Consider the following 72,089-nt stretch of genomic DNA (forward strand, 5'->3'; position numbering starts at 1 on the left):
CCTCCTCCTCCTCCTCCTTCTTCTTTTTTCTTTTCTTCTTCTTCTTCTTCTTCTTCTTCTTCTTCTTCTTCTTCTCCTTCCTCTTCTTCTTCTTCTTCTTCTTCTTCTTCAATTATTTCTTTTCTCCCTCTCTCACACTTTCTACCTCTTATCTCGCTCTTAGTGATTCTGTTGTGGGTCTACAAGCCAAAAGCATCTCATTAGATATCATAGTCCCCCCCCCCCCCACACACACACACATCAATTCTCGTTACACGCACACACACACACAAAACAGTAGATTATGATAGATAAACGTACATGCTAGCGTGGTGCTGGCTTCGCTCATGATGCTGGCCCGGTGTTCATGCGAGGCACCAGAGCCGGGTAGGCCCGGGGGCAAGAGAAGGTCCATCTGAGGTGGATTCAGTCCCAGTGTGGATGACGTTCCGGAAGCACGTGGTGGTGAATCGGTCTGATCACTTCGGTGAAAAGTAAGTAATATTTGAAAAAAAAAGAAGAGAAGATAATGAGGTTAATAATCTTATTGGTGAGACGGACTCTGCTCGAGAAGGCAAAGGTTTGCATGAATTGCGAGGAAAAGGAACAGAAAAAGGAAGAAAATGACCATGTGGGTGAGAATCATTTCACATGAATCCAAAAGTTTGATTTATTTTGATTTCTGATCGATACATTCAAAATTTATTTGTTATCTTAAAACTACGCTATATTTTCAAACGGCGACGATGTTTATCGTTGTAGCAGTCAGTCCTAACTTCGTGCCGGTGTGCATTTAGGCACGGTGACAACAAGTTACTCCAATCATGCCTATCCACTTTATCAAATTTAGGTCTAATAGCAATTCTTATGATAGAGTTACAAACCCGGTAGCATGGGGGAACATGGGTGATCCGATTGAATCGACCTTCATTCGCTGCTCACTGCGGGACATTCGAAAACCACGAATAGTCCCCGTCAGCCACGTTACAGCGAATATCATACACTCTTCTATACACTATGTTGGAGCGTACGCTAATCGGGAAACGGTCGGCTCCATTCGTGATTCTTCGGCTCTGTGTGTGTACTTATATAAAGATCAGTAATAAAGCTGTACACAATTTGTTTCGGGGATTCGCGAATACATACGATCCGGGCCAGCCTTCACACTCGATAGTATCACCATGCTAGCGGGTTTTTAAGGGATCCTTGGTCGGATATATAGAGGCTTACTTGCACGATGTATCTTCGTCGGCAACCACCTCGTTGGCGGCAGCTGCGACCTGCGAGATGACGGCGCCTCGCCGCAGCCTGATGCGGGAGCTGAGCGGTCGCATGGGAGTGTCCTCCTCCACGTCACTATTCGTTGAACTGACCTGGAGGATGAGAAATGAGAAATATTGATAAATTGGTAAATTGGTAGACAGATAGATAGATAGATAGACAGATGGATAGACTGACAGATAGAGAAGGATGGAAAGAAGGGAGAGAAGCGGGCAGAAGGAGGAAGGAGAGAGAGAGAAAGAGAGGGAGAGAGGGCGGAAGAGAGAGATGGTATAAATAGCAAAATAACAACACACGTGGCGGGTATGTTGTAAACATTCTTCTAAATTAGAATCCTGTGCGGAAGATCGATTGATGTTCATTTCCTCTCGGAATACATAATGACGACATAGTTTCCTTCAGAACTGAGTAATGGTCGATACGTAGAATTCACTTTGACTGCATTAAGTTGCTAATGAGTGGTCAAAGACCAATTGATGTGGGGGTACATGTTTGTGTTTAAACATGAGGGATTAGGTCTGCTGCATGTGTAACTTAATGAAAACAGCGGAAGATAAATTGTTCTCTACAACGCCTAATGACTCAAAGTGTACTTGCTTATTTTCTAAGGGTGTGATGAGTGCTGAGATGGGAAGGGGGAAGACGAACAAAATATTAACAATTGATACGAGAAAATGTAAATAGATACATTAAGGAACCAGAGATTTAATCCTTTCAATCCTCTTCATGACATCATTCATTTCATTTGCGATTGGGTGATATCTTAGGTTGTTGATATATGAATAAAAAAATTGTTGTATTTATATTCTGATGACGAAAATGTCAAGTTGCAACATAAAACACAGTTTTTGCCTACCTGACTGTTGCAATTAAACCAAAACATGTCCCCAAAAGACAACAAAAACAAGAACAACAACCAGTAATACTGACGCATAAACTGTACGTTTTCCTCCCATTTCAGCCGTTAATAATTGATATGATGTTACTATTGTAATTTCGTGCAATACACGGTATGTCATACTTTAAAAAAATACATATATACATTTACGGAAAGTATGTATTTGTTAGAGAGCAGTACCATGTTTGGGCATTTTGTTGAAATACTATTTAGTAAGCGTTTTCTCTGCAAACTTACACATGAAATCATACCAACGCGCACGTGTTCTGCCGCATACGAATCGACTCTCCAAAATAAACCTTTAATTCCCTAGAGAATGTATCGATTATTCTGCTACATGTTTCCGCCGCTCGGTTCCTCGAAACTAACATGAAACACTTCAACACTAAATAATCGTTGGAGCATGTAATGATTGTACGAGCTTATTGGCTTGTCGAACCCGATGACGAATTATACGGGGTGCTTCGGAATTACGTAATTATCTGATGATGAGACAATCTGAGTACCGCCGCGGCGAAACATACTCACTGATGAAGCCCTGTGGGAGAATCCCCAACAACTTCGTAGGAAACTAATTGATTACGACTGCAAGACACCTTGACCGTTTAACCTGCATGTATACGGTTGTCGATGGTTAAAAAGAAATAAAATAGAATAAACAAAAGGAGGGTGAAGCTCCTCTACGTCCTTTCCAGAGGCCCGACCGTGTCGTCTAATGATCCCTAGCTAGCATGTCATGTCCAAGTAATGACTGATGATGAGCGGGGATTCTAATACGTTTGACAATGAAGTTTTCAGGCAGTGAAGTTTCCAAGCAAGCAATATCGCGAGTGTGTATGTATCATGACACGCGAGTGTACCACGACCGCTTTCTTGGCGAGAATTGTCTATAACCCGCCTTATCACGACTTCAACGTGACCCTGCGGTATAGGTTGAGGGCCTACAAGGATCAACGCATCTCGAACAAGAGTGATAATGATTATGATAACGACTCTTGACAATTGGTGAGTTGCCAGAAAACATTCGGACTCATACCATGTGCGCACTGAACGTTCTCACACAATATGTGAACATGGCATAACCAGACGAAACAAAACTGAGCTATAGAATCCACAGTTTTCTCGCAACGCCAACATATCAAGAGACTAATTGGCTGTCAAGACAACTAAACAAAGTTACGAGTTGATAAGTTGATTAATACAGTTTTATCATCTAGGTCTATAAATCTATAGAGTGTACGTGCTTGGAGAAAAATTAGACAAACTAGATTGTCAGTTGCCTCGGAAAGGGTGCAAAACTTTGTTGGACTTGTATCATGTCGTTCCCTACTTTTTATTCAGCTGGTTGATGATGGCAGCATCGCCAGTTTATAACTGAAAACGTTGTTCCTTCGATTGATTTGTCGAGTAAAACAACAATGTGCACAACAGACACGGCATCAGAGCACAACGAGTTTACTAATCAAACACATTCACAAACAAAAGGCCCGGTCCTGCTGGCGTTTAGGAAGATTTGCGTATGAATTGCGCACAAAATTGATTTATATTCGCTAAACATCCCGAATATCCGTGAAACATGCTTGCATGAGTCGGCCGACATCCACATACGTCCGCAATTATCCGCAGGGGCACGGTCTTTTTTTCCGCTGTCAGGATTTTTGAGCTGCACAAAACTTTGGTTGCGGATGTTTAGTCGAATATAAACCAATTTTGTGCGCAATTCATACACAAATCTTGGAATTTCTAAACGCCAGTGGGACCGGGCCTTAAGCATGAGGTGAGAAACACACACGTGCGCGAGCAAACAAAGTCGGGGAAACCTTTTGCTGGCTGCCGAGGTACACGCATCGGTCGCTAGATATACAGCGTCTCAGCCGCTTGACGTTGTATCCGTGCAGCGACAACGGCAACGATCTCGTCTCCGGGGCGGACATTGGGCCCTCCCCCGCATCGATCACTATGGCTCCGTTCGTCCCCTGGACGCAGTCCAGGCTCTGGCTGAAATTCGGCGCCAGCAGCGCCGAGGCAGACGATGACACGGCACAAGCGATCATGATGGCGACGACGATTCTCTGTCTACAGCACTCGCACGAAATGAACCGTTCTTCCGTCAAGAGGAAATTTGTCAATGCAACACGGAGAGATGTCTGTCATGTGTTCTTTACATCTATCGGTGATGAATTAGTCACAGACGAGACAACAAAAATGAGGCTGAAAACTCCAGGGAAGAATGTCAATCACGCGACTGCAAGTGACACTGACATCTAATCAGCAGACGAAGCCGGCAGTGATTCCGAGATAGCGGTCGAAGTGAAAGTGCGCTTTGCAAAACGCAGACGGAGGTTTTTGAAGTTCGCGTCACTTCCCGGCCGAGCGAGCGGGCGAAGTAGAAATGACACTGCGGGGGGAAAAGCCTGTGCAGCTGATTAATTGGGCTCTCGAGCATTCTCTCCTTCAGATCACGTGACTTGCTCTCATTGATTGCAACAGCCTGCGGATGAGGACGCCACTCACGCCATCCCTCGTAGCAATCAGGAAAACGTGGGAAAAAGTTGGGAGAAGAGTAGGATCACCAGACGTGCACACATGCGTGCGCGAAGGATGCCACCACCTCCCTTCTCTCCCCTTAGCTGCTGCTATCTACTTACTATTAATCTATGTATGTATGTATGTATGTATGTATGTATGTATGTATGTATGTATCTATCTATCTATCTATCTATCTATATATATATCTATATATCTATCTATATATCTGTCTGTTTTGATTCAGGGAAATACGACTGTTGCTGTTTTGTGCTCGGCAATCACGATAATCATGCAGGTTGTACTTCATAGAGAACGGGCGCCGCATTTGATACGTTTGTGCCCGGCGTTATCATATCGTCGTCGTCCACTATGTAGACATTGAACGCAAATCGAGAAATCCCTGTTCTGACGACTGACACGCATTCTCATCGCGTCTCACGTGTCATGCCATTTGCTGAACAGCACTCGACATGATCATGATTATGGTGCGACCATCGTTGCCTCGACTTGCTCGATTTTCACCCATCGAAATAAGGTGGGTCAAGAAAACCCTGGCTGCCTAATAAGATATTTGCAGGGGCGTTATCATCTTCATAATAATCCTTCTGCACTCTCATCTGGGCTTCAGAAGTGACCGCCATGCGGAAGGAAATAATGCCAAGGAAATATTCTACGCAAACCTCATGCCGGCTTCGCAGTAACCGGTAACGTGAACCCACGGAATGTAAAAATTAACCCTACTAGAATCCATTTCCTTTTATTTTGTTTTATACACATACTTGAATTGATTAAGAGACATAAGAGCAACCGGAAATGGACAAGGTTCAGTTTCCCATTAGCGTGTTTCACACTCAGTGTAAGTACCTACACGATTTGCATTGAAGGAAAAGAATATGAATAAACTCCAACATCCATATTTAAAAAATCTTTTCCGCCTTAGATTTTCAGGTTTGCACTAGGCACACATTTTACGTACAGCAATCACAGCGTCGATCACGGATTAAAGTGCGATCATGGATAATCACAGTAGCCCATTGACAATACAGAAACCCATTGACAATACAGAATCCACATGTGTAAGATAACATTTCTCTAGGGAATTTACAGCATGTTGGAAGCAAAGGGCTAAGAAAAAAAAGAAACATTAAAAATCTCCATCGTACTTGATATGATGAAACTGACTGATCTAAAATCTTTCCAGCATAGACGTTTATTGCGCGAAGAGTCACTCCGCGGAAACAGACAATACGAAACCGTGAGGCCCTGCGAGGACGGGTGTGACGTGCTATTAGCATTATATAAGTCCACAGTACGCATTATATACCTACAAGCTAAAACATAATTCTGAGAAGCGCTAAGAAATTATCTGATACCATTTGGAATTTGCTTTCAATACATCAATAGGGTCTACCAAGAAACTCACCTGTCCGACGCGATTTGCAGGACAATATGATGAGTTGATTTGGAATAATTTTTGAGATCAAAAATGTATAATGATTTCGATCGTAGTACACGACGTTCATTCCAGAATGGCCCTCCCTATTTAGCATTGTGGGACTGTAGAACATTACGTGATGGTCGATCGTGCCCTTCCAATCGTATTTTCCAACAAGCTGCAAGCGATTCAATCCAGCGCGGAACATCGCTGTGGACCGATTTGTCGATTATCGATAATCGATTATGAACGATTCCGTAGCAACAACGATCGGGTATAGGTTCTAAGATTGTGGACTTACCGCGAACCCTTTTGGCTAATATATCGCATTTTCGTCGTTACCTAACTTAAATCGTGTTATTACGGCGTTATTCAACACATTTCAAATGTGTACGTGCACATTTCGGAGCGAAAATCGACAGTTCTGCAAGCATACGAGAACTAAGTTTTGAATTACACATCTTACGTTGATAGCTGCATGAAGATGTAAATGACACTATCAACCATTCCGTGTCGTCTTCTTATAGTTTAGAATACCCGTATCCCAAAATGGGGGGGGGGGGGGGGATTCACATTATACATTCTTCTTGATATTGCTCTTTATGTTTGCTTTCATATTACTTGAAAAAAAAAAAACACTCATTGGACATCGAAATGAATGCGTGAAGTAGGCCTATATACGAACGGGGGAGGGGCATGTTCCATTTGAGTTTAAAGGGAATAATCACGAAAGAGAGGTATACAGTCATGTTTGATAAATCCCGACAATACAATATCCCAGATGAACACTAGGCCAACATTGGCCAGCAAGAGGGAACAAACATCATTGGTTATCGATCTTTCACGCGTAGTCACAAGTTATAATGATGGGTGCACTGGCGCTGCATTGATGTTGATAAATGTGAGATCTCAATTTCATTTTCTTTTTTCTCTTTCCTTCTCAGACTTCTAATCAATTACTACTTCACTTCGACGAAATGCCAACGCGGACCAATTCGGGTGCATGATTGTGAGCACGATCCCTGCGGCTGCCAGGTCGCTGACAAACGCGAGAATCAAGGAAGCTAGGCAATCAACAAGTCTTATCGGTCAGACGAGATTTCGCTACGCTCGCCTAAGTAGGGTGAGTAATACCTCACCGCCACTCACATTAAATAGTTCATTTTGCGACTTTCTTTCTCTTTATTCTAATCAACATTTTGCCGTTTACCTTTAATTTCGCATTTTTCTGTTTTGTTGCGTAATACCACTGCACACATACCGTGTATAAGCTCCGATATGATTTTAAGATTGCGGGAAACCAACGGCAAATCCCCCTCTTCGATATAACAAAGAGCGTACTTTGGAAGATATCCGCATACTCTAAATTTCGTCTATCAAACCATGCCAGAATTTTAGACTAAACACGAATCATTTTCATAGGGAAGGACTCGTAGGCTAATCGCTGAAATCTAACACTGTGTATCGTACTTTAACGGTAAAGTTCATGTGATGGTCCGATGGAACTAACATCGAAAATGTTTTTTTTTTTTGAAAGAATGAATTTTGCACATTATTTTGTAGATAAGAACTTTTTTGGTGTGTTTTTTTTTTTTGCGTAGTATCCACCTCGCCACAGAAGAACAGCATAAATCTAACTATGTAATGTATAACGTTCTGAACCAAAACCTGAGATCCGGCGCCAGTGTGAACGCGTCCACATCAAGCCTGATCCCTCATCTAACATCCGCGATACCATGACTGTCTTATCATGACGAGAAATCCGCTTCGAAATTGTGTCGACGAATGGCAGCTGGCAGGTGTATGCTATACCGCGAAGTTATGATATTAAGGCGACTTTCTCACAACTTGTGAAAACACATATTTCAACTGCGTGTCCACACTTTATTGTAACAACTGAGGTGTCAGTTTTACATGTACTTTGCTCAATTTCATCATGGACTCTAAAAACTGAAAATAAAAATGATGCTCAGCTCATTTCACGTTCACACTCTTTAATATTAGACGAGTTGTCCTATGCTTGGTTAATACCTGCATGCAAATGCTGTTATCAAATTCATTCATATATTCACTGGCTTACGAGCAAGCCGTGTGACCATGCCATCTCCGCACAAGCCGAAATAATATACAACCAAGACCCAAAATCTCTTGTAGATGAACATTCACAACATTTCGAACATCAGGTTACACTGGATTCGTAGTTTGTGTAGCTACTGCTACTACTCCTACTGTTGATTTGCAAGCTTGAAAGCCAATTGCTTTCTTGGCTGATTGCGGGTGAAGATTGCCCTTTTTAAGTTGAAAGTTCAGGGCATGATAAAAAGGACAATGCCAATAACAATCAGCAAACTGCATGACATGCTGCACAGAACCGCTTTGGACGTGAATTGAAGTAATCATATAGATATATAAATTATATATATATATATATATAGGACTGCACATAGAAAGATGAATACATAGTACGAATCCTTTCAAAATAAAAAATCAACGTTGTTTTGTTTTGTTTTGTTTTTGTTTTGTGCTCTAGGTGACGCAGTAGTTTACCGAATATTAGGATATAATGAATAACAAAGAAAATGTTAGACACATTGTGTTATTTGATACTGACCTATACCCACTGGCAATAATCCTGAATGGCTTCAAAGTTTATTACTCGAATTCCCCTGCAATGCATATACCGATGCTCTTCAGAATGATTATCCTGGCATCATTTAGAAACACATTAAAGTGCAATAGATTTTAAGTTTTTGTGCCGTATGGAGATTGAAATACGAAGAAAATATGATTAACGCTCAACTGTGTGGCGCGCGCGCGCGCATGACATCATTTTTTTACACTCTAAAATCAATTCAAATACACAACATATACATTGGAATAATGACGACGTTTTTGCATGCGTCTATAATGCTTACCATTCGGTCCTTGTTGAAAGTTGCTTTGGTTTGGAGAAATTCCGGTGAAGGTACCCGTAATGAACTGCTCTCACTCGTAAGGGACTCCACGGAATCTATGGTGTCGGCAAATACGGTAACAAACAAGAAGATGGTTAGGAATACTTTATAGGGCCGATACAACGTAGGACCTACTAGTATGACGCTGCGTCAATCCCGTCAATGGAATTCTCCGATGAAATTCGCGCACCATTCCCTTCCAAATGTGCTCTACCCGATTCATTTAGTGTTTGAAGAGTTCAATTCCTTGCGTCATTCCCAAGAGCACATCATTGGAATGAATGTCTCAAAACCAAGAATATTATTGATTTCGAGGTATCCTCACTGCGTTATTTTTCAAATCTTTTCACGTCCATTAGTCAATAGTGGAGAGAGGTCACCGGAAAGTCAAAGATAATGTGCAAAGGATGATATAAAATATGCTTATGACATAACGCATTATTGCACGTGCAGTTTCCTGCGATTGAGATAGACAGATAGAGAGAAGAAAGGAGAGAAAGAGAGAGAGAGAGAGAAGGGTAGAGAGAGAGAGGAGAAGGAGAAGAAGAAGGAGAGAGGGCGGAAGAAAGTGGGGGGGGGGGGGAGAAACGTCGCGTGAAAATCACATACGTGTTCGGGCGGGAAAATGCAAACCGAGATAGCGGCCTCGCATTCTTGGAAAGCAAACGGGATGAACAGGAAAGGACAGACGAGCATTCTAGGTATACGGTGACATTTCCGGCAAACGACAGCCACACTGCCGTGCGGTAATGGGAGACCACTAGTATTGTGCAGTTCACTAAATGCCCCTGAACATTGTCATTTAATTTATATTATCCGGTATAGGTTCTGTAGAACGATCTGGTAATCATAGGATGACCGGAAGAAATTTTCATGCTTAAGTCATTACATTGCTACAACTTTTGTTCTCAAAAAGAAATGTTATGCACTTAACATTCAAGTAAAAAATAAATGTCACATAGAATTATGATACATAAAGACAAGTAATGAAATTTGACAGGCAACAGTCTAAATAATATGAATACGCTTCCAATTAGTGCTGCTACTACTACTTATACTGCTACTACTACAATCGACAGCAGTAATAGTTTTACTTTTTTTATATCAATGATACAACTTATGTTTTCATTCATTTATGTTCTCTTCATATTAACCATCCATTTTCATTCATTAGTATTGTGATACCCCAAGAAAATAGACCCCCCCCATTTTTTTAGAAGTTTTGGACAATTGCACTGATTTGAAAGAAAGAACATACCCTCACAAACTTGATCCATCCACCCCTAAAGCCCGGAGTGGAGTTAACCAAACTGCTTGAAATTCAGAGAAAAATGACATCACTCAGATGGATGTGGTTTTGAGCACACTTTCATCCCTGCATCCATCTTGACTGGACGTGTGTTATCTTTCTCTGCATACAGGTAAGAAACCTTGCTTTTACCCCTTTTCAATTACAATTGTATTCAAAATCATTCCTTCCTATTGGTAAATCTGGTGATTCTATGACATTTAGTGTTTTGTAGTTGAATGTAGTAATTATTCCTTCAGAAAAAAAGGAATTCTGAACACCAATGGTGTTCTCAGTGAGGTTATTAAGTATATGTATTTGTACAAATCTATTGTCACTTACAGCTAGATAGACTGGTATGCCAGTGTTGGTGAATAATAGAAATGGTGTTACTGTTATATTTGTGTAGTGATTTAGTAGTTTTCATGATGTAAGAGTTGAAATTACAACTTAAGCTGATTTAATGCCGGATTAAGTGCTGCTTGTGCGAGTGTGAACAAGCCATAGGCTGTACTGTCCTGTGGAAGAGACAGAGTAGAATGGTCAGTGTAAACACTCTCCTAGGCGGTGCGTTGTGTAAGAGTCCGTTGACCTTTAGGCTATCTTGGGAATGACTGTGAAGTGACTGACATACATTGTATATGTTATTCTGACTGAAAGCCCAAATGCCGTAACGAGTGTGCTAATTGTAAATACATGGATATTTGGCATGATGCTTATGGAATAGTAGTGTAGCATTGTGCAGAATGGAAACAGTGACGGATGGTGATAATAGTGTACATTTGTAGATACAGGTAGAAAATAGAGATAGAGACGGAGGGTCGGTGTGAACACAGTTTGGATGACTCACGCCAACCCCCCGCACCTTATCGGCCAGAGCTCTGACCACCAGCTCTCTGGACGGAGTGTTTATAGTTGTGGTCAGTGTCTCTCTCACTTTCCCAGCTTCTCAGTTCCTCACTTTTTGGCCAGTCCCTCACTTGGTATAAAGAAATTAAAAGGAATTATTCAGGGATCGTCCCCAAAGTTTGGTCTTCAGAGCGACTGTAGTAACATTCCCGAAATACTTTCGCTTTTGCCTGACGGCAGGGATCATCTCAGATGCTGTTAAAGTTTATGCTGTAAAAGATGTTATAGAAGCGTTTTGTTTTATATGAGAGGAATAAAATATAGGAACGAGCAGGAAAGAGAGAGAAAACCTGGCTTTTAGAGAAACAAAGGAAAACTAAAGAAGTTAGATTTGTTTTGCAGTGTACCAAGATGACTAGTTTTCCGGCCTGCTTTCAAAACAATTCTTACCAAAGAAGTGAATGCATTCCAGGTTTAGGTTTATTTAATCATTTGTGTTTCGGTTTATGGATACAAACAGGGATTAATCAAATGATATGTAGTTGCGTTTATTTGATGAAATCAATTGTATTTTAAATGACTGGTTAATGTTAAGCTATAAGGTTGCTTTTGTTAAAGGAGAATTTTACAGTTAATTATGCTTACTACAAAGGAATACTAAGATTGATTGTTACGAGTAAGTGTCATAATTAACCTTGATTTTAGAGACTCTTTGAGGTATAAATCAAGCATCATAAAATTGAGCAAGGTAAATTATCAATTACACTGAAGAAGAATTAGATGTTCATGTCAGCAATTTGCATGTGTCATTCACGTTGTGTTGACGAAAAGAAGTATTGATAATTATTTGGATTGCGATTTATATGATCATTATTGAAACTCGGTATGATTTATACCAGAATAAAGAGAGACACTTTCATCCCTGCATCCATCTTGACTGGACGTGTGTTATCTTTCTCTGCATACAGATCAAGAGTGATATTGGAGTGTGAATTCAACCCAGTTACCCGAGACCCGGGTAACATTTTCTGGCGACCCTGCCAGGACGGCAAATCAACGGGTTTGAAGGATGAAGACTTGCTGTCCTTGGACACTGAACCTGGTATGAGCAGTTAACCTCGTGATGCGACGACGAATTGGCTAACAGCTATACGTACTGAGACTCCACGGCGAAGGCTTGGGTGAAAGTGAAGGACAACTAGTCTACAGGGCCAGATAGGGGGCAGGATTTCAGCAAAGTAGCTGCCCAAGAGCCTGACCTTGTAGATCCGAGGATTCGACACTTTCGACATGGAAGCCTTCGAGGAAGATCAGTTCGAAATAGAGGAGCAGCTGTTCGGTCTTCGCATCGAGGAGCTACGGCAGGTATGTCCTCTCTTGGGCATACCCACACGGGATGAGGATCGGTCAAGACAAGCTCTAGTACGGATGGTGCAGTCTTCCCTACGCAAATTAAGCTCGGAGGAGGAGGGAGACAAGAAAAATTTGGAGACCTTGAAATCGCGGATTGACGCGATTAAGCAAGGCTCCAGTGATGACAAGGATGAGATGCAGGTTCTGATAGAGGCTCACAAGGCCAGGATGAGCCAGCTGGAGAGTGACTTCCAGGAGAGGTTGCGTCGTTTGGAAGCCCGGGCTGATGAGAACACGCATCGGAAAGATGAACCGCATTCCTTGCCTCCTTCCACCCCACCACCTGCTGCCACCATCCCCGACCACGCAATGCCGACTACGACTCCCTCGACTGTCCCTCCACTTTTCCGGAAGGAACTGCGGATCAGTGGGCAGATCGGGGAACCCAACCAGAAAGACCGTTTAACCTACACCAGCCTCAACCACCAGATCGAGGCTGCCCTCTCAAAGGGGTACAGTGAGAGGGAAGTGATCGAGGCAGTAGTGAGGGCCATCACCCCAGGACTACGCTTAAGGTCCTACCTTGAGAATCACACCCGCCTAACCTTGGTCACTCTGAGGACGGTTTTGAAGGCCCATTTTCAGGAGAAGGACGCCACGGAAGTCTACCAAGAGCTGTCGAATATCAGCCAGCTGAAGAACGAAACAGCGCAAGCATTCGTCATGAGGGCACTTGACCTGAAACAAAGGGTTCTCCTCGCATCTGAGGACTCCACCGCTGGGTTGAGGTATGACCCCCACCTCGTCCAGAGCATGTTTGTACATGCAGTGGTCACGGGGTTAACGAACGATAACATCCGACAGGACATTAAGCAGTCCCTCACCCCAGGGGTGTCTGATGAAGAACTTTTGGAGAAACTGACCACGGCTGCAGCACTAGAAGCAAAGCGTCTCCAGAAGGTTGGGGTAAAACCTCAAAGAATCAACACAATCACGACTGAGGAGCCCCCACCCAAAACCCCCAAGGAACGGAAGCCAGACCTGCGCGAAGAGATGGCTGCCCAGATTGCAGAATTGAGAGCGAGTATTGAAGCTATTCAGGGGAAAATGTCAACATCTCAGCGCTCCCCACAACAACAACAACAACCACAAGGAGCCGGGCGTCGACCACCTCAGCGACCAAGGGGCTGTCCATCATGCCGCCAAGAAGGGACAGGGGATGATTGTCAGCACTGTTATAAGTGTGGAAGCAGTGAACACTTCGCTCGGGGATGCAGAAAACGACAGGGAAACGACCAGGGGGCACCCAACGGGGACAGGGTGTAACCCAACCAAGACCAGGGTCCCCAACCACGACCAGACCCGGACAACCAAACGTAAACCAGATTTTCCCACAAAGCCCTGGCCATGTCCCCACATCAAAACAAAGGGGACGTATTGTGAACCTTGTTGGTGATAGGTGTCTAGTTAAATGCTCCTTGAATGGGATTCCGTCTACAGCTCTCTGGGACACAGGAGCCCAGGTCTCGGTGATGCCAGAGAGAATTTATCGAGAGGTGCTTCCACAAGTCAAACTGAGGGAAGTCCAGGAAATACTAGATACTGACCTCCAGCTCAAGGCGGCCAACGGCACTTCCTTACCATACAAAGGCTGGATAGAAGTCTGGTTTAGCCTCGACCCTGACACCAACAGATCATCAACCATACTCGTACCTTTTCTAGTGACACCCGAGGAGCTGCCTGAGACCATCATTGGGTACAATGTGATCAGTGAGCTGGTCCAAGCAACATCAATTGGAAGCCTTCCTGGCATCACACGACAGCTTGGAAGCTCAATGCAAGTGTCACCTAGAACAGCTGACCAAGTAATCTCCCTACTGAGGACAGGACCACCAGAAGAGTTGTGCACCGTAAGAACTGGTCGTTCCCCGATTCTCTTGCGCCCGGAGTCCTGGACGAAGGTGACAGTAATGGTAAGACTTGGGAACATGAGGGAAGAGACACTACTGTTCGAGCCAGGAATCAACAGCAACCTGCCCGAAGATGTAGAAGTTCCCTCCTGTGTTGTACAAGTCTCCCAAGGTCAGTCTCCTCGTCTAGACATCCCTGTGTATAACTACTCCAAGAATACGATTGTAGTCCCTCGGTATACGCAATTGGGAAGACTACAATCAATGCATTCGATACTCCCTGACTATCCACGTGACCCACAACCCACCAACTACCAACCCCAAACCGATGGTTACATCGCCTCAGTGTCAGGTACCGATGAGAAAATGGAAGGACCCTCCTTCAAGCTTGACCACTTGGCAGCAGAGGAGAAGAAGGCTGTGGAAGGACTCCTTCACCACGAAATAGAGAGTTTCTCATCGTGTGACCAGGACATGGGATGTATTCCCGACCTCAAGATGACCATCAGACTCACCGACAACGTCCCGGTACAGAAGACCTACCAGTCTATTCCCCGACCACTCTACCAAGAGGTGAAACTCTACCTACAGGATCTCCTTGACCGCGGCTGGATCAGGAAATCTGAATCACCCTACGCCTCCCCAGTAGTGTGTGTGCGAAAAAAAGATGGAAGCCTCCGTCTTTGTATCGACTACCGCGGACTTAACAAGAAAACAATACCTGACCGACAACCAATACCGAGAATGCAGGACCTGATTGACGGACTGGGAGGAAACCGGTGGTTCACTACCCTAGACCAGGGTAAGGCGTACCACCAAGGTTTCATCGCCGAGGAATGCCGACAGATGACTGCATTTATCACTCCATGGGGTCTCCACGAGTGGAATAGAATTCCATTCGGATTGAAGAATGCACCAGCTGCATACCAAAGGTGCATGGAGACAATCCTCGAGGGCCTCAACCACAACATCTGTGAGGTGTACCTGGACGACATTGTTATCTACAGCCAGACCTTCAATGACCACCTCAGGCATGTCCAGACAGTTTTGCAGCGTCTTCGGGAAAATGGAGTGAAGCTGAAGCCAGCAAAGTGCAGCTTCTTCCAGCAGGAAGTGAAGTTCCTGGGTAAAGTAATCTCTGGGGAAGGGTACAAGGCGGACCCAAGTGAAACAGAGGCCCTCACTTCACTTAAGAGCCACACCCCAAAGACGGTTGGAGACCTGCGCAAGATACTTGGCCTGACTGGTTACTACCGCAGATACCTCAAGGACTACGCAAAGCGTGCCAAACCACTCTACGACCTCTTAAAAGCACCAGTGACCACAAGGGACGCAAAACCACGGACACACAGACCTACCAAAAGGACAAGCAAGACAAAGCACCACGGACAAGCCCCCTCCAACACCCCAATCACCTGGACACCCTCTCATCAGGAAATCGTGAACTCCTTCATCGATGACCTTGTGCAGCCCCCTGTGATGATGTACCCGAACTTCAGTGCACCGTACATCCTACACACTGATGCTTCACAGGAGGGACTGGGAGCGGTACTGTACCAGGAGAGTGATAGGAAGCTCAGGGTGATCGCCTACGGATCGCGAACCCTGACACCCGCGGAGAAAAACTACCATCTCCACTCGGGGAAACTTGAGTTCCTGGCGCTAAAGTGGGCGATTACTGAGCAATTCCGAAACTACCTCCTCTATGCTGAGTCTTTCACCGTGTATACGGATAATAATCCGTTGACCTACATCCTCAGCACGGCAAAGCTCAATGCCACAGGGCATCGATGGGTTGGTGAGCTCGCTGATTTCAACTTCTCAATCAAGTACAGACCAGGAAGGAAGAACGGCGATGCTGATGCTCTATCTAGAATGCCCCTGACCCCCACCAAACGACAGGAATCGTGTACACAAGAGATCACGACAACGACTACCAAGGCCGCACTGAGAGGTTCCCTTCACCAGACCCAGGATGAAATGGCGTTGGTCCAGGCACTATTCATACAGCCCGCTGACACCCAAACAGACATGTCTCCAGAATCCATTACCTCCTTCTCCATGACTGACATCAAAACAGCCCAGCAGGAAGACCCAGTCATCTCACGAGTGCTCCTATACAAGCAAAAGGGAAGGTGGCCACGTGCAGATGAACGAACAGACGAATCTCCAGAAACCAGAGCAATGATGCACGAATGGAGGAGACTAGAGGTTGGACATGATGGAATTCTCAGGCGGAGAACGAAAACAAAAACACAACTTGTTCTCCCCTTGAAGTGGCGGAATTTGGCGTGTACCGAGCTGCACGATAAGATGGGCCATCTGGGGACTGACAGAACAGTTGACCTCGCCCGGCAACGGTTCTACTGGCCCCGCATGGAGCGCTTCATCGAGACATACATCACCAGGCAATGTAAATGCATCATGCAGAAGAAACCTGCTCAGAACACCAAAGTTCCGTTAGTCCCCATCACCACCTCTGAACCATTTGAACTCGTATGCATCGACTTCCTCCACCTAGAACGCAGTCGAGGAGGTGAAGAGTATGTGCTGGTCGTGATGGACCACTTCACGCGGTTTGCGCAGGCCTACCCGACTACGAACAAGTCTGGCAAGACCGCTGCGGACCGAATCTTCAATGACTTCATATTGAAGTTCGGGTTCCCGAAACGGCTTCATCACGACCAGGGAAGGGAGTTTGAGAACCAACTCTTCACCCGACTACAACAACTTTCTGGGATCACAGCCTCCAGGACATCCCCGTATCATCCCCAAGGCAACGGACAAGTGGAAAGGTTCAATCGGACCCTGCTAGCCATGCTACGAACCCTGGCAGAGGAGCAGAAGCACGATTGGAAACGCCACATCAATAAAGTCGTCCATGCCTACAACAACACACGACATGATGCTACCAACTACTCACCCCACTACCTACTCTTCGGCTACTCACCAAGGCTCCCTATCGACCTAGCATTCGGTCTGACAACATCAGAACAGGCAAAGTGTCAGAATCTTCCAGAGTATGTTCAAAAGTGGAAAACCAGACTGGAAGAGGCTTATGACCTTGCACGTAAGAATGCACAGAAGGCTTCAGAGAGAGGAAAAAAGTACCACGACAAGAGACCAGCGAGTACGGTGCTGATGCCGGGCGATCGGGTTCTCGTCAAAGACTGCTCCCCGAAAGCAGGACCTGGAAAGTTGCGGTCATACTTTGAGGACAGAGTATACACTGTTGTGTCCAAGAAGGGTGACCTCCCCGTCTACGACATTCAGCCAGACGATGGTAAGGGTAGGACTCGTACCCTTCATCGCAGTCTCCTGTTCCCCTGCGACACGCTACTCGCTGACCGACAAACTCCCTCTGTAAGACCGGCTGTAGAGAGAAGTGGGAGAGGAGCACCGGAGAGGAGCAGACGACAAAAACGACACCTTCCTGACCGACACCGAAATGAGACCCCAGATCCCTCCGATGCCTGCATGGAGGAAAGCTCTGACGATGATCTCCATCATGAATGGTACTGCCGTGGGTATGGAGAGCAGGAAGGCCGTCAAGAGACCCCCGCTGAAACCCGTTACCAGGCACAACAGGTACAACCCGAGCCAGACGCCCAGCCCCAGTCAGACCTGGAGATCACGGGAGCACCGGACGCTGAGAGTCACCACCAGCCAGACCGGGAAATCACCGTGGTGCCAGCCTCTGAGGGTCACCACCAGCCAGACCGGGAAATCACCACGGTACCAGCCCCTGAGGGTCACCACCAGCCAGACCGGGAAATCAACGCAGATACTGAGGGTCATCATAACGAGGGCATCCCGATCGATGGAGATGGGCAGCAGACGATGGGGCCGCCACAACATGCTGCTCCCAACCGGGAGTCAGAAATGACGACGAACCCTGAGGGACCCCCCGCGGCACCCCAGACAACGCCACCTGACGACGCATCCTTCAGCTCAGGCCGCCCTCGCAGAAACAGGCAACCCCCAAATACCCTAACATACCACAATCTCGGAAATCCTGCCCCCCATTGCATGCCATTGTATATTAACGACATAAACCCTGCCATGCCCGAGGTATCAAGGCCACCAAATAATAATATGTATCCTCCCAACCTACCTATGAACCCAACCTGTAACTACCCCTTGTATAACCCTAACCCTTTTGTACCTTATGGAATGCCGTTTGCATTCCCCACAATGTATGACCACGGACAACAGGTGGGAAATCAACAGTGAACCATGCAGTTGACCAATACGCCGAACATTATGTGTGCCCCATAGTGGAGGGGTACGCTGAGTAAGACGATGATTCGTCGAATGAAGGTAGTTGTGAGTTAGGTAACCAGTGGTTTAAACCTCTGTGGAAAGCAGTTTTCTCTCAGAAATTGTACCCCTGAATCATGTAGCAAAGATAAATTGTAAAAGAAATGAACAGAAAAGAAACACTGCGCAGTGTAAAAGTGGGAGAACTTTATTTTGTTTCGCTAGTTATGAAGTTCTACAGATCAAGAGTCATTTCTTTTCGCCATATCATTTTGATTTCGAATATAGAGTAAAACTATAATATTTCGCATGTGGATCTGTAAGGATCAGAAGAATACACTCTCAGGAACGCGCGCCTGGGAAGCTGTATTACTTCTTAGTGTGCTATACAATGTAGCATATGTAAGGGGTTTAACCCTGCGAAAGTGAAATGCAAAGTGTGATGTGGAGGAGCGCCATGTGTCAGGATATGTTATTATGATGTTACATTTGAAGTTATTTGTTTACTGTGTTGTATGAATAGACGGTTAAGAGATGAGATAATGTCAGTTGACAATGATATGGTATGGATTTTCTTGACTTTAATCTGAACATACATTTTTGTAATCCATGCATTGATAGCATCAACCCTAATTATCGTGTAAATGTCGAGGACGACATTTCTTTCAGGAGGGAAAGATGTGATACCCCAAGAAAATAGACCCCCCCCCCCATTTTTTTAGAAGTTTTGGACAATTGCACTGATTTAAAAGAAAGAACATACCCTCACAAACTTGATCCATCCACCCCTAAAGCCCGGAGTGGAGTTAACCAAACTGCTTGAAATTCAGAGAAAAATGACATCACTCAGATGGATGTGGTTTTGAGCACACTTTCATCCCTGCATCCATCTTGACTGGACGTGTGTTATCTTTCTCTGCATACAGGTAAGAAACCTTGCTTTTACCCCTTTTCAATTACAATTGTATTCAAAATCATTCCTTCCTATTGGTAAATCTGGTGATTCTATGACATTTAGTGTTTTGTAGTTGAATGTAGTAATTATTCCTTCAGAAAAAAAGGAATTCTGAACACCAATGGTGTTCTCAGTGAAGTTATTAAGTATATGTATTTGTACAAATCTATTGTCACTTACAGCTAGATAGACTGGTATGCCAGTGTTGGTGAATAATAGAAATGGTGTTACTGTTATATTTGTGTAGTGATTTAGTAGTTTTCATGATGTAAGAGTTGAAATTACAACTTAAGCTGATTTAATGCCGGATTAAGTGCTGCTTGTGCGAGTGTGAACAAGCCATAGGCTGTACTGTCCTGTGGAAGAGACAGAGTAGAATGGTCAGTGTAAACACTCTCCTAGGCGGTGCGTTGTGTAAGAGTCCGTTGACCTTTAGGCTATCTTGGGAATGACTGTGAAGTGACTGACATACATTGTATATGTTATTCTGACTGAAAGCCCAAATGCCGTAACGAGTGTGCTAATTGTAAATACATGGATATTTGGCATGATGCTTATGGAATAGTAGTGTAGCATTGTGCAGAATGGAAACAGTGACGGATGGTGATAATAGTGTACATTTGTAGATACAGGTAGAAAATAGAGATAGAGACGGAGGGTCGGTGTGAACACAGTTTGGATGACTCACGCCAACCCCCCGCACCTTATCGGCCAGAGCTCTGACCACCAGCTCTCTGGACGGAGTGTTTATAGTTGTGGTCAGTGTCTCTCTCACTTTCCCAGCTTCTCAGTTCCTCACTTTTTGGCCAGTCCCTCACTTGGTATAAAGAAATTAAAAGGAATTATTCAGGGATCGTCCCCAAAGTTTGGTCTTCAGAGCGACTGTAGTAACATTCCCGAAATACTTTCGCTTTTGCCTGACGGCAGGGATCATCTCAGATGCTGTTAAAGTTTATGCTGTAAAAGATGTTATAGAAGCGTTTTGTTTTATATGAGAGGAATAAAATATAGGAACGAGCAGGAAAGAGAGAGAAAACCTGGCTTTTAGAGAAACAAAGGAAAACTAAAGAAGTTAGATTTGTTTTGCAGTGTACCAAGATGACTAGTTTTCCGGCCTGCTTTCAAAACAATTCTTACCAAAGAAGTGAATGCATTCCAGGTTTAGGTTTATTTAATCATTTGTGTTTCGGTTTATGGATACAAACAGGGATTAATCAAATGATATGTAGTTGCGTTTATTTGATGAAATCAATTGTATTTTAAATGACTGGTTAATGTTAAGCTATAAGGTTGCTTTTGTTAAAGGAGAATTTTACAGTTAATTATGCTTACTACAAAGGAATACTAAGATTGATTGTTACGAGTAAGTGTCATAATTAACCTTGATTTTAGAGACTCTTTGAGGTATAAATCAAGCATCATAAAATTGAGCAAGGTAAATTATCAATTACACTGAAGAAGAATTAGATGTTCATGTCAGCAATTTGCATGTGTCATTCACGTTGTGTTGACGAAAAGAAGTATTGATAATTATTTGGATTGCGATTTATATGATCATTATTGAAACTCGGTATGATTTATACCAGAATAAAGAGAGACACTTTCATCCCTGCATCCATCTTGACTGGACGTGTGTTATCTTTCTCTGCATACAGATCAAGAGTGATATTGGAGTGTGAATTCAACCCAGTTACCCGAGACCCGGGTAACATTTTCTGGCGACCCTGCCAGGACGGCAAATCAACGGGTTTGAAGGATGAAGACTTGCTGTCCTTGGACACTGAACCTGGTATGAGCAGTTAACCTCGTGATGCGACGACGAATTGGCTAACAGCTATACGTACTGAGACTCCACGGCGAAGGCTTGGGTGAAAGTGAAGGACAACTAGTCTACAGGGCCAGATAGGGGGCAGGATTTCAGCAAAGTAGCTGCCCAAGAGCCTGACCTTGTAGATCCGAGGATTCGACACTTTCGACATGGAAGCCTTCGAGGAAGATCAGTTCGAAATAGAGGAGCAGCTGTTCGGTCTTCGCATCGAGGAGCTACGGCAGGTATGTCCTCTCTTGGGCATACCCACACGGGATGAGGATCGGTCAAGACAAGCTCTAGTACGGATGGTGCAGTCTTCCCTACGCAAATTAAGCTCGGAGGAGGAGGGAGACAAGAAAAATTTGGAGACCTTGAAATCGCGGATTGACGCGATTAAGCAAGGCTCCAGTGATGACAAGGATGAGATGCAGGTTCTGATAGAGGCTCACAAGGCCAGGATGAGCCAGCTGGAGAGTGACTTCCAGGAGAGGTTGCGTCGTTTGGAAGCCCGGGCTGATGAGAACACGCATCGGAAAGATGAACCGCATTCCTTGCCTCCTTCCACCCCACCACCTGCTGCCACCATCCCCGACCACGCAATGCCGACTACGACTCCCTCGACTGTCCCTCCACTTTTCCGGAAGGAACTGCGGATCAGTGGGCAGATCGGGGAACCCAACCAGAAAGACCGTTTAACCTACACCAGCCTCAACCACCAGATCGAGGCTGCCCTCTCAAAGGGGTACAGTGAGAGGGAAGTGATCGAGGCAGTAGTGAGGGCCATCACCCCAGGACTACGCTTAAGGTCCTACCTTGAGAATCACACCCGCCTAACCTTGGTCACTCTGAGGACGGTTTTGAAGGCCCATTTTCAGGAGAAGGACGCCACGGAAGTCTACCAAGAGCTGTCGAATATCAGCCAGCTGAAGAACGAAACAGCGCAAGCATTCGTCATGAGGGCACTTGACCTGAAACAAAGGGTTCTCCTCGCATCTGAGGACTCCACCGCTGGGTTGAGGTATGACCCCCACCTCGTCCAGAGCATGTTTTCAAACTGCTTTCAAAACAATTCTTACCAAAGAAGTGAATGCATTCCAGGTTTAGGTTTATTTAATCATTTGTGTTTCGGTTTATGGATACAAACAGGGATTAATCAAATGATATGTAGTTGCGTTTATTTGATGAAATCAATTGTATTTTAAATGACTGGTTAATGTTAAGCTATAAGGTTGCTTTTGTTAAAGGAGAATTTTACAGTTAATTATGCTTACTACAAAGGAATACTAAGATTGATTGTTACGAGTAAGTGTCATAATTAACCTTGATTTTAGAGACTCTTTGAGGTATAAATCAAGCATCATAAAATTGAGCAAGGTAAATTATCAATTACACTGAAGAAGAATTAGATGTTCATGTCAGCAATTTGCATGTGTCATTCACGTTGTGTTGACGAAAAGAAGTATTGATAATTATTTGGATTGCGATTTATATGATCATTATTGAAACTCGGTATGATTTATACCAGAATAAAGAGAGACACTTTCATCCCTGCATCCATCTTGACTGGACGTGTGTTATCTTTCTCTGCATACAGATCAAGAGTGATATTGGAGTGTGAATTCAACCCAGTTACCCGAGACCCGGGTAACAATAATAATAATATCATTATTAATAATAGTAATAGCAATAGTAATAATAATAATAATAATAATAATAATAATAATAATAATAATAATAACAATAATGATAACAATAATGATAAAACTTGGCAGTTCCTAGTTCCATTATACGTGGATCATTTCGCCCTGTTCGAGAGCGGACTTCTTTAAGCCCGGCAACCTTGCGGTTCGGACGGTTAACCTGTCCCGCGCGCCGATTTTGTCCTTACCGTGTAGGCTGTCTGCGTTGACAAGGGAAACCGAGTCCGAGTCCTCTTCGTGGTGGCTTACGACGACTTTTGGGCGGTGTCCTCCCGATTCTCGACGGGTAGCGTTCCGAACCTGGAGGAATAAATCCCGACCGGGAAAAAAATAGAGACGAGATGATGTAGGTTTTTCTTTTTATGATAAAATACATTGGATGAGTCTGATACAAACAAAACCAGACATCAAAAAGTAGAGATGGAATGGCTTCAAAGGACGTTTTACGGTCTGCACACGGCTTTGACCTTCTTTCACAAACCATCTCTTGGTTACCATCCTATAATACTTTTCGCAATGTATACAACACACTGCCCATGGGTCTGCCAGAGTTTAATGGGGACAGCATAAAATGTGCTATTAAAGGGGAGTTGAGATAATATGACAGAAGGGGACTATTTTCTTCCTTGTCGTGAACATCACTCTCCGTCGGCGATCGTCGATGTAATCATCCTCAAGCCCCTTTCGTCGTCGCACGAGTGCAGCATCGTGATGCTCTAGGATCTTGAGGCTCCAGTCAGCCTCAGGAAAGCGTGGACGTTGTCGGCCGCGTGCTCTTTTGCCTTTTACAAATTCCTAGAAGGCTATATGCTCCGTCTGCAGGCTTTTTCGGCCGGTTTATTACAGGATTTATACATGTTGATTATTATACAGTGTATTCTTTGTTAAAAGCTCACTACTTCTAATATACCATTTTACGTGCCAATATCAATGTAAGTTACTAGATACAGTTTCAAATGTGCACATTTTTACGTGTTATTTAGATTTGTGTGTTACGCACTTATCGATTTTGTACTGTAAGCCATAAGCAATATGGTTGTTTTTTTATTGCGATTTAGGGAATCAATAAACAATGTATATCATTATAATACATGTTAAGAATATTGAATTTCATACTGTTTACATATCTAAACAAGAATGTCTTGAAATACACGCTTCAAAAATTGGTACACACTTTACGTATCAAATTCCACTTAAGGCAAACATCAGTTCACGATTGAATAGACTATCCCTCTACATTTTGCTGACTCCATGCACATAACAGACAGATTATTAATTTTGTGCATGCTGTGCATGTTAAGTATTGTTTCCTCCCAAATTAGATTAAAGCATTTCGGACTCTGTGTGTGTATATTGTGTATATTTTTTTTGTCAGGTCTTCCTTGTTCAGTCTAACTTTCATCCCCCCCCCTTTTTTTAAAATCTATCTTACAGTTAGTTTCATTTGTCCCTTCTCTTTCCTATTGGTCCATGTTTCCACATCATATTTGCCATACTTTCTTTGGTGTCCTCCCCTTCCGCGGGTTAACCAAGATTGATAAAGCGATGCGTGGATGACTCTATAATACTGTCAAAAATCCTCTTTTAAAAAAAAAATTTGACATCGTGTTGACCTTGCCCACACTTCAAGTGATAAGAAGATTGCCATTTTCGGTCGTGTGCTAGCTGTCACAGTGCGTATGTGGGGATGCGATCGTTGCATCCTTGATGGACATTCAGGGTCTTTTACCCGACCTTGCATCATGCATATTCCAATGGCAAGTACGTGCTTCTTTTAACTGTCTTCTCTGTCTGTCCGTTTGTATGTATGTATGTGTGCATGTAAGTATGTTAGTGTATGTATGTATGTATGTATGTATGTATGTAGCATATGTATGTTGGTGTATGGGTATGTAAGCCTGTATTATGCGTGTGTATCATAATGTGCATGATTGTGTGTGTATGTGTGTATGTGTGTGTGTGTGTGTGTGTGTATGTATGTATGTGTGTGTGTGTGTGTGTGCGTTTGTGTGTGTAAATCATATGTGTGTCTGTCTGTTTTTGCCTGCTTGCTTGACAGGAACTTTGGATAGTATGTACAAAGCTATGAGGGTTTTATGTGCCAGTTGGCTCTCGAATCATGCACAGGATCAGGGCAACGGTCCGGGGTAATTGCCCAGGGGGTAATTACCCTAGACCCCAAACGTGCGTTGGGAAGTAAAATACTATGTAAGCTGTTTCGTTGGCAAACTCATTTCCGAACGTTCTTACAATAGGGAACAGGATGACGCATTACTTTTTTCTTTTTTATTCAATGAACGAAATGAACTCAAATTACATCAAATCAAATGATGAATGGAACCTTAAATGAAGGCGAATGTTGCCCAGCACAGATTAATCCGTAATTTGCAGTCTCGAAGGCATCATTGACACTGTGAATGAGCATTGATAGAGTGCTCAATGTACTCCAATATGAGACATGTTCCACCTTGCCACGTGGCGTCTTCTGTAAGGTAGCATGCAGCCCTTAGAGTTCAAATGTACACGTGAGTGTGACATAACGCAATTTCGTAGTAATGCTCATTAGGGGGTTAGTTTGCTGAGCATTCGAAAGAGCGGAGATCTTTTCAGCCCTTAGACGAAGACAATGTGTGCTGATTGAGCGGATGATTTGGCAGGGGCGAAGAGCAAATTACGACAATTGAGACATGTCGGACGACGTCACAACCCTCACACACACTCACACACACACACACACACACACACACACACACACACACACACACAAACACACAAACACACACACAAACACACACATACACACACACACACACACACACACACGCACACACTTTCCGAGTCATTATGATTACCGTCTACTTACACAAAGCAGTAATTTCAGATTATTACGCTAAAGGGAAGTAGCTACAGCATTTCCCTTGATCCCGCGGTTTTGTCTAGATGTGAATGATATTAATGAATTGCACTATCGGGTCATACAAAATCAGGATTTTAAGTAATAAAAGATAGAACATGCTTAGTTCCTTATCTAATTCGCAGCAATACTACAAGCTGTCCATGAGCTAGACATTGAAAAAAAAGTCATATACCCAAAGAGCCATACGGCCCACGAACTCGACACTAGGCAAATAAAGGCCATAAACTCGACACTAAGTGAAAAGGTCCACCACCTCGACACTACATAATAAGGCCCCGTGATGTATTGTCGAGTTTGTGAGCCTTATTTGCCTAGTGTCCAGTGCTCGTGGGCGATATGACTTGATCGTGGGTATCAAGCTCGTAAGGTGCACACCGAGTAGTATACCTTATGAGTCGTGCAGCCCACGAGAGATAGACACAAGGCGAATAAGGCCAACGAGCTCAACTTTCGGCAAAAGGGGCTCGTGGATCTTTTTCCCCCTAGCGTATATCTCGTGGGCCTGTTTTACATGGTGCCTAGCTCGTGGGCTGTGTGACTCGTGGGCGTATGATTCAAGGACTTTTTTTCCCAATGTCTAGCTTGTGAGATGAACCCATCATGTATCATGGAGACATTCGTGCAGGGTCAGGACAGTTGCTTTACTTGAGTGAAGGAAAAGCAAAATGAAATTTCTGACATCTTGAGATTGCCCCTTCAACACCCTGCTTATTAGCCTAGAGATCTCATGTCCATGTGAACAGTACCCACCACTGATCTCTATAAAAAATTGAGATCAGTGGTACCGACTGCGACATCCACGGTCCTTCTCAGCAGAAGCACGCCATCTGGCGTCCGCAGCCTTGCAACATGAGTGCACACAGACACACAGACACACAGACACACAGACACACAGACCCACTGCGGATCTCATGCATACCTCGCACCTGCCTCGAACCGTTAAAGGGGCATTCCGGACGATTTTCATAATTTCACATCATGCAGTACATAAATCAACAGCTCCATGTATAGATTCGTGGAATTTATTGTGGTCCTTGAGCAGAGAAACCAATGAACTTAAAATCTTAAACAAATTACACTGAACAGTGTTGATGACATCAGAGCCTCATATATTTCAGAAATGTAGCAGCGTAATTCCATTACAATACCACTTGCTCAACAAGTTCACCTGTGAAAAATCTATGCATGCCTTCTTCTTTTGTTCTGCTTCCTTGAGCCCCAACCCATACATTCTTATGGTGAGGCTGCCATGTCATCATCCTTGTTCATTGCAATTTGTTATAAATTTTGAAAACATTTTCATTCCTCATCCAAATCACTATAAATTCTGAAACTCTGTACTCAGTTTAACTAATTTATAGTTGTTCAAATGTAAAAGTCTGAAAATCATCCGGAGGTCCCCTTTAGTGTTGATTCAACAACTCAACAATATCTGCCATCGAAAATGCACTGCCACTCATTAAGTCCCGTGATTCTCATAGATTTCATTCTATGAAAAGCAAAAACCAGATTCTTATCAAAAAGAGACCATTACTGAGCTGGAAACTACATTAAGCATAATTATACAGTGCCCAATCAATGAGAGTCATTGGAGCAAAATGATTTAGTAGTTCAGTGACCATTTGAATTAAATTCAGCTTCAATTCACTAATTCTACATCATGTAGAAAGTACCGGAACTAGTTGTGTGTCATAATGATGTCTGGTTTGGGTTTGCGACTGATACGTTGCTTGCGCACACAAGTACATGTATATCTTTCATATCAACTTTTTTGTTGTATTTCTGTCCTGGAGGTTATATAAGATAATTATGTTATGTATGTGTATAACTTACAGTCATTGTATATAGGCCAATGTATAAGCAAAATGCGAAGAAAAAATCGTCTCCGGTGGACGCCCAATTGAATGAAACACTGATATTTAAACGCCCATGGTTTTTTACACAGACATTTCCAATTTCGTTCAAAGAAAGTGTCGATGCTCTGCTGCCTTGGTTTCATGTCTTACAGCGCGACCACCTCGAAAGACTTCATTATCCAGTAACCCCCTCTAGACTACAGCGAAATGAAAATTATTGATTTTTGATAATAGCACAGTCACCATCTGGCAACAAGAGACTTAACCCGTTCCATACGGGAACCTGGTGGCCTGTGTATTAAGTCTATGGAGATTTCAGAATTTAGTATGGAACGGGTTAACTGAGCTGGAAATGCATTTTACAGCAAATTGGATGATTTTTTTCCCCCTGCTGCCTCGACGCCAAATCAGCGCGTATTGTCGTTGGAATTACAGTAAATAAGGAATCACGAAAATCTTGTTTGGGTCAGCGCGATTGCGGGAGCCTTGCTCTCACTCTCTTTATTCTTTCCCTTCTTCTTCTTCTTCTTCTTCTTCTTCTTCCTCCTCCTCCTCCTCCTTTTCTGTCAAGGAGAAAATCATTTATTGCTGCAGGCAAATTGTGGATATTTAGCATTGGTAATGGTTGGTCCTTCGGTGGGTTGAACATTAGTGTTCTATTTAGAGGAAAATTTGTCGAGTGCTCATTACTGAGGGTCTTTAAGATTCCATATGTGGAAAGGGAGGTTAGTTTAAAAAAGAGGGATTGCATATTTATGGAACGGCTGCGAAAATGTTTGATATACAAGACAGAAAGGCAGGAAATTGCAACGATTCATAATTTCCTCTCAACGATGCGATACATATCGCCTAAAGGGGAAAGAAGGTCGGACAGATTTAAACCAACAGACAGCGTCCATACCAGCAGACGAGCAGCACTAAACACTGGATAGAACAACGACTCATACAGTGTGTATATTGTACTAGTCAGCCCCCCCCCCCCTCCCGAAGTAAAGTAAAACAGTCGAAAAACTTTGGCATACATAAGGCATGGCATACATAAAGAAAAAGTAAAATATGTCTAAAGAATTTATGCGTATGAAGATATCATTTTTATGCACTCGGCGTGAATCGTATACCAAGGTATAATCGAATTTAGCAGATTCGTTTTCATTTCCAATGGCAGTTGACTTTTGATGAGAAAAATAGTAACAGGGATCGTAAGTTAATTGTGATCTGTGTTGTTGCGTGCAACGCCCCTAGGATATCAGACTCGACAAACACTTGGAAGTACATGTATTTCATCTTATTGCCTGACATCTTATAGGTGGATATCAGACTTATCCATGTACACAAACTACACAAAGTATGTCCTCCACATAACCTACATTACTATTTTCATCTCAAATGCTGTTTGCGTGAAAAAAAAAAAAGAATGACCAAACGATAGAAATATTCTTGTATCTAATTTGAATCTTGAAGACAGAGCAGTTGTAAGTTCTTTGCATACATTTAATGACAATTGAGCAGACATGACTGTGAGAGACCTACACTGTACGGAGGTTTTGCCAAGATCCTCTATCATCGCACAATTATCAAACAATACTTGAATTGGCTGTTCTGACACCATCTTGAGGTGAAGTGCATGGCATACGATTTTAATGATAGATATACACAACAGTTGATAGGGATTTGATATCTTACCGGTAATTCAGGGGAGTGGTATGGCGAGGGAAGTGGCGAGGGGGGATACGACGAAACATCCTGCCCCTGGTCTGTTGGCGGTAGGGATAATTGGAGTGTGTTCGTCAAGGCTCTGGGGTTGCCGCCCTCACCCTGCGAGAAAGTCTCGTTCATCATGCGTCCGCTGTTTGGCACAGACAACATCGTAGGAGCCAGCACGGATGCGATCACGTCCGGATCCGATAGAGGGCGCCCTGTGGGTAAGGCGCTTTTGCTTCTGGGACGCGGCGGCGTCATTGTGCCGTCGATGCCGAAATCTTTAGGAGGCAGCATGCAGTCCAGGCTGGCCTGCTTGAAGAGCTTGCCCTTCTTCCGCCGATTGTCCGGGGACCCGCGCCCGATCGACGGGAACACTCGATGAAGCAACGACGGCGAGTTGTGTTCAGATTTTAGCGCCCTCTCCGAATTGCACTTGTCACAGATTTCCGAGATGTCCGTCTGCACGCTCATGTCGTGCTTCCCGACGCCATCGCACTGCGTGATCACGTCCCGTTGCCATGGGAACCTGACACCGTGACTGTCGCCGACGATATCGAGCTGCTCATACATGGAATCCTCGTCGGACTGGAGGTCGGGTTCACCGTTGCGCTGCTGCTGCTCCTCCTTGGGGACGGCCAGGGAATCGTTGTTGTTCTCGCGCTCCATGTCGTCCGTCACGAAAGGCACGCCGTTCGTGTGCTCCACCGAGAGCTGTCCGGACGCGGGAGCTTTGTCCAAGGCGACGGAGGAATGCGGAGGGGGTCGTATCCCGCCCATCACACCGACCGACGATACTTCTCCGATGTCGACGCTTGCTCGAATTCGGCCGTTTGCCTTGTGCGGACCGTCGGAACTAAGAGAGTCAGATTTGGTACAGTCGGAGCTCTCTGCATAAACCAAACCACGTTTGAGATAGATAGTAAGAAGGAGAAGAAGAAAAGGGAAGGGGAGATGGGGGGAGAGAGAAAGAAACATGTATTAATCATTCAATGTCGTAGCTATTACTTTTTACATTTGATTTCAATCTGCGAGACGTACACACTTCTTTAAATTGATTACTTGACATAATGATTGAATTATGATTTGTTTTTTTGGTTGTTTTTTTGGCTGATAAAGATATAAATAGTAACTTCGGTACCACGGTTTAAAGTCCCTCTGAAGATCATGAATATCATGAAAACAACCTTTGCTTATTCACAAATATGCAGAATTCCGTTTCGCAGCAAAAGGTATGAAATCTATGGCATTTGTATTAAAGCTTGCAGGCTTGATTTCTGTGCTACACTGGACATTAATCATCAGCCTAGTTTGTACAAACCTTTACGACTGAGATCTGGAATGGAAACAATTTCTAGGTAAACTGAAATCGTCATATACTATATCAAAACGGCTTCACCCAATGGGAAAAAAAACCCCAAACAAACCGTAATTGAAGCACTTGTATTCATCGCAAATTTCGTTCAACACGTCATGCATCTAGAACAAATTATTGGGGTTTTTTTCTTTTAAGATAAATCACAAACTTCAACCTTAGATATTCTGATCTGACTTACGAAAGACAAACAATCTTTGAAACATGCTGATAAATCATCACCATTATCGCGAAACACAGACAAACAAAAAGCAACAAACACACAGACAATATACGTTTTAGCGAAAGTTATGCGAAATCCGATAAGCATGACACGCCTTCATGAAACACAGCAACGGCAGTTACTGCCCACTGCATCATAGGCATTATGCGCTGGTACCTTTATGAACAACAGATGGCGTAGTTTTAAACACGGGAATGAACCAACTGCACTGCAAGTTGAATGCTTTCCACGTAGCATTCATATCACAGGCATTCAACAGAAAACTCCTGGACTGCATGGTGAGTCCTAGAAAACCGAGTATAAGCACACCAAGAAACTCCGCTGCCAAGAATATTCACTGTCCGCACTCCGCAAACATAAAAAGGTTGAATGACGAGTCCGTCTTGGAGAAGGACAGTAAATAAGGTCGGGAGTCCAGAGGGGGAAATCATGGTGACATAATGTATCCGGCTTCAATGGCCAAACACAACCAAAGAGTGATGACCATGAAGACAGAAGACCTGCGCACATCACTCCTCCCTAACACACACGCGCACATAATACCTATTCATAATTATTCGGACGCGCCCAACCAGAAACACATTTAACCAACTCGATAGAATGCCGTGTGCATTTGCCTTCATATCCTTTTTTTATCCGTAATAACGCAAACTGCACCACTCAAAGCAGACCAATGAAAACAAAAAACAAAACTGAAAGAAAGATATATCCATTACATTAATAACGCGGTCACTAATTTCTCCTGAGAGAAACTAAGTACCCCATTATGTGAGTGCAATGTATTTGTCTGACTATTATCGTGAAAATACCTGTAAAAAATATTGCGATCTAACACAATCCTGTATCTTTGTGAATAATGTGTGGTATATGGTTGCGGGAGCCGGGCGCCTTTGAATGTTCTATACAAATAAATTACGTTATTAATTAGATTAATCAATTAAATGCTATTCATCATCATCATTATTCATCATTTTCTTGATTAAATCGTATGTAATGACAAGCGAGGAACAGCAGCGATTACTATTATTCCTCAAATCTACATGTATTGTTTTCTTGAAGCCCAAGTATTTGACATGTGGACGTCGATGGCTATAGAGTTCACATTCGAAGGTTTGATTGGCAAGTAGTGCTGGCATGTTTTCCTTACTTAAGCAAACATCAGATTCTGTGGAGATATCAAAATCATTCTCATCATACATTTTCCAAACATGGAGGTATTTTCTTTATAGCTTGGACGATATAACACCGCAGAAGAGTCAGTTTCTCTTCTTCCCAACAAGATAAATTTCGAACGATTGTGGCAAACGGTTAAATACACATTAGGACTTCTTCTGGTCGTAATCTGTGTCGATCGATACGAAATCGTTGACCGCGCAAACTGGAACGATAAAGAAAAAAAGCCCGGAGCTCAGCTAACAATCGTGCGCGCGTCCACCCTTCGAGAGTGCCAACATGTTGTGGTGACGCTTAACCAAACAGGCGCACAAATATTGGCACAGCAAACATTCCCTGTCACAGTTGGGGACGATTGATCCACAGACTCCATTATTGTATGTTTCAAAGAAAGAAGAACACGGGACACCGGGTGGTATATAACTGAGCTGTTTGGATAAATTTTTGTAGGTTAACTTGACCCGTTTGTTGGTTCATATTGAAATGATACTCGCGTGCATTCCACGAAGGACAAGGAACACTTTAACGGTACATGCTCCTTAACACTCTTGGACACAGGTGACTTTTAAAAGGTGACGGATCGTACATAATCGGGTGCAGTCGTTGAAGCAGAAGGGGGGTGGGTGTAAGTGGGTGGGTTGGTGGGGAGTAGGCGTTTGGAGCTGCTGGGTGCGTATAGTTCCATCAAGTTCATTGAAAATTCATATCTGATATACTTGCTCAATATAACCATTGTTTCGAAACATCGGTAAACTAACTTTAAACGAGTGATTAATCAAATAATTTATTAATTATTGACGTCACTGTTTTTTAAAAAATTATACTTTCCGACCACCAGACTTATTTTTTTCTTCAATTTGGATAAAAATTCAGAAAGTCGGCAGGTGAAAGGTCGTCTACAAAATGCAGGAAGGACGAGTTTGACAGCTGCCTGATGACGCCACAAGTTCACTTGTCACTCGGCTAAAAATAACCGAGAGAATGTGGGTTACCGTCAATGATCTCGGAGGAGGAGAACAAAAAGCCGGAATGTAAAGATTTTGAAATCAAAACATCGGGGCGCTGTGTATAGGCCGTGACCATGAGTGCCTCGGTGTACATTGACAAGACAAATATTTGCGCTTTATTATTTTTTGTCCCGTTCCAGATGCTGAACTTTCACGAAACCGGCAAAATAGTTGTATTTGGCGCCCCTCCTCTGGGCGGCTGCTAAACTACATTCATCACCGTCGCTATGGACATTACTCAACTTATCATTAGCATATCATATCATATCATATCATATCATATCATATCATATCATATCATATCATATCATATCATATCATATCATATCATATCATATTATATCATATCATAGAATAGAATATCATATTATATCATATCATATATAACATCTTATATCATATATCATACATATATATCTAATATCTACTGGTATATATTTATGTATATTGTCAACGCAGGAAAGGACTCATATGAGATCAGCAGTACTCATTGCAGGAAAAAATTGTATGTAATCCCTTTGTAGGCCTATATTTTGTCTCTTTCATTGTCAGTTTCAACAAACTGTCTATTATATCTCTTCTTACTTCAAAGAATTCAGCAGGATCATTTTCCAGTTAAGGCGTTGTTATATTTTAACACTACCTAAAGGAATTAGATCATGAGTTTTTTCCCTTTTTTTCTTTCCTCGGCTTTTGTTTATCTCTTTTTACATGACGTGACCATATGATTAGCCAGCTTTCTTTGTTGTCACCGACAACGGATGCATATAAGAAAAATATAGAAGCATATAGGCCTACATACACTTTGTTGTATCAACAGGATACAGACAAAGGTCATTCTGACTTCTTTGCGGTTCAAGTTACTGGAATATGACGAAATCTTTATTTTAAGTCTATAATGTTCTACACAGCTACACTTTTTTGTTATTATCAATCGAATTGCTCTCCCTTTCTGTTTTTCTTCTACAAACCACAGGGTTCTACAGGTGCGAGTCAAACACTACCAACTTCCAAATAACTTGAGGTAAGCTGTACTGTCAGAAAGAGAAAGAGAGAGAAAGAGAGACAAAAAAGGGGGCACAGATAGGAAAGAAAAGAGGAGGCGAAGAATGGTCGTTTATTTCCCGATTCCTATGTTTTCACCAAGCATTGTATCCTTTGTTCAGGGACGAGATAGAGAAAGGATGTTAAATCCTCCTCCACGAAATGACCTAGAAGGAAGGCCGTGTGATAATCCCCGTGAACCAAGAATCAACAGGCAGTATATAGGGAGGTGATCATGTTATGTGTCAGAGGGGAAAAAGTGCGAGGAAGTCTTTTTCTATGGCGTTTCATATAATTACGTTGCGAAAAGTCCCCTTGTTTATAACAGTTCGAGAAAGAGGCCTTAATGATAATCGCCGATGGTTTCGTGTACCTCACAATCCATATCCGACATATTCTTGCCGTGTTTACTTCTCCAAGGAATCGGTAGAGTTTTGAGGGTGGAAGGGGGATGGGGTGCGCAGGGGTGGTACTAAGGCATGATCCTATAATCAATGCATCTTTTGCCCGGATATCTTTACCTTTCAGGTGGTACGAAGACGTATATTACCCCCTTGTTTAGTGATTCATGTTCGTCCGAGAATTTGGGCCCAAAGGGAAGTTACCGTGATTGTTCGTCCACCAGAATGTAGTTCCTGCTCTCTAAGGCCACATTTTTTCTTATTTTCATTAACCTCCACGTTAATTGTCATATTTTCTGCTAAAAAGAACGCAGTCCAAAATGGATTTTCACTACCGGATCATATCCCCCCCCCCCCCCATCTGTTATTCGACAAAAAGGACTATTTTAAAGATTATAAGGACCTAAGAAAAACCGCAGTTATTCTCTTTAATGCAGATGATGTCGTCAACCACCATAAATACGAACAAAGTGTATCACCCAGCCATAATTCATGGAATATGTTTCCGGTGTTAGACTGCGTGATGTCGCAGAATGTAAGGCCGAATATCGCATGTCTATGAAAAAAGCACATGGCTTAATAAGAAGTGAATGCACGTGAAATACGTAAGAGTAATAATGTCATACTGATTACGATCTGCAGGATTTGGAAGAATTAGCTGTAGATTAATATGATTGGATTTATAGATGTAAATTAGAAACATTGCAAAACACGTACACACCTTGAGACGTAGTTTTTAACGTTTGTTTCATTTTCCATTTGAGAAGATGGCTGGATAGCCCATATTCAGCTGGTCTTCATGAGGTCCAAATGATGTATAAGACGGGACCACTTCTCCGGGTTAGTATTTGCTCTTTACGACGAATGAATGAAGCGCGATATTTTACGTGCATGAGTTGTGACTCTCTCAAACACGGGACCTCCATTTTTGCAACATACAAACGTCTTAATGTTTCGAAATAACTCGCAATAAGTTCAACAGATGAAAGAGACTGCCATCTTTACCCACTGCTAATTCATGAAAACGAATAAAGCTGTGTACATATTGTGTGTCGAAATATAAACGTAATAATAAGATAAAAGTAGGAAATATGAATTCTGAATAAGGGCGCACAGAGAAAGCGAGAAAATAAAAGAAAAACATTAGGAATAGAGAGACGGTCGAGAGTGGGAGTGTAAAGATAGTGCAGGTTGTATAATGGGTGTGTATGTGTCTGCAATATCAGTAACTGTGTAAGGTTCTTCGAGGACATTGATTGCGCGGGTCTTTTATACGTTTACGTATGCCCGTTTGCCAAACTAAGAACTATAAAATATTGTATTTTCGAAAGGACAATGAAGGTCCGTACGAACTCTGTGTCTGACAATGATGTCAATTTCAACCTATTTCTGCAACTTTTTTTTTCTCAAGAATGCAATGTACAAACGAAAATACAACACAGATCTTTTGGCGAAATAAAATCTTCTATTATAAGGGACATTGAGTTTTGCAGACAAATTCAATTCAATCATTTACATATGAAATAGAGTAAATTGTTGCATTTTCTCTTCTGTGACATGTGCCACGTTTCTGCGGCCGTCACAATAAACATACGTAATACATTACAATAAATATACGTACGTGTATATCATACGTCACAATAAACATAATTAGTTGGAACAATCCTAACCCATCCGCGGAAACGCACGGTCCATCCATTGCCAACATTAGTTCATCACAGAAAACCGACCGGTAACAGCAGCCATTCTCTGTAAACATCATAGATCCCAGAAAACCACACTTCTGTGCGTGTTTGCTCTTCTATCTGTTTATCACAACTTTTACAATTAATTCTTGATGTTTATTTATTCATTTGTTTATTTGTTTATTTATTCATTTATTCATTCATTCATTCATTCATTAATCTATTCAGTCTTATTTTATCCGGTAAAGATGTTTCATCAAGTAAAGCAAAACTTTTGTGTGTTTTTTTTTTATTAGAGCGCCATTATGTAGTTCTTGCTTATATCTTCACAGCCTCCTTTTTTTAGACCTACCTGAATTCAAATCAATTCTTAAACTAGATATCTAAATTTACAAGATTAGACTTTCAGCTTTGATATCTTGCAAATTCTTTACAGTTTTACATCTTCTAATTTTGCCTGCACTTGACTAATTCAACCAGAGCCATCTTATTTGTCTCAAACACAAGATAAGATTACAAAGTGAAATTTAGAGTTGGCGGTGCATATCTAGGAAATGATAATAATATTCGCAGCAAAATCACACAAGGGCTCGATGGGTTAATGCCAGATACCAGGTTTGTGGATACTGCTGTTTGATCCTATTTGTTTGGGGGGTGGGTGGGATGGGGATGCGACACGAAAAGCTTTACTTCAGATTTGATCTGAATAAATGTTGCAGAACTGCAAAAAAGTCACTGATCTACTTTAGATGACATGTTGGGATGAGAAAACAATGATTGATGAAAAAAAAGAGAAAACCGCAGAGAATTCTACTTTTCTTTTTTCTGTCTTTCTCCTTCCCTCTCTCGATTTCTTATTCTCTGATAAACACACCCACACGCACACACACATATACACACACACACAATCGCCCTTGTCCCTCCTCTATGCCTCTTCTTGTACATTATATTTTGTTTACAGATCTATCACTTTTCTATGTCTACACTATCTGTCGTTACATCTTTCCTGATCGTCCGATCTACTTCTCCGCTTTTCTATTCCCTCCGTCGAGCGACTAACCTTGGGGTAATTGTTGTGACGGTCGAACAAGTCAAACACAGAAAGTGATGACAAAAAGTGTATTAACTTGTCAACAGCTCGTCGTGTGCAGCTTGCTTACTGATGAAGCCTTACAAAATACAGTGAGTGTCGTGTGTAAAGACGCTTCACTACCAGTCCTTTTTTTCTGATTCGGGATTAACGTTCGCTACAAACTTCAAAAATCCCATCCTCTAACGTACTGTAAATGTACACAGAACAGCGCTGCAGTCTCATATGGCGTCAAGGAAGGAACGGGGTGGGGTGGGGAGGAGGTATTAGGGAGTGGGGGTGGGGCAGGAGATATTGTGGAAGGGGATAAGATTGATGTGGTCAGAGGTAAGAAGTTCAAATCTATTATGCCTCCAAAATCACTCAAAAAGTTGAATCGCTGCATGGAGCCTAGAACTATAGCACGATTGTCACTAGTGAGTTGCATGAAACGAGTGTGTTCCCCCCCCCCCCCCGCAGGAAATGACTATTTCTTGATAAGACAAGCGCTAAGCTAAATACTTCCTGTATTTAGAGAACAAAATAATGCAATGTCGATGCTCAACATAACGAAAATACAGGTCCAGTGGAACGCTACCTTTGTCTTACCACTCTCCCCCTACCCTCCCCTCCACATTAATTGACTGCTTTCGTCTCCTACTCGAACTGATTGTGACATGCATCATTAGGCCTCCCGCTCAGCATTCCAGGCAACGAGACGTAAGGCATTATGGGAGTCAGACAATCTGGGCGTGTTTTTCTCTTCTGCTTATGTATATTGAATGATTTTTATTATGTCAAAACAAACAACACAAACGCACAACACACGCACACACACACACACACACACACACACACACACACACACAATTTTGCTCTTGAATTAATGAATGATCTTCTCTTTTGCGTATCGCAAATTCTGCTGGCATGGGAAGATAAATGGACAGATTTCGATCGCCGCATTCTCCGGGAAATACGTTGATTCCCTATTTTCCATGAAGCAGTATACTGGCTATGTTCCAATCTAAATTGTTTTGTGTTTACAACTCCCAACCCATCCCAATATTGGCTATAGGCAAATGAGTATTGAGAAACATTTTCTTTGTCCAATAATTGATAACTTTGAGTCAATCAAGCTGCCCTTTTACGATCTTTGGATGAAATACCTGATATATACTAGGTGTCTTTGTTGGTTGCGCACCTGTTTTTGCTTTACACGACAATATATTTTTGCTTCCGATGTTTGTTGTTTATACATAATCATTTCCCTGCTTATTCCTGCTCCAATGCGTATTCCAAGTAAGACTGAGACGGGATAACGGATTGGAATATGTTTCATCCGTGTGGTATGTCGAGGCCAGCTTTTATGACGATAATGACAAGAGAATTATCATGCACGTGGATGAACTATATAAGTAATTAAGTGATTAAGTTAGATGTCAGATATCGAATAACAAACAAAGTCATCTGCACGCCATGATGATTTGTTCCATTTCTTTCTGCAAGGAGCTCCAACGTGTTGCCCACCTGCCAACGGGAAAAGAGCAATCCCCTCTGGAATGAATCGTTAATATCTCAAGCGTGAACAAACCCTCCCTTCTTCGCCTCCTAAACATTTAAAAAAGGGGGCATTAATAATCTCAAGCGAAGCGATCTCGTGCGATTATTGAATGCCGTGCGGACACCCGCGTTGCGTAAGACTCTCGATCGTACAATTAGCGCGTTCCGCACCAGATGTGGGTCACTGGCTATGCGCTATAGACCGTGTTTGGGCAACGTTTTAAGAGTCCATTGGCGTATATTATGAATGTTGTATTGAAAAGCAAGTGCATCAGGAGTTCAGTCACACAAAAAAAGCTATGTCCCATGATCTATCTTTTGCTTTAGTGGGGAAAAACTAATTATCCAATGAGACTCGAACCCCATTACCCTCTACTTGGGTACCTCGATTTGGGCCGCAGCAGCACATAAACCCTGTTAAAGGGGATGGCTAGTAACTGATCAGTGGGAATCAGTGGGAATGCTGGAGGATGATTGTTCCAATCCTTGTGGGATTCATTTAAGAGTACATTATATATCTATTGTTGTGTGAAAATTATTTGCTCCAGAATGGTCTCATATTCAAGTAATGTGCAGTTTAATGTTTTCAGGTTAGCGTGCCTAGTCAGTGACGGGGCATTAATCTGCACATTACTTGAATATGAGACCGTTCTGAAGCAAATAATTTTTACACAACAGTAGATAATGTACTCTTAAATGAATCCCACAAGGATTGGAACAATCATCCCTCAGCATTCCCACTGATTCCCACCGATCGGTTACTAGCCATCCCCTTTAAACTCAGAAAATATCTTCATGAGAAAGGAACACCTTGGGGAAATCTCGTTTCTCCGTTTCACTTTCTAAGCATGATATTCCACCTGATGAATTAATTCAGTTCTAAAGAAAAAATTGAGAGAAGAATGATTGGAAAGTGAAAATGTGAGGGAGAAAAAGAGTGAATTGGGAAAAGAATTTTGATCTCGGCCAAGTATGGAATAGTTTAGTCAGGGATCATGTACATCCCATGAGAGAAAGGGAGAGATATAGTGCAAGATCTTAAAACGACTGACATGACAAACTTGTCGACTTTTCTTCCTGATTTTCACCGACTTCAAAACTGAAGAACATGACGAAGATGTTCCGACTGACATAGAATGTAAACACAAGGAATGTGGGTGGGTGATCATACATGAGACAAAGTCCCCCTTTCCCATACCGCCGTGTTAGTTTACCAGGTTAGTTGTGATATCTCTAGTAAATACGCTTTAACCCATGCAATGATTCGAATTAATTCTGCAACCATAAAATGCCAATCAGAGTAATCATGCCAAATACGTCGTCAAAGAGTCAAATATACACTGTCTGGTAATATGTTTGTCTACGACTAACGTTAATATTTGTCGATATAACCTAGGCAAGACCCATTCGGCCTTGTGTTCTTGCTTTGAGCGCATTCTATTGTTGATATAGAAGTATGTGCCACGCATACGCTTAATTTACGTTTAATTAAAATGAGCAAAACACAATAAGACCGATTACATCATTTTCTACTGTGCCTCTCGCAGCACTGTATAAGTCAAACTGATTATGATCGCTCTCTCTCCTCCTCCTCCTCCTCCTCTCCTCTCTCCTGTTTCAGTCAGAATGCAAATAATAAAAGAATATTGACCAAGCGTCTCAGCTAAATTATATTGCCTCATGTGATTTCTCGTCCATTGTTTCCGTAGATTGGAGGTCAGTATCGTTTACGAGTATACAATAGTCCGGGACACTATCTATGTTGCACAATAAACAATCGTAAGCTCGGACCATGGGTAAACGTTCTCGGAATGAATGTTGCCGATTTATATACCCCATGCGACAACGTTGCATTTGCCAAAGAAAGATAAAAGCTGTGGTCTGCATCATAAAAAGAACGATGAAAACTCCCAATACTTCTGGTCATCAAGTAACTTATTCATGGTCATCCACTAAAGCAGTTATTCAATGGATTTTGATATTGCAAATTCACTGCTTGTTGTTTTACTGAGGAGGGAGAGTATGACAATACCTGAATCAAATGGAATCTAATGATGCAATAAGAAATTGCATCTCCATGAAACAAGTTATACGTTCAAATTTCAAGCAAAATGTATCCCTATATCAATATCGTATTTTACTCGCACGTATATGCCATTTTATTGTAATGATGAAAGCACTTTGAAGCACCGTCGTGTCGTTATCGAACTAACCATCACAGTGTATAGCCCTCCACGAGCTGCTGCAGGGATGACCCATTCAAGGTTCAAGGCAGAGAAGTAAATCGCCAGGAAAGTAAAGGTTTGCTGACCCTTTGCATAGCTATATATATATATATATATATATATATATATATATATATATATATATATGCATTCTATTCAAAGCACAGATATCACCTGAAGATGGAATAGATAAATGATCACCGACGAATTCAATAAAAACGCTGCATTTTAGTGATGATTGTCAAAGGTCGAATTCACGACGGGACAACGAATTCAACGAAGATTCTGTTGAAGTTGTTGTCACTTGTACATTCAAGTACTGCATTAATCTAAATAATGTTCTTTTCTAATCAGACGAAAAATGAGATGGAACCCATACGTAGGTGGTATAATCAAAAGCATGTTCTGGGGCAATAAAGAAGCAGCAACGCACTTTGCCCCTGTAGACAAAGGAACAAAAATAGCTGTATGTCACAATAAGCCGAGGTACACGTGTACCTGTCATGTGTATGTTTTGTGCCGGTAGTCAAAGATAGACACCCATCGCCAATGTAACGTCTTCGGGATTTTTTGTTAAGTTTTCTTCTTTTTTTTTTTAGTTCAAATTTTAGTTTTTGTTTTAGTTTTATAGTTTTAGTTTTAGCTTTGTTTTGTTTTGTTTTGTTTTGTTCTCCTTTTAAGGCTGCAAATGTCCATCATTTTGTTTTTCTTAGCATACCGAAAGGAGTATCCAATTGACAGATAACGATGACATCACAAAGGGCGTTGGTGAGGCCCCGTGTCTGTTCGCATTGTTTGACACAAAGACACAAAGAAGGGGGAAGAAAGCAAGCAAAAAAGAAAATAAAAGACAACAAAATCTAATAAGGTGTCACTCGTGTCTGGCGGCGTGTTCAACTTTACCCTAGTCTGACTTCCAGTCGGCCTGCTCGTACTAATTTCCTCCCCAGAATAACTCTAACGACAATTGAAGTAGCAAGGTAGCAGGTTTAGCTGGATGGTCCTTCGGCAAAGGCAGCGACTTCGTCGAGGGCGGGGCATTTTGTAAACAAAGGTACAGTTGGCAAAGGGTCTGAAAACCAGACTAATCTTACCCAGGAGTCTTCTGTCAGTGAAGGCGAGGAATGGGTCACATGATTAAGGTACTAACTCTAACTTTTGATTGGGGGGGGGGGGGCAAAACAAAGAAAACAACGAAACCCGTATATTAGACTTATTGAAGCTACATACATTTGTTTACGGCAACCCATATGGTGGACATCAGAACGATATTAAATTTGTGTTCAAAACGATGTACTCGAACACTGTGGACTGTCATAACAAATATCAGAAGTTACCAAAAGACACTGTAAGTGTTTGTTATCATGCGAAATTTTCTTGAGATATTGCCACAACTAAGATGAAAAAAAAAACAAACATCACAAGTAGTGGGTATATGCGTATCTGTATTTTTCTACTTGTTCCTTCTATTCAAACGACGAATTCTCGTCACGGTTATCATGTCGAATGATGGCCGGACCCCCACCCCTCCCCTTTCTCTCTCTCCCTCTCCACCACCCCCCCCCCCCCCCCTCTGTTTTTTTTTTCCTTTTTCTTGTTTCCCCTTTTCTACTTTGTCTCCTTTTCTGTTTTCTTCTTTGTTTTCGGGTGTGATATTCATAGTAGTTTTCGTCATCAAACATTTCAGAGCACGTTATTTGTCGAAAAAGTCACCAGGTGCGGCTAGAGAGTTTGTTTCTGTATCTAGCCTCATATTGTCAAGGAAGGTGGTAGTTCACACCTCGATTTATCTTTCAATGGCACGAAATTCCACTCTTGGTATGGTGTTACTTCCTTAGACTTGTTGACAACGCGGGTTGACTTTTATTACTTGAAATACCCATAACCTCAATCGTTGCTGGGTCGCTTCTTTTTAAATTGTAATAAAGAACTGATGTTTTCGTTTCGCACTTACTGCGTGTCATCTTCGTACCTGGTTGGGACGAATAGCGGCGGGCATCGTATATGCTGTCAATTCCTTGGGGCGCTATACCACCAAACGTCTGTTGCTCTTTGCCGTTCGTATACTATTTCTCGACCGGAGATGTATCTTCTCGTATATTATGCGCACCTAATGTTATCGTGATCCTTACTTTCGATTGCCATTCCATGGCATATAACCCAGGGTTGATCATGCGAGCGGGGTATGGTTTGGGAGGAGTTGTGGGATGGGATCATTATGAGTCGGTATAGGGGGAGGCTAATATGAATGGGGGGGGGGGGGGAGACATGGAATGGGGTGTCGGGATTCAGGTGGGGTGGATTTAAGGATGCAATGAGGTAGAGAAAGTAACCTAGGCCTATCTGGGAGAAGGTAGAGAGTGGTATTGATGGATTTTACCATTTTATTGTTTTTTTTCCAATTCAAAGGTTTTATTTTCACTTCTTTCAACAGAATGTACAAAAAGTATAAATTCGACATGCGTTTGAAGGAATGATACATAGATAGCAAAAAATAACATTTGTCAGTAGTCATTACAAAATGGGGCCTTTTTCATACAAACATATCTATACATTCTGCGAAAAAAGTGGAGGTACCTACTCAAAAGACTATGCTTGTACAATGTTGGCACCTCATAATTCTTTGTCTTTTCCCTTCGTTTCTTCGTTTCCTCATCTCTCTTATTCTCTCTTTCTTTTTCCAATCTGAAATCATTAATGTTATGGTTCTTGTTCAATCGTATGAAGAAATAACGGTTTCCGTGAACCCCTTTTCTCCTCGAAATGTTTCAACTCGATCACCAGCTTTTTTCTTCTTCGTCTCCGCCATTCGTGTATCGTTAACATGACATTGTTCTGTTTTTTTTTTTCTAGGAGTGATTCGTGCAGCCCCACGGGGGCGGGTTTTTTCTAAAGGCAAGAATTGCCCACGATTGAAACCAAAGTTTGACTCTTCTTTCCTTCCCACGTGACTTTGACCTCCCTGACTTTGAGATGTGTCCCTCGTGGGTTGACGTTTAATGTCGCTCGCATCTGTTACGGCTCCATACATGGCAGTCCCATCCCCTCCCCTATGATATACATGCACTGACAGCAGCTATACAATTCTACAGGCATATGCTCAAAATGACTCACTTTAAATGATTTATGTCAGTACATAGTGCATGAAAATAACAGTTACCGCGGAGAATAATGTTTCACTTATCTTGGAAATCCTTGGCTATTGAAAAAAAGAAATCACGAATGTGTTTTGATTTCGCACTAAAAGAAAAAGCGACATTCAGAGAAAGGCGTCTTTACAAAAGGTTGGAACATGCGCCCTCTGTGCAAATTATTCCATGAACATTTATAAAGGTTGACAACGTCTTACTGCGACACTATCAATTTTTGATCAAGAGGGGCTAATTATGTGAGACACCAGTCCTAGAACATTCCCCTTTATGTTTAGGGTCCCCAGTAGAATTTCGATCTTTCCCTGAACTGGAGACGGTGCACACATTCTTGCGATCGCTGGGGGTATCGGGACCAGACAGGATCGATCGATATTACGGCAGGTCGGACTCGAGTGCCAGTCAACCAGTGCAACAGGTGTGACGGACAGCTTGAGAAAGTGGACAGTAGATAGTGACGTGTTCTTTACAGAGCGCTAAGACCAGTATCGAATACTATATAGGTCTACCATGCACAATGTATGACAGGCTCATGAATAATCATTAGCATCATCATTCATCACCACCGTTATCATCATCATCATCATCATCATCACCATCGTCATAACGATAACACCATCGGCCAAAAATGATCACAACATATTCTATATCGATGAAAGAAAGTAATCATGAGAGAATAACGACATTAGCAGAAATTGCGATGATTGGAATATCACAGATTATGACAATGGTGATCAATGATTTTTAAAAAATGTTGTTGTAGGTATTACATTTGTGCAAAAACGTTATTTTCCGTGCAGACATTGACGATGTTCACATCTGATCTTAGGCAAGCAAGGCGCTCGTCCCAAAATGAACCTTCTTCTTTTTACACGTTTGCTTCCTAGAAAGTAGTACAGATTTGTTCGAAACAGTGTACTTTTTTTTTTGCAGATTGAGATATTTTTATACCGGATCTTAGATGAGCATGGTGCTCGTCCCGAAATGGACTTCCTTATTCTAAGGTTTGCTTCCTAGAAAGTGGTACAGATTCGTGCGAAACATCAGTCTTCTTGCAGATAATTAAGATATTTATACCTGATCGTATTGGCAAGCATGACGTTTGGTCCCAAAATGGACTTCCGTCAAATTGTTTTAAGGGTTTGCTTCCAAGAAAGTAGCATATTGCGTCCTTTTTGAATGCCTGCAAAAACAGGATTCCAGTCACGTATAGCGGTGCTTCTGAGTTTTCTTCTTTGCTTCGAGCCTACGTGCAAAGGGATGTTTTGTTTGTGAGGATGTCACGGATTGGTGTCTTTGCGCGAGACCTGCTTTCTCTTACTTTGTTTTTATCCTATTACCGGAAGAGGAAGAGTATACACAACAAAATACCCGTGGCCACTCAAGGCGAAACAACACTCGATGAGAGAACTGGCGCAATGGGCATTCGTCCGGAGAGCTGCGTGCAGCTGAAACTCTCTGGTCAACGTGTGTTATGGTCAAAATCAAAAGTCACGTCTAAATAGATTGGTCAATTATTCTGAAATTTCACCGAGATATATTTAAGCCACAAATACTTGTAACTGCATTCGTTTCCGTAGCAAAGAAAGCACCAAAAAGACACAAGGGTATGAGCCGCATGAAAAGGGTTAATACCAATAATGTGCCATCCTCGCTATAAACATTCAAATGATCTATACAAAAGCAAGGGAAATGTCATGTAAACACTGTGACGCTCCTGACAGTAAACAAGATTCTGGGCTAAACTCTCCTGATGCCACCGAAGGGCGTTCTTCGCTTTTCTCGCTTCTGCGTTAATAATATTTGAGAAGCGTGTGACGGGAGTCACTTTCTATCCAAACTGTTGCTGGCCGAAACGTTCCCGTGGAAAGTTTGCGAATCAAACAGTCGATATTTGCCCGCCACGGAAAACCTACACCCGATATTTGATCACCGCTATTATACCCGCGTAGAAGGGGGATACCATGTCCATTTGTCTACATGTCCTTCCATTCATACCTGACTTTAGATTTGATCAAGCACAAAGGGGGAGGCAGTGCCGCAGTGAAGTAAAATACCCGACCTGACAGATGGATACGTAAGGAGATCAGTCTCCCGCGTGACGACGAACTCAAGTGTTTGGAACAAGGAAACAATCGCACGAGAAAAAATAAAGGAAAAGAGATAATCGTCCCACGGTTCGGGAAAAAAACAACAACAATCGTTTAGATAATATACGGTCGAGAAGGTGAATAAAATTCTGCAAAGTCAGGGAAGAATATTTCCTGTCCAAAGTTATCCCTGATTGAACTGCATTCACCCTTAGATGAGAAAGAAAATTCGACTTGTTTGTGTGTTTGCTTATTCATTTATTCGTCATTTTACATTAAAAGAATACACAGAACAATATATTCGTCAAACATGAATAAAAAAAAATTAAAACAGATAAATTACCCATTTCTGATTCATTACGTTCTTCCATGGGGTCCAATGAATGGTTTACAAAAACAACTGTTTTTATTCATACTCTTCAGAAGTCGGAAGAACATCAGAAATCTATCGCTGATTGAACTGCGCTCATTCGTCAATGATGGCCGACCCGCGGGCCGACCACTGTGAATTCGAGGAATTACGTTTTCACAAGGCCGGGTGCACATCAAGTTCATCGCTCTGAGTCTGATGTTCGGTTTTCAAACCGAATTTGACTTCGAGTTCGAGTGTAACCATGGTAACAATGTATATCTTGACCGTATTTTCACCTGCATGCGTCATTGCCAAAGATGGACATTAACTGCAATCGTCCCTCTAGTTTTATTTAAAAACAATAAGATTTTGTGATACTTCCCTAAATTATGAACTTGTCATTCCAATTCACTGATAGGAGCATATTTTTGACATCTCCACAGGAAGAGTGTTTGTACTTTTAATTCGTCATGTAAGCATATAATCATGATTTCCACATAAGTGCCGCGAAACGATTTGAAGACGGGTCATTATCAAATCTTACTACGGAGCTCTCTTCTCGATTTTTCATTCTCACCGATATATCCCATGGTGCTTTGCAAATAAAATGCAATGTCTGACACTATATATACAACGCTTGTCATTTCAGTCCCAGCACGTTTTCTCCTCTCTGAATCTGTCCCCCCCCCCCCGAACTGCTCAATTTCTCATTCTAACAGACTTTGCTAAAACGACCCAACAGAATAATTCTCGTACTCAATGGACTTAACGTTCATTACGATTCTATAATAGCTAGGGATAGTCTCCCGCTACATTCAGCTGCTTTGTCTTGCCACTGTATGGGATTGGATATGATAGGACTTGATAGGGTGTGGTATAGGTTGTTGGGGAAAATTTCCATTGTAAGGATAATACTTTTAACTACGAGAATCGAGAATCAGGAGAAAAGTAAACATAGGCGATATTGATTCAGAGTAGTTTTTGTAAAAGTTCGTTTTTGAAGGATGACACTCTAAACAACAAGAATAAAATCAAGAGTAAAGTAAACATTGGCGATATTGATTCAGGCTTGTTTAAAAGCAAACAAGATTTTGCACCTGTTGTGGGTAAAATTTTTGCATGCGACCGTGTCAGGCACCGCGAACCCGTCACCGCAAAACTGTTCTCCTCAATTCTCGACGTTTTGAAAAAAAAAAAAAAAAAATTCAAGTCACGCACGCAGAACTCGCTGAAAATATCACTATCATACTTAGTAGAATCATCGTAAGAGAAACTAAAGCTACCCCAAGAATCAGTCATTGTGTAAATTGATCCAAAATGATAGCATTTCACGAAGACCGAAACGTTTGACTACTGTCTTTATCACAAGTTTAGGCGCATTCAGATAATCATTCTTCATTTGCCATTTTCCCCTATGCTAAAGCCTATAGGCATGCAGTGCTCTATCATGCTGTAGTTTCCTCTTCGGTACCAGCAACTTAACGTTGCTATCAGTCAGTGCTAATTGGACAATCACAGCAAATCACAGCGATGAAGGAGACATATACACGGCCCGTTGGTTACAAAATTGATAATCTTCCGACAGTTTGCCTCCTTCGACATCAAGCATTCAGATGCCATGTCATTTACAAAAGACTGTTGAATGCATTTTCACCACAGAGAAAACAAAAATGTCAATGTAGATCGACAGTAGCGTATATTCTTTTGACTTATAGTCGCTTTTGCAGTGAAGAGTCAAGACAACATATCTCATGTCCAGAGATTTGTTTAAAAGGGTCAAATATGCATTTATAAACTTATTTGACATAGAACTTCCGTTAGCACATTACTAGCTATACGATAAAAATGGGGGTAGGGGAGGGAAGTCACTTACCTATATGATCCCGTTTATCCAGAAAAGCGATCACCGAAAAACTTCGCCACCGTCGTTTCATGTTGTTGTCCCTCATATCACACAAACTGTTAAAGAAACACTGAAATCCACCAAAAAAGCTCCACCGGTGTTCACCAAATCTGTCGATAACTCACAGACCTCCTCCTCCGAAGGACAATACGAGCAATTTTGTTTCGGATTATTACTCGTTGTGTATATAAAGACCTTTATTATCTCGTCAAGATAGCATACTATATGGCAACTCAGCTGAAGAAAGCACTTTTTTTAATCCCTTCTATCGCCAGCAACACATAATTATGTTCGATGAAGTATGAATAGAGAGATAAACAGCCCAAACTGTTAAACCGATCAGCATTCTGCTTCGAAAAGAAACAGGTTGGCATCGGCCGCTTCCGAAAACCCGCCACACACACTCGCAAGCTGCGGACGAAACTGGGCATGAGACCGCGCTGCACGATATTATACCCTTACGAGACAAAAAAAAAAAATCTACACGCTACGGTGCTTCGGAAAAGCAGACGACACAATACGATCAGCACTCGAGGCTTCTTCTTCTTTTTTTTCAAAGGCTCTCGCTCAACCACCACCAACGAAAACAAGACATAACTGGTCTGACTATCCTGTCCAGAGAATGACATGTGTATCGCATTATGCTGTCATGAACAATCTCGCTGAAGCGGACTTACTGGACCAGTATTCTAATCCGAAGAATCAGCGAAATTGACTCGAGCAATATCCGAAAGTGCTGCTCCATTTCGCTCCCGTCAGAAGGCGAGTAGAATACATAATCCACCCAGCGTACCGGAGGGGAGATGGGACATGCCCCTTGGAGAACATTGAGAAGTGTTTCTATGCAATTTAGCTGCACAAGTTTTTATCAACCGTACTTCAAATTTAATCACTTGGAAGTCGTTTCTGTCAGCTAATGGGAATAAGTAATATCACATGGGTTGATCAGACGATGTGTCGTTAGTCTTCAGGCCAGCGAAAGGAAAGTGCGCCATCATATCCCTTTTCCGCAGCGAGCTGTGATCAATGTCGTCTGAGAAAGTAACGTTTCACGCCATGCAGTGACGGTGGGATGAAGAATGGTACGCTGTTACCATGGTGAGGACGAATGCAACAAATGGCGCGAAAGACTGACTCTCCAAACATGTGTCCAAAGACCCAAACGTTCCGAGGGGGGTTAAGGGGGGTTTCGGTAGAAAATGTAAGCAGCATCCCCCTCGAAGGAACCCCACGACTCACAAAACAACACCGAAAGGTAACGAAGCCGATAATCCGCACTTCAGTCTTAACAATACTAAACTATGGAGAACGCGCGCATAGAAACCTTCGCTAAAATGCCCTGTTAAGTTACTCGTGAGTACTGGTGAAAAAAACAGAAGAAGTTTCATGAGCGCAGGGATCACTTAGCCACTCCCCGTGTGACCCGAAAACTAGAAGAAAAGGTCGGGAGGTCATGCCAGGTGGGCCGACGGATAAGTCCAGGCGGGGGAGGGAAAAAACATGCGGGCTTTCGCCGGTTTCTAAATCTAGCATTGAACTTCATACTTCATTCGTCAGGCTACCGTTTGGTCTGAGAGAGTGTGTGTACATGCTGGTATGTGGACAAAAATAAGAAGGTGATCCGTTAAGTATTACGTTTTCGGCGCATGTAAAGTCCTTTGCAAGTTTCAGAGGTGCCAAAAGGCAGCTTCACGTCCTATTCATCAAATGTATGCAGAATGTAGCTCGCGAATATAAGCCTTAATAGGCAGAATGCGATCATCTGGGAAGATATACAGCTAAAAAATAATATGGCAATCACTCTCAAATATCTGGGCCCGTGACCGACATTCGTACGTGTCGACGTCATATCGAATCATATCGATTCGTTGGCATGATTCGATGACAGATGTATTTGGTATCGAATCGCTCTCCTATGGACATGTGATCACGAACGTGACATCACAGGGCAACTCGTTGACAACCTCAAGGGGCTAACAATATCATACCAAGAGACAGACTGGTGCGTCGAAATCAAGTAAACATTTTATCTACCCGGATATATTGTGATATATTTCATATATCATTGTTGCTTTTATGTCGAAGAGGCAAGAATAATGTGAGAGTTAACATGGGACCAGAAGAAAGCCTAAACGTATGAAGTGACTGCTTGATCGATAAATTGCTCTTTCGAGTGAGAATACCAAGCTGGCGAGGTTGTGTTCCCGCGTAACATTGATTTACGCCCTCAAAGTTGAGTTTGGAAAAAGCGTGTAGGCGCAGATACCGCTCTCGCTCTCCCGTCTACTAACGCCGATTTACATGCTACGTGTTGAAGCTGCAATTTCAAACGGGATGCCATTTCCCGTCTGGGTTTGAATTCTCGATGAGCGATCCTCAGTTGCTCCCTTGATCTATATATTTGTGTCGACTGGTTGCTATGAATGTCCAGCTATAACTGAGACTGAGCAAACAAACATTGGCAAATGAAATGGTCCAGATCTCCTCCAGTTCACGTCCCTCTAAATCACCGGTACTGTCTTCTTCAAGCAGGTTACTTCGACAGCCTAAATTCGGTCAGATAGCACAGATGCACTAACGCCCACCTTTTAGATGTAACAAAACCAGAGTGTACAGACGATGTGTCTTTTAAAATCCCAATCGAGCATATCTCATCCGGCTTTCTTACCGTAAATATTTAAAATGCATGGGTAAACAACAAATCCTTTCTATTGTACTCTTGGCATTGTCTTCTTCCCACGGACATTACAGGAAACCGAAACCCAAAGAGCAATCTGGATTGAGTGAAAGCAGCAACATTGATTCCACAAAATTCACTTTTTCTAGCATAATGAAACAAAACTTGACTAACCGCTTTCAGAAAGCAGGGGGAATAATTGGTAACCTTAACATATATCTGTGTCAAATCGATGAAATGTATAATTTTCGTGAAAAATTAATTTTTGTGGAATTCCCTTTAGATTTTCTTTGTATTGTTGTCCACTCATATGTCATAACCTCTAGTAGTCTCCTTATCCAGCGGTTCCAAAGCCAAAACTTTAAAAATTCTTAACTTTTGCATAGATATGTGTTCTATAATGTTGCTGCTTTCACTCAATGAATATTTTTTTTTGGGAGGGGGGGGTGGAATCCCTTTAACAAGAGAAAGAGAGGGGTGGAGGAGACATGGGAAGAAGAAGAAGGAGGAGAAGGAGGAGAAGAAAAAAGTAAAGAAAGAAAGATGATGATGATGATGATGATGATGAATAAAAGGAAACACATCGGTTAAAGGGATGGTATAGTTTTGGTTGAGATGGAGATTCAGGTTTTAACTTTTCACGAGATAATTAGAAACCACTCATGAAGTATTAAAGAGCATATGGTTCCAAGAGGAATTCAAAACATATTTGATGACATTTGGTTTTGAAATGGCTTAGATATCTGAAAACAAAGAGGTCCTAATAAAAGATGGGACCCACCTTTTATTAGGACAATTTTGTTTTACTTTGTTCTTGGATTTCTCAGCCATTTTAAAACTGATTTTCATCAAATGAACTTTGGACTCCTGTTAGAATTGTATGCCCTTTAATATTTCCTAAGTGGTTTTTAAATCATCTTGAAAATGTTTAAGCTTGAATTCCCCATCTTAACTAAAATTATACCATCCTTTTTAAATGGGGACAAGGAGTGGGACGAAAAGCTGTGGGAGAACTTCCCGAAGGCGAGAGGCCGGTTCGGCCGAGGAATCATCGCTAAACAGTCAAAGGCTAGATCACTGTCGGTCTAGCTTATGACTGAAACAAAGTCAAACATCACAAGACATGCAAATGCATCCCAAACCCATTATAGTGACGATGGTTATTGCTCGAGCAAAGAGTCAGGAAATCATTTCGACTATGTGGGTGTGCAATAACATGTCGGCAGAAGACAAACGACGTATGGCAGGTCGGAGTATTTCGATTTCTGTTGTCTGTCACCTTGGGCATTTTCTCTTCTGTGTGTTTTTTTTTTTCTCTCTTTCTCCGTTTGTTTCGTCATTTTCCTCAGAACGGAGTGGAATTATGACGTAAATCACCTTGGTTAAAACAATGAGCAACCCACGCCGATGATAATACATCGCATTGAATCAAGCTGCGCAACAACGACTACGAATCTGGTTAGCACAGAGTCATGATATTCGATGGAAAGTCACGAATTCAAAACAAGATTACACCTAGACGATTCAATCAAATTCAGCGGCGTAGATGTCCGAAGGTGAGATACGGACGTATAGGTCTTCAATGTTTAGTATAAAGATGTGAAAAACGCACCGCAGATATACAATCTTACACGAGTTATGACCAAACGACGAACTTTTTTTTTTCAGGAAAGAGTCAAGCAGATAGACTTTAACCCGTGACCTTTAATGACCTCTAACCTTGGCACACGACCTTGGACAGCAGTTAAGAACATGACGCTCATCCAAGTGTATCTCTGAGCCAGTAGTTTGGTGGCCATTTGAGTAATGGTTTAGAAGTTTGTCTGATGTCGTTGTTTTTTTTTTTTGTCACGATAGAGTATTGCATGTTAACTCCAACATTCTGTGATAAACAACGAGCAGACGCACATAAGATCTGCCTCCATATTTTTTTTTTTTTTTTTGTGGCGAGACAAATCGAATCATCCTGAATCTTCTTTTTTTTAAATAGATTTGTTGGAAGACTTCATTTTGTTCATCTCGGCATGATTTGCGAGGGCATAATGTCCTTGACGTGTGTTGAGCAGAACTCTGGGAAGAAACGAGGTTCTTTCGATAGAATACGAAATCAAGAGGCATTCGTATATAAGTGTACAAAGCAATGTGGAATCTTATACACGCGAGGTCGGAGTGGTTTACAAACCGTTTTTTCTTTTCCATTTGTTTCCAAAGGAGGTAAGATATTAAATGACAGGTCTACATTCGAATGGTTTCCATTGTCTTGATGTTCACCTTTTTTGTTTCCAGAAATCTCAAGTGAGTTCGTGCCTCAATGTCATCACTGTCATTCAATTAAACTGATTTTGTGTCCTTGAGGTATACCTGACACACTTATTATGATCTATTGAACATCATGAAAAAGAAGATTCTGTGTTATTGTAAAGTGACGAAACCTTCACTCGTATAGTCTTTGGGCTGTATGGTTTATGTGGAGAGAGACAGCACATCTATCAGTCTCTAAAAAGTTTGTTGACATATAGATGAGAAAACAAACTTTGAACTGTGTTCTCAAATAAACATAAGAATGAATGACCGGGTTAAAAGAGAAAAAACAAACATAAGATTTCAATTAACAGTCTCTAAAAGGCAGGACAGTGTGAGGTAGTGAACTTCCGTATTCCTGTCACGCTGTAGCCGCAGTATCAATGTTGCTTAATCTCATAAGATGCAAATAGAGCGACGGCAAGTTTTGTTACAATTTTTTTTTTGGCACTGATTGATCACGTGAAGTCGTGCTAAAATGACTGCCAGGAGAAAACAGGAAAAACCCCAGAATAGTCACGAACTGTTTGCTGTTTCAACGTTTGCTCAATAATTGCCGCGTACATACGGTGTACCGTGCATTTCCATGAAGAAATTTGACTGATTGGTGTTCGGGAGGGAGGCTTAGGGTTCCCCGGATCCATACACCTGCCTAACGACCCGCGCGCTAATAACATCCTCGAGCTATCGGGGGCTATTTCTGGTAGCACAGGCTGAACAGAAGGGGAAAGAGAGGAAAGTTTGGGGAGGGGGGGGGGGGGGGGGGAGAGAAGACGTGGTGTATGTGCTTCCGTAGAATACATCAAACACGCACGCCAAAGTTTGTAACAGACTGTATCATTTTGTGGTATGTTCGATGGATGTAGAAAACTCTGAATAAATTTGAATTACGTAATTACGTAAAAGACACAAACGCAATACACGCACATCCACAATCACACTACATCACACGCACATTTGTCATTACTATCCATGTAGGGCCTACTTTGTAGGCACCTACTAGTAATCGTCTCGGATGTTTTTCAAGAGAAAGGGTGAGAAAACAATGTAGATATTTATTTTATTTTGACAGACACATACATCAACATGCACCCAACAAATAACAAAATACACAAACATGACATAGGTGCACATGCACACACACACGCATATTTATATATATATATATATATATATATATATATATATATATATATGGGAAATATGAGAAATCAAAAGGAAATGAAATCGAGACTGATGGCTGCTTTGTTTTGTTCAGCGGAAAACATAATGATCATCATATATCATCGTATAATTTCCCCGGAAAACGTAATGAGATTTTAATCGAAGGAGCTCAGGATACCTGCTCCGGAATATTGTAACAGACATGTCAGAGAGAGCAATTGAGCCAATGCACAACATTCGAGCTCTTCAGAAAGAGAGAGAGAGAGGGGGGGGGGGAGGGGAGGGGGAAGAATGCAAATTGTATTAAAGCATCTGCCAAGACAGTCGAATTATGGCTGATTTCCGCTTTGCGACACACAATTTGATGTCTAGCATGAAACATAGCCTCTGGGATTCGTGGTCGTCTGCCAAGAAAGCAAGATCATACAAGACAAAGCTCGACTGTTTTATTCGCTCGTTTTACTCTTTTATCTATTTTTTTTCTTATTTATATGCCGATATAGATGCGGTACCTGTATCAGAGTTGATTTCGTGGAAGAGGCAGCGCTCAAGGAAGCATTGCAGGAAAAAAAGACTCAAAACTTATTAGGGTCGGCTTGATGCAAGTACAGTGCGTATTCGAGAAACGCTTTATAATCGAATCTAACGTTTACATAGGTAACACACTCCTATTTTTTTTTCACCTGCATGCCATCTATTTGAAATCTATGAAATCAATCCGCTCCCTTGTGTGCAATGAGAGAAAAAGAAAAACGATGGAATATTTTGCTATCTTCATTAGATTTGGAAACAGGAGCAACCATGGCAAAATATTATTTGCGCAACCAAGGAATTCTAGAACAAAGCTGAGTTGAATGTAGACTAGACTAACATCTTATCTTATTAAAAAATATCACCACCATGTTATTACGGGCCTCTAAAAAATAAGTTATTCCTTTAATGATAAGACAACGGGATAACACCTTTATATCGACAAGACAATGGACATTATTCTGTATAGTCCCAATGTAAAAAAAAAAAAAAATCTTAGCTAAGATTTAAATGTATGCTTTGACGCCATAACAGACGATCGACTGAAAAAAAAATCTAAGCTGCAAATGTGAAGGAATTGCCGTACAGTGCCTATACATTTACGACATCTTTTGTAGAAGTCTTCAGAGCAGAAAAAAAACCCCAAACAAACAAAGCCACGAAAGCATTTTCGCTCGTTTTCGAAACACTATGCTATGTCTGTCCAACAGGTTCCATTCGATATTATGTCGATGGCGGGGATGAGATCATTTAGACACCAAGGTAAACACAAGTACATGACATCATTGCATGTGCGAATTGAAGATTTAAAGATTTAAATAACATCATCATCGCTATCATAACTCTTACTTACTACTATTACTACTACTTGTTTTATCAGTATCATCAGCATTTCTATTATTACTATTACCCTTAATCACTGTTATTATTACTATTATTATTATTATCTTTATCATCACTATTATAATTATTGTTATAATTATTATTATTATTATCATCATCATTATTATTGTTATTATTATCATCGTTATTATTACTACTACTAGTAGTGATACAATCAATATTATCATTATTGCAATCTCGTGAGATAAAATGATGTTTTGCCAATGTAACATGACGACTATTAATCGAAAGCAGCGATGACTTGATTCTTCTCCCCATTATAGTTACTGCTTAAAGCGGTAAAAGCGCAACCCTCATTTTGTACAACATCACCTTAGGGTCCGAATCGGTTATTGACTCGGGATCCTTTTAAAAAGATGCAGACGGCATTATTCTCTTTACGCTCATTTCCATGAGATGTTCACGACGGCCCCCATTATACGATGCGGGGAAAGGAGTAGAGGACTTTTCATTGGGAGTCACGATGGATGAATGTATTGAAGAAAACATCTTGCGTTCATTGTACTTTTAACAGTGGTGCAGGAACAGGATGGAAGGGGCAGTTGTGGTCGGAGGGCATCCGTGATCTTTAGTCGATGGCAAAAAAATTCATTCCTGCTGTTTAATTCTAATGAAGCGTACCTGAAGATTTCGTTGATGTGTAGAAGCCACCCCGAGAGGAGTTTAATTACAGCCGCCCACATGATTACGCCATTAGGATTATGCCGCTGCTAGTCTGAAGATCTCAGACCATATTCTGCATCATCGTCATCATTATCATTATCATCATCATCATCATCATCATCATCATCATCATCATCATCATCATTATTATCATCATTATTATAATATCATATTCATCATCATCATAATCATCATCATAATCATCATCATCATCATCGCCTTCTAATGAAGTTATGCAAGCGGCCATTACTGAACCGAGCTCATGCTTGTTCTTGTTGTTGTTGTTAACAATAACTATCTTGTTTCCATCTCCCTTAGTACGACGAAACCTTTAAGGCGGGACTTTACAAAACTAATTGAGGTAAAACTATGGCGTATAGCATGCTTCTGTATCCAGGTCCCTGTTTCATAAAGCTGTTCGTGAAGTTACGAACGACGTTACGAACGACTTGATGGCAAGCCAAGTGGGCTTCCTAATCATTGTTAATTTCAATAGCTAAAGTTGAAATTTTTCCATTTCGAGATGGAATAAAACGGTATCAGTTACAGTTGCAAAACAGGCCGACTGCATACACTTGCCGCTTTAGTGAGGCTTTTAAAACCACTTGCTACGTTAAGATAATAATATTTGATGTAACAGCCGAAGAGTTTATTCATTACGCCCAAGGAAGTATAAATTTAAATTTTCCAATACTGCTCGCCCAAGGCCAATTTTGATTAAGATTCATTTTTTTGTCTCGTCAATTAGACTTCTTGCGTTCCCCGGAGAGGGAATGTTAGCTCCAGACTCATTTATTAGACGCCACCATGTAACTTGGCTTCATAATGGTATAGAAGGGGCGTACAAGGTTGTCTGTTTATAACGACTTGTATATAAGCGGAAATCGAATGTGCGTTGAGCAGGGGCCGGGAAACAGGGGAGGGGGTGCAACAGTTCCTCCCCCACCCGCTTACACACACTTTTTAAAATAATCTTTTTTCATTAATACACACACACGCATACACACACACACATTTTGGGTCTTAGATAAGATAAGGTAAGAAATCACGACATCCATCGCTTCACCCAATACTAGTAGGTTCTTAAATTCTTTTCCTCTAAGGGTGGGGGGGGGGGGGGCGGCGGGAGGGCAGCATTGACCATTGATCCCCGGCCCACAGCCCCCCTTCCCCCTGGAAAAAAAAAAGAGTTGTTGAGCTATTGGTCACGTAAGCTTGTGGATCTCGAAGATCACGGACATTACGAGCGTTAATCACGCCAGGTAGGATAAAGCGAAATTACCAATTGGCCACACACCTCAAATTACTGCTGCTCCTCTACTGACATGACTGATGCTCTCTGTATATGCAAATGAGCCGGCTGTGTATCCCAGCTGCTCGCATTGATGTCTTTCAGTCGGACGTGTGGTTGATAAATCTTAAGAGGTTATTAGGTGTCCCGTATGTAATAGATTTATTACAGCGAATACATTCGGAGAACGGACAATGCGCTTTTCCCCCCTAATCAATATCCGGAGAACTATTCGCATTCTCATTTCTATTATAACATTTCCCTATAAATATGTTGGCTTTGGATTTCTCCCCTTTTAGTATGCATTCTCGACCGTACTAACATTCAGGCGTAATGATGTCAGCTTTCCCCCCTTTGATTTGTTTACAAAGTTTGCACATAAAAAAATATAAAAAATGTGTGGTGTAACGTAGCAGACTGAAGAAGAAGTTCAAACTGCCTATTTTTTTTTTAATTGGGCAGTTTTAACGGTTTTTCTTGTAAGTTTTCATTCTAATTTTGTCGAGAATTTATGATTTCTTCAATCGATTCGTAGCATTTTTTTCGCATAGATATGAAATCTTACCTTCAATATATCAAAAAAAATCTTGAGAAAAGTCTTAAGATTTTTTTTTTCTCAAGGAAATACATAGACATTTTTTCTTTGGAGATTTACATTACACCTATTTTGGAAAGTGTGAGATCTTGTTAAAAACACGATCATAATACAATGATTATCTGCCATAAAGGAATGCTCTGACCATTTACAGAAGAAAAGAGAAATTACTCGGGATACCTCTAATGTTACTTCATTCAGAGAGACTGAAATAAAACGACACCATAGCAAAGAAAAATTCGATGGCATGATTTTGTTATTGGACATCAAAAAATATACTTACGACTGAAATAAGAATAGAAATTGACGAAACCAGACTCCGAATAATCGCACAAATTGCTTGTTGCACCCATCTAATTCCCGTTTGTTTTGTCCGGGATAGATTAACGTAATCAGGTACTGAAATGTCAAAGGCACTTGTTTTTGTCATGTTACCCCGCCACTGCCCCCTCGACTCACTCCATGGTGTGGGACTAAAGAACTCTTGGGACAAGACATGCACAGTCTGAGCAGAAACTCGATATACAAGACATGCAAAACATGCTTTCGTCTGATTTTTGTATTGGCCATTGCACTTGTCGCAGAAAATACTCGATAGACTAGAAGCCAATCCCTGTAACCATGGTAACAGGCTCGCAGATATGGGGCTAAAAACTCGCTTTGCGCATTGAGCAATAGAGTGGTTCGTTTTATACCCCTATGATATGATAGTAATGTGTCCCATTTATTTTTTTTTTAACCATCACTTTCGTCAGACGGTGGAAACGTTACATCATAATAACATAAGCGTGGGACTGTGACTGATCAAATGACCCATGTAATTACATATTCATCTCATTCATGACCCTATAGGGGGGAAAAAGCTGGAAATAGAGCAGACATTTCCTGGAACGTGGAAATCAATTACTAATTCTGTCTAGCCTGGGGACCTTGTTGAGGTGATAACACTTATGGGGCGAATAATAATCTTTTCCAAATTAAGGGACACACTCCGAGCGATTTATTGGTGCTTAGCAAGAGGCTTTCATTATACTGTATGGGGTGGCTTAATATTGCACAGTTTATAGGCTGTCGTGAGGTCCATTCCATCCTATGGTATAGGACACAATTGTTCATTTTCTGCCTTTGTGAACGACGTGACTAATTAACAAGGCGTTGGACTACCCAGGGGAAGATTAATCAGGATGTTACGGCTATTGCAACGTTTGTCTTCAGAGGCGCATGCACTTCTCGCATGCAATCTAACGTCCATTCTAATATGAAATGCAATACATGTCTTTGGCCGGGTACACTGAAAGTAGGGCCTATGTGTGTTGGCGGGTGGAAGGGGGGGGGGGTGTCAAGTGGTTAAGGTAAGGGTCAGTGGTACCCCCCCCCCTTTATTTCCCGGATGGAACCCTCGGAAAGTCATGGCTTTTGCTGTGATTCCTTTCTTGATCCCCCTTTATTTTTAAGAGCCAAAAGTGTGTGAGGGAGACGGTTCCGCGGCCATTGTTTGGTACCATGCTCCTGCACTTCATGCAGTACGTTGCGTCACAGACGACAACCGGCGCTTTTTCTTTTTTTTCACCATAGGTTAACATACAGGCTAATGCTTCGTCCTTTTTTGCATGCAATGGGGTTAATGTCCATACTGTAGACAGCCATCACTAAATTACATTCGCAAGTCAGGTGCACGCAAAACCTAGTTTTCCTTACGATTGAAGCGTACGGTGGGCGTGGAGTTTCCACCCGCCCACCCACGCCCCCACTGATGGACAAAAAGACCGATTATAGTATCAAAGTTTAAGACATTGGACGCGATTTTATTTTTAGTTCCAACTGCTGATGTATTTTTGTGACGCACATTGCGCACGGTAATCGTGCAATGGGACCTCTTAGCCTACATTATGCATTGAGACCCTCTTTCAACCCCCCCCCCCCATCATCTCGTGTATCATAAACTCATGTCATTGCAAAAGCTTGAATTTGTGACCATAATTATCAATTTGGTGATAATCATGACAAGATTCTGCATGCATTATACATAATTATCAAGGTCCAGCTTTAAAGCGAATTCATCAATTTTTCTACATTCAGCTTCATCTGGGCTATGGTGACACCATTGTTTTTTCACATATGATATTCTGCATGGAACTCAAGCTCCGTTATAGACCGACAGAGTGCTACACGAATCTACAGCGAAAGCAAGAGAAATTTGAAGTGGTAAAAACGGTAAGAAGGAACTCGTGTTTATACAGTACATCACGCAGACATTTACAGCGCAGACGTTTTTTCGGGTCGCATCTCTGTCTGTCGTCTGACACTCCAATCGATTGGCGCGAAAATAGAAATCTAAAATAGAGCTCTCAAAACAGAACCATTTTCATCGGTGCTACCCGGTTCAGAGATTCGACGAGGCAGACATCTGATATCCAAACGAGTAGGTGATCGATCCGCTTGAGCCTCGTCGACGAAGACGACCAGGGAAAATTTTCGCTCAACCGCCAGTGACGCGGCCTGGAAATAATCTGAAGTTCATATACTCGACGAAAGTTAAAATGCACGAGCTTCGACGCGCAATGGCATACTCACGGCGAATCGTGATACGCGCATGTCTACACAACGAATCATACACACGCAAGGACACACACTGTCCATATCCTTTCCTTTACTCACTTAATGCAGACATGCAAAAAACAAACAAACAGACCCACAACACACGCAACCACTCTCAAATGTGGTTTGTGAGATAAACTAGAGCTTGCTAAAAGGGATTAAAACAAAGATAATCTTGACCAAGCTTTCTCAGACAATTCAGCAAGCCATCCCGCGATATAAAGACAGAAGAACGAGGCGCTAGAACAATCAACATTGTTCAGTGTTCTTTCTCCCCATAATCATAAACTGTTAGGGCACACTAAGAAAAGTGAAGGGTGAGTTAAGACTCCAAAATCCGTAAAGCCTCCGAATTCAAATACAAAAATATTTCATCATACAGTTGTATTTCCAAGACTTAGTTCCATCGTATAATCAGAGTAATTAAAACAGATAACTATAATGATAATGGATTCTCCATCGCGTCGTGCGCGGTCAACATCAGTTGCTTGAAATCATCAAGCACTAAGGGAGTTGAACATTTGTGAATGGCACCTTCTGGCAGTGTACAGTCCGTTTTAGCAAAATATCAATTTCCCCATCTGAGCCGAAATCGAAGAGGGAATAGGTCACATCAATACAGCTATCGAGAAGCGCGCGCATTCGCGCATCTATGAGGAGTACCACAGCCTGAGTATGGGGCCGATGGAAGGAGGGGGCGGGGGGGGGGGGGGGGGGACTGGCCTGTTGTAGGAAAACTGCAAAGTTCATTACTTAGGTGACTTTTCTTCTATATCAATGAAAGTTTCACTGTTCTCTTTGATTAACTTTACCCTATTCATTAATATCAAGTTAAATGAGGAGTGGAAATTTTTCTTGCGGTGTATCAGGACTAAGGCTCTATTATATACACACGCACAGTAGAACTTTACTATTCGTCCGAATCTTAGAATCAAATTTGCATTCCACGGTTAAAATGGTTTATAAAACATCTTCCTTGTTGTGGAGCGGCAGGGATAAATTTGAAAATGAATAGCAGCATAAGATAGCAAAATGCGGTCGAAAAGATGATAGAAAATAAAAAGATGTAAACACAGAAATAATCATAATGAGTAATATCTTTGCATCTAAATGTGTGATGACTAACGATAATACTTTCATAATCAACGTCGTCGTCATTGTCGAAATGACATTTATATCATATTTTACAGTCATTTTCATCGACGGCATCATCCTAAACTTGACGACAACACAAAAGAAATTATCTTCAGACATAATCTGTATATAAGCTTATTTCCAATTCACTATATTAAGCATTGGACATGCAATTCTATGAATCCATGGACATGTCCATACTGTATCTCGGATATAAGGGATAAATGTATATAATACTAAGGCTTCCCTTGAAATGCGACTCTCCGTTTCAAACAGGCGACTTCAAATAGATGTATGCTGAGTTACTGCAGCAACCTTGAAGATGATCAGGTTACGCGAAGGAAGAGAGTTATGATAAACGACATTTGCGGTATAAGAATCTGATCTTAAGAGAGAGGGAGGGAAGGTTGAGGTAGAGAGGGAGAGGGAAGGGGAAGAGATAGCAGTAAATGAGGTATGAGCTGAGATGGGCCATTTGCACGTGATAGCGGCAATGTTACGCCATTTTTTACTAATTTATTTTTCCTATTCAGACTTCTAATAAAATTTGAGTCGACAAAATGTTGAATCGTATCATATCATACTTCACAAGTGATATTGTCACTTGCTCCTCTTTCGCTGATATTTCCCCTACGTTTGGATCCACACAAACATGCCCACACACTCACACAGACACCAAAGAGATTATAACAACTCTTTGACAGACATACAAACACGCACACAAACACACACACACACACACACGCACATACCCGTTCACTCGCTTTCACTCTATTTCAACAACATAAATATAACATGCACTTTCGTAAGTTGGTCCTTTAATAATATGCATTAGCTCATTCTCTCCCCCCCCCCCCCCCCGGTTCCTGGCTCTCCTTCCCTAACCCCCTCCCCCCTCTTAATTAATTCCCCCAGAATGATGAAACACACAGAAACCAGCCGTCACGTTCTGTCGTCAAATCGTTCTGCTTTCCTTGATCCCCTCTCCCTCTCTCTACAATTTCTCACTCTTGTGCATGCATACATTTCGGATGTCTGTGCCCACCGTGTGTTTCTGTTAGTTCATAAAGATACAAAGAAAAAAAAATAGTCATTTCACAGCAAACACCTTCAATCAGAGAGGCTAAAAGTATTCTATCTCGGCATCTTTTGTGACACGGCATTGAGTATGTGAGTATCATGTCCGCATCACGTGTGGCCAAGAAGATCTTAAGTATATACCTCGCAATAATCATTACAAATGACGGCTATTCACGGTTGAGCCAACGTTACTGTAGTGGTTCCTAACGCCACTTTAATGAGTGCGGCCGTGGTTCATACACAACACAACGCGACACACGCACAAAAACAAGCACACATCGACACGCCACACGCACACATAGATCGATATATAATTGGGCCATTAAAAGTGGGTTGCTACTACCTTGAGAAACAAAGGATCGCAGTCTTGGATAATCGATGAAAATGAGATCACTTTTGTGTGGGGTCAGTGACCAAGGATCAGCGACCCAGCGGTCAAACATTCCCTCCAGTGGTCATAATAATAAGTGGATTCCGAAAGTGCGCCTTGCACACTACTCTTAACCTTAATTAGAAAAAGAGGGACTTTTTGAAGGCGTAAGTATTCATAACTTAATGACACATGCCTTAAAAAAACAGCAACATACCAGCTGTTCATTCGTGACGAGTATACCCAAGAGGCTCCTTGCGAGTACTGAAACACACATTTCGGCAAAATTCAGCATCACGCAGCATAATAAGTCGGCTGCCCTTGTAACTCCCCCCCCCCCATCTCTAAAATGCAATGTTCTGTCTCAAAGAGCATGGATTTAACAAAAGATCTAAACATGTACGAGTGTGTAATACTGGAATCGTGCATGGACGTCATAATTATACACGTACAAGTATGCATATTTTCGTCTGTTGCTATATGCGTTTATGACTGTAACTGTATGTAGGTCTTAACGTGTGTATTTGTGTATGCGTGCATGTATGTGTGTATGAATGCATAAGCATGTAAAGTTAACGTTCCGCAGCTGTTCTGTCGGCTTTGTGCTTGTCGACTTCGTAAAGACTTTTACCGATTTGTTAACCGACATCCGTTACGTTGCCATCTTATTCATCATTATTGTTCATAGAAACATGTCCGTGGGATAAGCCGGCCTTTGAGGGCAGGTGCACGAATTGAATTGGCAAGCCGTTGCTGGAGTCTACAAGTTTGTAAATAAGAGACAAGCCGACTGTTAGCTTTCAACGACAATTCGTATCGTTTAAATACATTTTTTTTTTTTTGCTCGTATTCGGCACTTTCATCTCAGTTATCATACCCGGGGAAATGTTACAGAAATCATGGCGTACTTTTATTTCCTCGTCGCCAAATACGCAGGCAAGTGGTCTTGTGTAAGATTTGGTGCGAGCGCTTTACTACGGGCAAATGTCGACTTACGGATATCCATGCCTGAAAACGAGTGTTTTCCTTGTCTACACCTGTTGCATACTGTCATAAGCCAACTATTGATAATGAAGTATGATACTAGTGCAAAAAACTGAATAGTGATAATAATAATAGTGTTAATAAGTTCGATTGTATTATTATTATCATTATTATTATTACTATTATCATTATCATTATTATTATTATATTATTATTATCAATGTCCATTCTAAGCACTCTTTAACCTTTTACAAAAGGCAATGTACGTCATGTCATATTACGGTTCCATTCTACATGAACCGAAGACTATTAACAATGCACTAACTGACACCCCTGACACACACACACACACACACACACACACACACACACACACACACACACACACACACACACATAACGCAGGGGTTCAGTCTAGCTGCCTCTTTCTGGTGTACATAAACAAAATCTAAATACACTGTACTGATTTTCAGTTTTCCTGCTGCATACGCATCAACGCACCTAGGGAATAACATGGATATCATACCTTGCTCTAGTGAGCAACTTGGAGCAGCAAAGTTCGAATCCTGACCCTCGTCATTCAGAGCACAATCCACTGCACCACAGAGCCATCAGATCATTTAAGTTTAGAATTATATGCCCTACGGGTTGATTAAAGGTTTCAGAATAAACAGAAACAATGGCTTTTCTTGCCAGCTCTTGTGGCAGCGACTTCATTATCAAGAAGAATTTGACTCGAGGAACATCTTCCAATCTGTCTGCAACTTCCTTCAGGCTGTGTCTCTAAATTACTATCATACAATGAATTATTTATTTTCCCCGCAATGTTTTGGTCAAATTCAACTTTGCGCATAAGGTTCTGCCCATCGAACTGATGAAGTTAAAACTTGCTACTGTTCGGTACACGAGAATCACCGCTGGCTCGTTATAATCCTATTGAACTTGAGAAACCACAAGCATTTAGAGATTCATACGCAACAACGTCCTCAACCTGCAACAACAAAGCGTCACTGTCGTACAATGTTCTACACAGAAGTACCATTTTTTTTCTTACGATAATATCTTTAGCAATATAAATGCATACAAAATTCTCGTTCATGATACAAATCGGCGAATCAAGCTTAAATCATGCCATTGATGTATACATCGGTTATTTCCATCAAAAGTCCATGGGGTGTTTTTCCGCAATAGGGCATAACCTCTCTGTCCATGCAACATTTCACAATCTTGTTTTGATAGTGAGGGTTGGCGCCCTTCAAGATGTCCATCACACATCTCGAGCAAACATACGTCGTAAAAAAAGCTGTGATCTCATGCACTGTCACTCAAAAACTACGTAATTGACCTGCAGCTGAAAATGTGACTCAATGAGCTCCTTAAACACCCTCACGTTAATCTGTCGTTTGAAATGGATCAATTCGAAAACAAGGTCAAGACGGTGCGTGTTGACTTAAGGCGAGCGCAGTAGAGCGAGCATGTTATTGAGCGCTGACCGTGTAGCCACAACAGACGCACGCGCGTTTGACGAGGACACCCCTCTTCTACGCATGCCCACACCTACAAGTCCGCTCACTTCCCCCCGTACAGGAACGAATACATTTACACAAGTAAACATCCAACTCAAGGTTACACGGGTGCAACGACTCGCATGGGGGAAAAAAAGCGTAACACGGATGATCTCGCATACATGGGCACACTTTATTCGTCACAAAGCTGTGACGGACGAACCATCAAACTTCAAAATGTTTGTAGAGTTGATTTATCTGAACAACAATCCTTGGAGACTGTACTCCTTCGGCTTACAGATTAATGTATTGTAATAATATTCAAAAATTCTTTCTTCACGTAAACTAACAAATGCGCATGCGCAATCTGCCTCATTTCATTCCAGCGACACAAACACTTCCGTTCTACAAAAGCAGACCGACTAAAAAAAAAAAAAAAAAAAAAAACACACCATACTTTATGTTGCTTGCTTACTATGACATCACAAAGTTGAAACTGTGAACACAATGAAATGAAGTTTCGCACTGTTTCAGCTCAAAGATGGGAAGGTACTTCATAAAAAAGGTTGATAAGTACATCGCCTATATCCGATGAAATCTTTGTATACAGACGCTGACCAGCAGCACATTATTAGAAAGGGAGATTGCATCTTCACCCGCTCATGTCAAATAAACGTCGGTATGAACCGATAATATTGTCGCATTACAGTGTTTATATGAGGAGACATTTCTACCAAATGCAATTTACAAACTACTGTGAACGTAATAGTGCACTTACCTAAATGGATGTAGCAAGGTCGGCATCAGTCGTCGGTAGCAAAGAGGGTACGTCCAGAGCAAAACAGGAAGGAGGGTGGTGGTGGGGGGGGGGGGGGAGAGAAAGAACGGAGATAGACACATACAAAAATATATATTAGTACATCTCCCAAAATAAACGAATCACAGAATCATGATTGGTCATATCAGATAATGCCACATTGCTATTTCATCTCGAAAATATTGTTTTCCGTACCCATACACTGACAATTTGAATACATTTCGAGTTCAGTTACAGGTAATTATGTCTGCTCATATCCCTTCTGCGAAACGATATAATTAGCACCACTAATGATATACAGAACGATATACTCGGGTTGTTAGATATATAAAAGAAGCACCCAGAATAGAGAGTAGAACCCCGGGTTTGTGGTTGCTACTTTACAAAATAGACAATTAAGATACATGAATAGACAGACAGCAACAACCAGTCAGCTACAAGCGGTCTGCCCTAAAATGCAACTTGTGTACATTTTCCTTGACATAAACCTCACTTCTCATCAGAGTCTAACAGTTTGTAATATGTAGGCACATAATGTTCACTGCTGGAATGATCATATCTCTTCTTGTTGTAATTTTTCACTTGGAGAATGGAATGTGAGGTGGGGGGGGGTTCTTCTTCTTTCTTTCCTCCTCCTTTTTTCCCTCGTTAATGGTGTACTGGTAATGGTTAAAGGGATGGCACAGTATTGGTGGAGATGAGAATTTGGCTTTTAACTTTTTGCGAGATACCAAGAAAACACTTATGATATAGTACAGAGCATACCATTTTAAGAGGAATTCAAAGTATATTTGATGAAAATCGGGTTGGGTTCGAATGACTGAAACATCCAAAAACAAAGTAAAACAAAGCGATCTTAATAAAGTGTGGGTCCCACACTTTATTAGAATCGCTCTTTTTTGAATATCTCAGCCATTTCAAAACCAATTTTCATCAAATAAACGTTGAATTCCTCATAGAATTACATACTCTTTCATATTTCATAAGAGGTTTCTCATTATCTCACCAAAAAAATGTTAGAAACCTGAAATTAGGTCTCAACCAAAACTGTACGATCCCTTTAAACTCCCGTTCGATAGTTTCAGACTTGATGTTTCTTTGTGCAACAAACGAGTTGTTAAATGGTGCATTGCGGTGAAAAAAACGCACTATAGTCTTTGTCTTACACCAAGGGGGGTTGGTAGTCATAGAGTCCGCTCATCATCCGCTCAAACGAACTTGAATGGAAACACTTCCTGTCTCTCATCTTTGTTCGATTTATCTCTTCTCTCAATGACGGATCCCCCACCCCCCCCCCCCTCCACATCTCTCACTAACATCTTATCCTCTTGGGGGCATTTCATGAAGCATTTTGTCAGATTTTTTTTTCAAGCTAGTTAAATGCTTGCACCTGATTGGCTGAGAGCAAATTTGCCCGACAAATTTGTCGGACGAAAAGCTTGTGAAATGCCCCCTGATCTCTCACTGTCTCTTAATTACCACTTTTATATAACTGTATATTCCATACTTTGCCCCGCCTTTCCACTCATTTAGTTTGTCTCCCAGACTTGTTAGTTCTTCCAATTAAACTTTACGAGTACAGATGATGCTTTCACACATTCACAATGCATTTGATATTCAATCTGCAACGCGACCATACGTCACTGATACATGTACGTTTTCTGCCTTTGTTATCAGTTTTAGATACTACTAACATTTCCTTGTCATACGTTCTACGTGTCACATTAAAAAGGTTGCATAAATTTTTGTTTAGGTTATTAATTACGTCAAAACATTGTTTCTTTCATCCTTCTGGAATACGTTGTTATCCCCATCAATCCTCTCCTTCAAAATTTTAAATTGAAATTTCTCATTTTTCTTACACACAAACACACAAACACACACACACACACACACACACACAAACACACACACTCTATCCATCCATCGATGTATTCATCTATATATCTATTTGTATCTACATCTATTTGCATATTGCTTTCTCTAACTCACATCCTTCCCGTGCCCATGAACCTCTCCATTTTTTTTTTTATCCATTCTGCGTTTTTAATACTTATTGTGATACATACATTTATGTTTTATGGCAATCATGTTATCAGCACCATATCTGCCAATATTGCACCTCGTGCTGTATATTGATATTTTTAGCGTAATTCAGGGTGGCTTTTGAGGACAGTACTCTGCGGATATTATGTAACCCTTCCCTTTCCCTTTCAGTCCTCGTGCTTACATCGACTATAGGCAGCGATGTGCGGCTTATATGTTTCATGATTTTGTATCTCGAATTGTTTGTTGTTATACTATCTTTATTTTGTTCGGAAATCGCGTGAAACTATGAATAGTAAGTCAGCATCGATCGGACTGCGCGCTAAGGCATGGTATATTTTGTTCGGAAAAAGTATGCAACTTTTCACTTCAAACTGATACGACTCATATTCTGATACAAAAGTGATGAGACGTTAAAAAGAATAGATTGCTATAAGGTCATCGACGCTCTGAGTATGACAATAAGTACTCAAAATCATCAAGAGTTTGGGGAAACAATCAAAGTGTGGTGCGGTCAATCTCAATACTTATGCAACTGTCAAACACAGACGTCGTATGAAGTCACAAAAATGAATAAAAACTTCCGCAGAATGTTGCTAAGCTAAACTTTGCTTTTCCGATGAACAGGTGACAAGATTGGTAATCTTCTCAATGTATGTAGTGTGCAGGGCAATGCATTTCAAGATATAAAGGAAGAGGCCGAGATATTTCCCAAACATCGAATAGTTTACGAATATGTTTTTGTTTGTTTGTTTGTTTGTTTTTCCTCTGTTGTTTTTGTATCAATCACCTAAAAGCATGTATTATCAAACAATATGCTCCAACAATTGCAACTCAAGAAGATGGTAAAAAGAAACCCCCAAAACTTGTGAACTACACGATTGTGTATGACATAATGATCGCTTCAATATAATACATGCACTCACACACACACACACACACACACACACACACAGAGTTACACATACAGAACAAACACGCACAACTACACACACATATATATGCAATAAATCACACTTGGGCGTGCGTATGCACATAAACAAGGTACTTATTATATAAGTGCAATAAGGACTTTAAAACAACACTGCATTCGACAGATGATTACCCCCGCACACCTCCCACAGCGGCGCCATAAGCAATATCCATGCCTGAGATGGCGTGTAATAGGATCACGTTGGCACATATTTGGATGGAGAACGAAATGAACAAGTTCCACCCATGCACCCTTCAACTAGTACTCATGATAAAAATGATTAAAGAGAGGAGCGAATAAATGGTCTCTGCTCGCCATAATATCGTCGACAATATACATTGGGTCATCACGCCACTACTCGTCATAAAATAATGGGCAGTCACACGCCGATAAAGTACGCCAATCCGAACAGAGACGGATATTACTCAAGTAACGAGAGAATATTCGTCATCACGTAGGCTTATTGGTTCCATTTTTATTACCCCAGCAGAATAAAAAAAGCACAATGCCATATAACGCCAAGAGTATGAACATAGAGTTAGCACGCAAATCAAACCTATCCGTCACTTCCTCTCACACGCACACACACACGCACAAGCACACATACAACAACAACAACAAAATCTCGACATGTTAGATGTTGATTTTTCAGATAGCGGTGAGAAGGAAGAATTTTTAGCAATGATTACCCTACGGACATACATGAAATGGAAACAACCGTGAGAAGTGATACTAACATATCATAACGAGAAAATACATGATAAAAAGATTCACTGTAAAGTGCCTCGGGCATAGGATACATTACGTTTTCCCAAGTGGACGAAGTATGCAACACTGCCGACTTTGTCGCGAGTAAAAAGAAAACAGGACGTTCACCCTTCCAGCACACGCAATATTATATGTGGTCATATCAAATTAGCTCCTTGTTTTGTTTCATTTTTTTTAGGGGGGAGGGGGGAGTAAAACATCTTTTTAAAACACTTCGCATCTAACATGGACCACTTGGTATCAACTTACTATATACTCCTTGAAAGAAAGGAAAACATGGAAGGATTAGTTTAGTATACAGCAAATACTACTGAGATACTTCGGTTTTGAAGTGCAAACGCCAGTCTACTCCACATGCTATGGCGGACCACTGAGAGTGTAATGCTTATTAATCGCCGGGTAAATGGCGCCACTCCCTTGACTCTTAATGGGCTGCACAGCTGGCCGATCACACGGTGACGTACGACTGGAGGAGCGTTTGCTCTTACAACTCAGATGAAATTTGTGCGCACAAAACACCGCTTCGAACTATCCATCAAATTGCTACTGCAGACATTCCAGGAGCCATTTAAACAGATTTTCTTCAAACAAATTTTAAAGATATTTGTAGAGACCGAACATATTCAAATATTCAACCGTTTATATAATTTCATTTCCAAACCTATCTATCATCAATAAGCATGTACGCTGCTCGTATGAGTCTGACTTTTTTCATCATCTTTAATTTCAGATTCAAAAGTCAATAATGACATTAACATTGT

General features: G+C 41.6%; 2 protein-coding genes across 2 annotated transcripts in view; both read right to left on the reverse strand.

Annotated features, from left to right (window-relative positions):
- LOC139728695 (pleckstrin homology domain-containing family G member 7-like) overlaps nucleotides 1-1,326 on the reverse strand; it is a 13,518-nt gene extending 12,192 nt beyond the window's left edge. The window contains exons 1-2 of the mRNA XM_071639640.1: nucleotides 1,210-1,326; nucleotides 301-461 (exon numbers count right to left, since the gene is read on the reverse strand). Of these exons, the coding sequence (XP_071495741.1) occupies nucleotides 301-461; nucleotides 1,210-1,313 (265 nt within the window). The 5' untranslated portion in view covers nucleotides 1,314-1,326. The remainder of the gene's footprint in view (nucleotides 1-300; nucleotides 462-1,209) is intronic.
- Nucleotides 1,327-23,285: 21,959 nt separating this feature from the next.
- Nucleotides 23,286-49,080, reverse strand: LOC139728499 (uncharacterized). The gene is made up of 3 exons (XM_071639440.1): nucleotides 48,899-49,080; nucleotides 29,658-30,562; nucleotides 23,286-23,501 (listed from the first exon to the last, which is right to left on the reverse strand). Exons 1-3 carry the CDS (start codon nucleotides 48,972-48,974, stop codon nucleotides 23,286-23,288), a joined length of 1,197 nt encoding a protein of 398 aa, XP_071495541.1. The 5' UTR covers nucleotides 48,975-49,080.
- Nucleotides 49,081-72,089: the final 23,009 nt, after the last annotated feature.

Source organism: Diadema antillarum, unplaced genomic scaffold (genome assembly GCF_040938485.1).
Source record: "Diadema antillarum isolate AM-2024a unplaced genomic scaffold, OU_Dant_1.0 scf00000019, whole genome shotgun sequence".
Taxonomy (NCBI): Eukaryota; Metazoa; Echinodermata; class Echinoidea; order Diadematoida; family Diadematidae; genus Diadema; species Diadema antillarum.

Excerpts from the sequence above, each read along its gene's own strand:
- LOC139728499 (XM_071639440.1), bottom strand. The coding sequence starts at position 48,974 with ATGAGGGACAACAACATGAAACGACGGTGGCGAAGTTTTTCGGTGATC. Across the intron at positions 30,563-48,898 it reads GGATAAACGGGATCATATAG|AGAGCTCCGACTGTACCAAA; the intron begins GTAAGTGACTTC and ends TGGTTTATGCAG. Across the intron at positions 23,502-29,657 it reads ACCACTCCCCTGAATTACCG|GTTCGGAACGCTACCCGTCG; the intron begins GTAAGATATCAA and ends TTATTCCTCCAG.